The following is a 72,089-nucleotide window of genomic DNA, read 5'->3' as shown; positions in this document are numbered from 1 at the left end:
CAGTGTACCAAGCCGTGCCTGCTTGCCCAGTGTCTCAGCCTGCCTGTTAGTCACACCTGTCCAAGTGACTTGTCCCCGAGTGGGACCAGCAGCCACAGCCAGACACCACCCTGGAGTGGCACCCGGCAGCTACCTGCCGCACAAGCCTGACCTCACCATCAGAGGCTCCAGTGAAGACCGAGGTAGCTGTCGTAGTCATGCCCCTTCCAGGGTAGTCTGGTTTGTGGCACAGTGGGGCCACAACCCCCCGGCTCGCGCTATTCAGCCAAGGCACGAGCGTGACAGTTTGCACAGGCCATGGTCCCCGCTGAGTCCCATGTCCTTCCGCTCGCAGAGCATGATGAACTCTCTCCCTGCCAGTGTGAGCCACTGGAAGAGTTTGTTCCACCTTGTGTGGTTCCAATTGTTGAGACTTCTGAACCACTCATAGTCTCCAAGGCCATCTATGAGCAGCTCCTGGCCTATGAAGAGCACGACCCAGCAGACCCGCCTAGGTTCTATGGGGATCCTAAAGAGTGCCAAGGGTTCCTGAAGAAATGCCTGCACTACATCCTGCAGAATGCAGCTTGTTTCCCCTCTGACCGGGTCAAGGTGGCATACATCATGTCCTACCTAGCTGGTGATGCCTTGATGTGGATCTGTCCCCTTTGGGAAGCAGGGGACCCTGTCGTCATGAGCCTGGGGGCCTTCCTGGTGGCCTTCCGTAAAGTGTTCGACATGCCTCGTCCAGCTGCTCTTGAAAAGTCTTCCCCTCCAAGCTTCCAGAGACAAGAGGAACCTGTGGGTGAATCGTCTCAACCACCTATGACCGTTCGGCCATCACCTGTTCCACAGTCTGCCGATGCGGCCTCCCGTGCAAGATCCAAGAGGTCTAAAAAGAAGAAGCGGGCCAAGTTGCAGCCGGAATCTGGCCTTTGCCCTGTGAAGCCCGTACTCCAGAACCCTGGGCCAGTAGGAGAGGCTGCCCCTGGCGAGAGTCCTCCCTCTCCATTAAAGCCTATGACTGTTTTGTTGCCTTCTGGGAGCTTTGGGGTGTTCAAGCCACCAGCCATACAGAGTCGGTGTGTGACATTCTTCAACATTCTTCAACATTCTTCAGCTCCAGAACCCGGCGTGGGCATTGTCTAAAGGTGGCCGAGCCCTCTTTGAAAACAGTCTAGTCCTGCAAGGACAACTACAGCTCCAGGTCGGAGCTTTGTATACGAAGAAGTTCGTCTTCCATTGGCTGTCTGGTATGCCCATGGGTCATTCTGAACCAGAGATCCTGATGCCCATTTATGTTTGGAGACCCAGCAAGGCACCACACTTGAAACAACCAAGGGACAAGAGGTGTCTGGTTCCCTTGCGTCGCATTCAGTCAGCAAGGTCGTCTTCTTCGCCTGGTTTGCTAGTCGCCGAGTTAAGGTGTGAGGATGCCTCTGAAGAGGGGGAGGCGGTCTCAATCTCCTCACACATCCCCAGCGACTATACCAGTGTTCTGCTCCCAAGAGCACCCCTGCCTCTTGATTGTCTTCCCCAGGATAAAGGGCTGAAGATGGATCCAGAGTGTATGCCTTCAGCTCCCCTGTGGCCTAGGGGTGAAGGTCCCAAGACAGAGCTTCACTCATCCTCTAACCAGGAAGATGTGGTCCAGTTTTTTCAGGGTAACAGGCTGAAGTGGCTCCCTGTATGTATGCCTCCAGCTTCCATTTGGCAGGTGGGTGAAGAGGTTGGAACAGTGACCTACGTATCTCTGTGTCTCACCAACCGGGAGGAGGTCCAATTTTTATGGCATGTCGGGCTGAAGTTGGCCTCAGTGAAGGTGTCTTCTGTTTCTAGCTGGCCGGCTGATGTAGGGGTCAAGTCTGAAGCTTCCAGGTCCCTGCCTTCTGCCAATCAGGAGGAAGAAGTCCTTGTACCCTCTATGTTGGAAACTGTTGGGCACTAAGAAACTTGGCACTCGGTGATTCCAGATGGCACACATATTCCACCCTACCTGAAGGATGTCGTGTCAACCTGGACTGTGTGTGGTCCCGTACTCCTTCTGGTCATTCTGGCAGGCTTGAGGAAGAGGGACCGTAATGGGGGGTACTGTAACAACCATGCTGGCATCACTGCATGGCCTCCCATCCCCCGCACACCAACTTACTTTCTGCTTCAAGCCATGTAGTGATTTCTGTCTGTTGCCAGCTCTGTGCCTCTGCTCTCCATGTTTCCAGACTGTGTGTATAGGGGGGCGGCACCTGAACTCTCTGGTTCTTATGCAGTCAGGGTGCACCTGTGTAATATGTCCCTTACCAATCACCTGGAGCCCTTGACTATTTAGTTTCGCCACTCCCACTGAAACATTGCCTATGCAATGTCTAAACTCAGATAGCTCCTTGCTGCTGAGCTAGCCAGGCCCTGTCCTATGTCTTGCCTTCTCTGAAGGCTCTTACTGCGTATTCCTGTGTCTTGGTACCTTGCTTAGTACTTCTCTGTCCGCCTGCCAGGAGGCAGAATATCCTGGCCCTTGAGTCTTGTTCCCAGTGCCTTGTCTGTTCTCTGTCCGCCTGCCAGGAGGCAGAATATCCTGGTGCTTGTGTCTTTGTCCCTGTGTCTCTGTCTGAACTCAGTCTTACCTCTGTCTGTCAGTCTCCTTGTCTGTGGTTCCTTCTCTGCTGTGTCTTTCCTTGTGTCCTCCCTATCAGAGGCTCTGCTCCCTTGCAGCTCTGCCCGCACGGCTCCTTAGCCGCTCTGCCTGCTCGGCTCCCTAGCCGCTCTGTCTGCACGGCTCCCTAGCCGCTCTGTCTGCACCCCTCCCTAGCCGCTCTGTCTGCACCCCTCCCTAGCCGCTCTGTCTGCACCCCTCCCTAGCCGCTCTGTCTGCACCCCTCCCTAGCCGCTCTGTCTGCACGGCTCCCTAACCGCTCTGTCTGCACGGCTCCCTAGCCGCTCTGTCTGCACGGCTCCCTAGCCGCTCTGCCTGCTCGGCTCCTTAGCCGCTCTGCCTACTCCGCACTCCTGCGGCTCTGCCTACTCCGCACTCCTGCGGCTCTGCCTACTACGCACTCCTGCGGCTCTGCCTACTCCGCACTCCTGCGGCTCTGCCTACTCCGCACTCCTGCGGCTCTGCCTACTCCGCACTCCTGCGGCTCTGCCTACTCCGCACTCCTGCGGCTCTGCCTACTCCGCACTCCTGCGGCTCTGCCTACTCCGCACTCCTGCGGCTCTGCCTACTCCGCACTCCTGCGGCTCTGCCTACTCCGCACTCCTGCGGCTCTGCCTACTCCGCACTCCTGCGGCTCTGCCTACTCCGCACTCCTGCGGCTCTGCCTACTCCGCACTCCTGCGGCTCTGCCTACTCCGCACTCCTGCGGCTCTGCCTACTCCGCACTCCTGCGGCTCTGCCTACTCCGCACTCCTGCGGCTCTGCCTACTCCGCACTCCTGCGGCTCTGCCTACTCCGCACTCCTGCGGCTCTGCCTACTCCGCACTCCTGCGGCTCTGCCTACTCCGCACTCCTGCGGCTCTGCCTACTCCGCACTCCTGCGGCTCTGCCTACTCCGCACTCCTGCGGCTCTGCCTACTCCGCACTCCTGCGTGAACAGGTCCAAACCTGTTACTTCATATTCCACTCCTTCCTGCCTATATCCATACCTGCACATCCTGTGTGAACAGGTCCAAACCTGTTCTCTCATATACCACTCCAAGTGTCTCCAAGCCGTGACCGCTTGCCCAGTGTCTCCAAGCCGTGCCCACTTGCCCAGTGTCTCCAAGTCGTACCCGCTTGCCCAGTGTCTCCAAGCCGTGTCCGCTTGCCCAGTGTCTCCAAGCCGTGCCTCCAAGCCGTGCCTGCCTGCGAGTGTACCAAGCCGTGCCTGCTTGCCCAGTGTCTCAGCCTGCCTGTTAGTCACACCTGTCCAAGTGACTTGTCCCCGAGTGGGACCAGCAGCCACAGCCAGACACCACCCTGGAGTGGCACCCGGCAGCTACCTGCCGCACAAGCCTGACCTCACCATCAGAGGCTCCAGTGAAGACCGAGGTAGCTGTCGTAGTCACGCCCCTACCAGGGTAGTCTGGTTTGTGGCACAGTGGGGACACAACCCCCCGGCTCGCGCCATTCTGCCAAGGCGCGAGCGTGACACTGGATCCAGCAGCAACAAGGAGATACAGATATTGGACTCCTGCGCCGATGGGTGGCCACCGGTAAATTGCCCACGGGCTCACAAAGACAGACCTTGACCCAAGATATGTTGCTGATGTTGCACCAGTAGGAAAAACTAGCCATCAAAAAGGGACTTTTATATCGGAAAGCCATGTCACGAACCACGTCAGCTACGATATGGCAGGTGATCGTGCCCGGAGCCTATCTCAACCAACTGGCCCGGGAAACCCATGAAAAGGGGGCTCATTTTGGTGCTCAGAAGACTTTACAATGGCTGCAGCAGATAGTTTACCACCCACGGTTGCACGCTGCTGTAGAAGAAGTTTGTCGAACCTGCCGCCCGTGTGAGCTCGCTAAACCCCCCGCGCAACGAGCCCCGGTGCAAGCTATTGTGACATCAGCCACTCTGGAGCTTCTTACGGTGGACTATCTAACCATAGGCCCTGCCTATCAGGGGTATGAACATTGTCACGTTATGGTGGACCATTTCACCAAGTTTGCCGTGGTCACCCCCACCCGAGACCAAACAGCAGAGTCGGCCGCCTATGCGATTTGTAAGAACTTTATTCAAGTATACGGCTGTCCACAACGAATACATTCAGACCAAGGGGCGTGTTTCCTAGGAAAAGTCATGGAAGAGCTGCACCATCTTTATGGTATCGATAAATCGCAGACTACGTCATACCACCCGCAGGGAAACGGAGCCTGCGAACGATTCAATCGTACGCTAATCCAAATGCTGCGCACCCTGGAGAGCGACCGCAAGGCCCGCTGGCCTGAATATGTCCCTGAGCTGGTGTGGATATACAATAATCGGGTGCATCGAGTGACTAGTTACACCCCCTACTCATTGCTGTTCAGATGGGAAGGTAAAGGAATTACGGAGGTGGAATTGAACTCAGAAGAACCCCAACCCTGGACCGGGGTATCCTCGTGGGTCCGAAACCACAAGCTCCAGGATCTAGAACACGAGGGGGGAGCACTGCCCCCACCCATTGACTTTCAGACTGGGGATCGGGTACTCGTGCTTGATCAACGCCCCCAAAACAAGATAGAACTGCGGTGGGAAGTGAACCCGTACCGAGTGTTGCGCCGAATAAGCCCCGACGGGCCTGTATACGAAATACAATCCGAAGGAAACAACGCGGCTCTCACTCGGGTTGTGCACCATAACATGTTACAAACCTGTACGTCTACCGACCCCCTGCGGCTTGAACCGACCCTCCAGGTCCCCGACCCCCTGCCCCCGGTCTGGGACCTGGATGACGAAGAGGACTTCCCCGTCGCATCTGCGGGTTGCCCTAGTAGTGGCACTACAGTAGACCCGGACATCCCACCAGAACCAACTATTCAACCACCCTCCACCACCCCAGAAGACTCCACTACACCCGAGTTTCGACGCTCCGAGCGGTCAACAGCTGGCAAACCCCTTGAACGTTATGAACAGGACCAGTTCGTATGGCGACAAGGACTGTCGTCCCAAAAAACTAACCCGAATCTACAAAAACCCTCGCCCGAGGACTGGCGAGCATACAGGGCGGAGGAGTGTGGGAGGAACGGCCCCCGTTGAGTGTCCGGGCCGGAACCAAGGAAGCCGTCATCCGGGTTCCAAGGGAAACTGTCCCCGTGGGGCAGAATTCGGGGACGGACCGTTGTGACAGATGGGTTGGGGGAGGGACAAGTATAAAGGAGGCAGGGAATTCCCGGGACGATGAGTCAGCAGACCGACACAGCTGGAGACGGTGGGAGTGGCTGAAAGCGAGGGCGACTCACCAGTGCCAGGGAGGATGCTCACCGAGGACTCCAGAAGGACGGTACCAAGGCGATTATCTGGGACTTGCTGCCCCGCTCCAGCCCACGGCCACTGCGGCCCCAGTTTGACCCGCGGCCGCTGCTGCCTCCCTTCAGCCCGCAGATGCGGTCTACCCGCAGTCACCCGCGGCTGCTGCCGTCTCGTTCCAGCCCGTGGCTGCGGCCTGCTCCCCGCCACCTGCAGCCACCCTGTTCTCACCAGTGGCCGCGGCAAGTACAGTACCGCCGGTGGCCACCGCTGTCCCGCTCCGGTCCTCTGCTGAATGCAGACTCCCCGTCGCAGCCGTTAGCTGCACAGGTGGCCTGTTATTCGCCACCACACTTTGCTGCCGCTTGCCCCAGGCAAGGGGTTGCGGCCCAACTGTCCAAGGACTCCGCCGGAGCCTGTGGGGTTCCAGTGTCATCAGCGCGCCGGAGTGCGCGAAGACTTCATCATCGCCTCAGCAACTGGGCCCAGCAACTACTACGCCGAAAGACCACCAACCCGAACGGCGAGGGACGTCCGGACGGCTAAGTTGACTTTATAATTAAGGACCCGTAGTCGGCCATACCGCGGCCCTATAGTGACCGGCTGTTGCCGGAAGTAGTCGTGTTCTACCGTTTGTGTGTGCTTGTATAGAACCCCTGCGAGGGCACCCCGTGTTACCCCTTTGGTGATCAGGCCGGGACTGAGGAAAGTTCCCTCTAGTCTTATAAAGTGTTATTATAGAAAGCATCTAATTGTCTCGTGACTCGTCACTGCATCCTGTGTACCTGCAAACACCACAGTAGCATGAGACGGACTCTGCAACATTCTTCAGCATGACCCGTTCGTCAGTAATGGTGTGGGGTGGCATTTCTTTGGAGGGTCGCACAGCTCTCCATGTGCTCGCCAGAGGTAGCCTGACTGCCATTATGTACCGAGATGAGATCCTCAGACCCCTTGTGAGACCATATGCTGGTGTGGTTGGCCCTGGGTTCCTCCTAATGCAGGACAATGCCAGACCTCATGTGGCTGGAGTGTGTCAGCAGTTCCTGCAAGATGAAGGCATTGAAGTTATGGACTGGCCCAACCATTCCCCAGACCTGAATACGATTGAGCACATCTGGGACATCATGTCTCGCTCCATCCACCAACGTCACGTTGCACCACAGCCTGTCCAGGAGTTGGCGATTGCTGTAGTTCAGGTCTGGGAGGAGATCCCTCAGGAGACCATCCTCCACCTCATCAGGAGCATGCCCAGGTGTTGTACAGTAGGGAGGTCATACAGGCACGTGGAGGCCACACACAATACTGAGCCTCATTTTGACTTGTTTTTAGGACATTACATTCCACTTTAATTTTGTGTGTGACTCCAAATCCAGGCCTCCACTGGTTAATAAATTTGATTTCCATTGATGATTTTTGTATGATTTTGTTGTCAGCACATTCAACTTTGTACAAAACAAAGTATTCAATGAGAACATTTCATTCATTCAGATCTAGGATGTGTTATTTGAGTGTTCCCTTTATTTTTTTGAGCAGTGTAAATAAATAAATATATATACTGTATATACGCATATAAACATATATATACACCGGTGTATATATAATATCTTCTATATAAAGTGCTGTATATTACATCAGGTTGCCTACCCAGTCTGTATCATATGTAGTAATGACCTCTTTTGTGGTCCTCAATTGATTACCATTGTTGAATATTTTTTATGTTTGTCGAATAAAGTTATTTTTACTTTTCCAATAACAGCATTTTTCAACTTTTTGGACCTTTTGTTCAGTATTTTCCTCTTCTGTTTCCTTATCTTGATCCAAATGGTCTGCCATTGATATGTCCATTAGCAAGTATACATTTTTAAGTATTTACACTGGCTATCAACCATTTTAAATAGAGGTATACAGTCATGGCCAAAAGTATTGACACCCCTGCAATTCTGTCAGATAATATTCAGTTTCTTCCTGAAAATGATTGCAAACACAAATTCTTTGGTATTATTATCTTCATTTAATTTGTCTTAAATGAAAAAACGCAAAAGAGAATGAAGCAAAAAGCAAAACATTGATCATTTCACACAAAACTCCAAAAATGGGCCGGACAAAAGTATTGGCACCCTCAGCCTAATACTTGGTTGCACAACCTTTAGCCAAAATAACTGCGACCAACCACTTCCGGTAACCATCAATGAGTTTCTTACAATGCTCTGCTGGAATTTTAGACCATTCTTCTTTGGCAAACTGCTCCAGGTCCCTGATATTTGAAGGGTGCCTTCTCCAAACTGCCATTTTTAGATCTCTCCACAGGTGTTCTATGGGATTCAGGTCTGGACTCATTGCTGGCCACCTTAGAAGTCTCCAGTGCTTTCTCTCAAACCAATTTCTAGTGTTTTTTGAAGTGTGTTTTGGGTTATTGTCGTGCTGGAAGTCCCATGACCTCTGAGGTAGACCCAGCTTTCTTACACTGGGCCCTAAATTATGCTGCAAAATTTGTTGGTAGTCTTCTGACTTCATAATGCCATGCACACGGTCAAGCAGTCCAGTGTCAGAGGCAGCAAAGCAACCCCAAAACATCAGGGAACCTCCGCCATGTTTGACTGTAGGGACCATGTACTTTTCTTTGAATGCCTCTTTTTTCTCCTGTAAACTCTATGTTGATGCTTTTGCCCAAAAAGCTCTACTTTTGTCTCATCTGACCAAAGAACATTCTTCCAAAATGTTTTAGGCTTTTTCAGGTAAGTTTTGGCAAACTCCAGCCTGGCTTTTTTATGTCTCGGGGTAAGAAGTGGAGTCTTCCTGGGTCTCCTACCATACAGTTCCTTTTCATTCAGATGCCGACGGATAGTACGGGTTGACACCGTTGTACCCTCGGACTGCAGGGCAGCTTGAACTTGTTTGAATGTTAGTGTAGGTTCTTTATCCAACATCCGTACAATCTTGCGTTGAAATCTCTTGTCAATTTTTCTTTTCCGGCCACATCTAGGGAGGTTAGCCACAGTGCCATGGGCTTTAAACTTCTTGATGACACTGCGCATGGTAAACACAGGAATATTCAGATCTTTGGAGATGGACTTGTAGCCTTGAGATTGCTCATGCTTCCTCACAATTTGGTTTATCAAGTCCTCAGACAGTTCTTTGGTCTTCTTTCTTTTCTCCATGCTCAATGTGGTACACACAAGGACACAGGACAGAGGTTGAGTCAACTTTAATCCATGTCAACTGGCTGCAAGTGTGATTTAGTTATTGCCAACACCTGTTAGGTGCCACAGGTAAGTTATAGGTGCTGTTAATTACACAAATTAGAGAAGCATCACATGATTTTTCGAACAGTGCCAATACTTTTGTCCACCCTCTTTGTTATGTTTGGTGTGGAATTATATCCAATTTGGCTTTAGGACAATTCTTTTTGTGTTTTTTCATTTAAGACAAATTAAATGAAGATAATAATACCAAAGAATTTGTGTTTGCAATCATTTTCAGGAAGAAACTGAGTATTATCTGACAGAATTGCAGGGGTGTCAATACTTTTGGCCATGACTGTATGTTATATACTATTGCTATGCTCAGTGTGTGCTCTCTCCCTCGGTTAATTGCATACAGTTCCAATTGTTCAAAACAATGGCAGTCACACTGCTTTTCTTACCTGGATACTAAAGCTGGCCATGAAACAGCTGTTCATTCAGCAATTAGCCATCTCTGTTGATTCTCCCATATATTAGCATATGCTTTCAGCTGACAGAGGAGAAATCCACCACCAGACACCCCAGGTTGCCACTTATCAACCTTCAAAATAAAAGCATCAGGCAGGTTCAGACAACTTTCATATGTGAATAGGGTCCTTTAGGCTCTGTGCAGGCTTCATACAATCCTTCTGCTTAGTATATACACTAGTAACTGCTCCTAACCTATAAATGAACATTATCCATAGGGTTCCATTCACCTGACAAAGGCCAAGACAGTGTCCTTTTGTACTCCATTGGGCAGGTTTTCACTGATATATTACTCTTTACTGTAGAAAAGCACTGCAGAGTGTCCATTCTTGTACGTATGCATAAAGTGTAAACTGCTTTGTATACCTTTTTTTATACAGTAGTACGCAATGGGGGATGTATGGGCAAAGTACGGTACTGTTTTTCAAAACAATGAAGTATAATTTCTTCTTGCGGAGAATGACATGCTAAGCATGTTGAGATGAGGAGATTAAAGCCGCAATGCTCCTCTGGGAAATATGCTAATTACGCAAATTGTCTCTTCAGAGAGGAAGAGGACTAGACCATCATACTGTCTGTGGGGTGAAGCAGTACAGTGGGCCATCAGCCATTATGCTCGGGCTGGAACCATCATACTGTGCGTGGGTTTGTGGGGCCATTTTACTGTGTCTGAGGGGCTGTGGTAGACATCATACAGTGTAGGTGGAGGAATGTGGGAACATCATTTTGTATTGGGGCATTTTTGAGACATTATTCTGTATGGGGGCCAAGGACGGGGTATCGCAGTGGATGAGAAGAACACTCAGGCTAGTTTCACATTAGCATTTACGTCCGCTGCTAAGCCCCGCCCGCTGCCGCGCCTTCGCCGGTAGCTCCGCCTACGGACGCATGATGCTGCATGCGTCCCGCGTCCCCTATCTTTAGCACTGGGGACGCAGGCCGTGTGCAGTATGCGTTTGGCGGCGCATACGTCCTTTTGACGCTGCGCCGAGCGCACCAAATTGCAACCTGTTGCATTTGGCGCTGGTCGGCGCAGCGTCAAAAGGATGCATGCGCCACCAAGCGCATACTGCGAACGGCCTGCGTCCCCAGTGCTAAAGATAGGGGACGCAGGACGCATGCAGCGTCATGCGTCCGTAGGCGGAGCTACCGGCGGAGGCACGGCAGGGGGCGGGGCTTAGCGGCGGCCGTGCGCAGCCCGATGCTGCGGCCGTAAATGCTAATGTGAAACTAGCCTCAAGTGGTTTCTATGTACGCCACTGCATTATTGCAATAAAGAGTCATTACTATAGCGATGCGCACTGAGGGTTATTATCATTATAGGGAAAGCACTGGAAGAACTGTCTATTATTGTAAGGCTAGTTTCACACTTGCTTTTTTTTGCAGCGCGTTTTTCCCGCAAAAAAACGCATTGAAAAAACGCATACATAAGCATACAACTGCTGCGTTTTTTTCAAGCATTTTTATGAGCATGCATGAAAAAAACGCAGCGTTTTTATGCGTTTGTATGCGTTTTTAGCGCGTTTTTACCGCGTTTGCGTTTTTTTCCAACATTTTTAGGTGGCCCCTCACACTACCCAAACCATGACTTTACTAACCCTAACCCTGACCCTAACCCTAACCCTAACCCTGACCCTAACCCTAACCCTGACCCTAACCCTTAACCAAATCATACTTAACCCTAACCCAAACCCTAAACCCTAACTAACCCTAACCCTAACCCTGACCCTAACCCTGACCCTGACCCTAACCCTAACCCTAACCCTGACCCTAACCCTAACCCTAACCCTGACCCTAACCCTTAACCAAACCATACTTAACCCTAATCCTGACCCTAACCCTGACCCTAATCCTTAACAAAACCATACTTAACCCTAACCCTGACCCTAACCCTAACCCTGACCCTAACCCTAACCCTAACCCTGACCCTAACCCTTAACAAAACCATACTTAACCCTAATCCTGACCCTAACCCTGACCCTAATCCTTAACAAAACCATACTTAACCCTAACCCTAACCCTAACCCTGACCCTAACCCTAACCCTAACCCTGACCCTAACCCTTAACCAAACCATACTTAACCCTAACCCTGACCCAAAACCCAACCCTAACCCTGACCCTGACCCTAACCCTAACCCTAAACCCCCTTAACTTAAAAAAAAACGCATATGCAAAAAAACGCTTACATGAGCATGCCAGTGCGCACATATGCGCATCCATAGGCTATAATGGCCATTTTTAGCGCAAAACGTGCGCATATGTGCGCATGCGCTTTTTTGCAGGGCCAAAAAATGCAACATGATGCGTCTGGAAAATCCAATCGCACACCCCAAAAAAACGCAGCGCATGAAAATCGCATACATGCGCTTACAAGCGCGCAGGTATGCGCACCCATGTTAAATATAGGGGAAAAAACGCATGCGCAGGTTAGCGTTTTTTTCCAGCGCTAAAAAACGCAAATGTGAAACCAGCCTAAGAAGGTAATTATTATTGGAAAGGGTCAAGGGGAATCATCATAAGAAGGCATAAGGAAAAATTATTACTTTATGGTGCTATATAACAGTAAGGAAGCACAGGGGAGCACTATTATTATGCTGAATTATTGAGGGAATATCACTGTGTAGGAGCAGAAAGGGCACTATAATTATGTGGTGCACAAAAAAGTAATATTACTGTGCAGGACACAATGGGGGCCTTATTACTTTGAGGCACTGATTAAAATACTGTATGGTTTATGTAGAGGTGGTAAATGTGAGGAGGGTACAGGAAAGCAATAACCCAAAGATGTTTCTGTGTTACATTTTGCAGGGACAAGTTATGGATGGAAGAAGAGGCCATGGCGGTCTGGGCCGAATGGAATAGGAAAGAGAAAATAAATTGGTATGATCAGCAAGATCATCACTAGTGAGAATCTCTACATTATACACATACTATATGGTCTGCAGAGCACTGGCATATAACTGATATCATTATATGGTCACTGTATGGTGATAATGTCAGTCCTAGTGCAGTGGTTTTGGTTAATGATCAGTATGGTGGTATTATCACTACTAGAGTTGAGCGAAACGGGTCGAAAAAATTCAAAAGTCGCCGACTTTTGGCAAAGTCGGGTTTCATGAAACGAAACCCGACCCTAGGATGAGGTCTGCCACGAGGTCGGCGACTTACGCGCCAAAGTCGCGTTTCAAAAGTTTGTTTTGCGCTCTTTTTCAGCCAATCAGGATCCACGGACACTGTGGGCAACGTGATGACATAGGCACGGGTCACCACCATCTTTCAGAAGGGCATGCAAGTGATTGGCTTGCTTTGGTGGGCGTCACAGGGGGTATAAAAGGGCATGCACGCCGACCGCCATCTTACTTCTGCCGATCTTAGCATAGGGAGAGGTTGCTGCTGATTCTGTAGGGAGAGCGTTAGGCAGGGAAGAAGACAAAAAAACTGCTTCTGCTGCTAGCGATTTGGCCTGCACAACACACCAGTCACTGTGTGTGCAGTGCAAGGGGAGGCTATATAGTGGTGTATCAGTGGTGTTGGTTGTTGGGCTGCCTTCTAAGGCTTCCTGACAGGCTGGCATTGCTGTTTACCCACTGCTCCGCAAACTGCTTTTTTAAAAGCAATCCAATCTCCCTTATTCTCTAGTCACTTTGGTCACAGCTGCGCCATCGAGCCTGTCACATAGCGCTCAGATATTCATTGGGCCTCAAACTGCTTTTTTAAAAGCAATCCCAATTTTTTTTTTTGTCCTGCTGAGAAGAAAAAAAAACTGCTTCCGCTGCTGATAGCAATTTGGCCTGCACAACACACCAGTCACTGTGTGTGCAGTGCAAGGGGAGGCTATATTGTGGTGTATCAGTAGTGTTGGTTGTTGGGCTGCCTTTTAAGGCTTTCTGACAGACTGGCATTGCTGTTTACCCACTGCTCTGCAAACTGCTTTTTTAAAAGCAATCCAATCTCCCTTATCCTCTAGTCACTTTGGTCACAGCTGTGCCATCGAGCCTGTCACATAGCGCTCAGATATTCATTGGGCCTCACACAATCCAAAAGTGTCCAGTGTCCAAAAGTGTGTGCAGAGATTCAAAATCTCCCTTATCCTCTAGTCACTTAGGTCACAGCTGTGCCATCGAGCCTGTCACATAGCGCTCAGATATCAGTGGGCCTCACACAATCCAAAAGTGTCCAAAAGTGTGTGCAGAGATTCAAAATCTCACTTATCCTCTAGTCACTTAGGTCACAGCTGTGCCATCGAGCCTGTCACATAGCGCTCAGATATCAGTGGGCCTCACACAATCCAAAAGTGTCCAGTGTCCAAAAGTGTGTGCAGAAATTCAAAATCTCCCCTGTCCTATAGACACCTTGTACCTTGTTTTACATACTATATAGTTTGTTGGATTTTGTCTACATTTCTACCAAAAATGAGGAAGGCTGGTGGAAGAGGCCGTGGAATTGGGCGGGGGTTGGCAGCTGGTAATGATGGTGTTGGTGGTGGATCTGATGGTAGTGGCAAGAGCAAAATAGGACCGAATGCAGGAGGTGTTGAGCCTGCGTCATCGTCTGGCTACATAAGGCCTCGAACGCTTAGTTTTCTAGGAGTTGGCAAACCACTTTTAAAGCCAGAGCATCAGGAAAAAGTTTTGTCTTACATTGCTGACTCAGCCTCCAGCTCTATCGCCTCCTCTTCTTCAGTTGTAAAAAGTAAAAGCACTGAGTCGTCATTGGAGGCTCATGTTCATGAACCACACCTTTCCTTGTGTCCTTCACCCCAACCAAGATTGAAGGATGACGCAGGCCATACTACTGATTACTCCATGGAGCTGTTTTCACATACCATGCCTGGATTATCAAGTGAAATGGTGAATTACCCAGGCCAAGATGAATCTGACATGGAGTGCACTGATGCACAGCCGCTGATGGATGATTCTGCTGGTACATTCACTCAGAGCACTACATTGTCCTCGCAGTGTACAGAGCCAGATTCTGACCCTGATGAGACTCAGGTGCCCCTTCCCGCACACTATACCACCATACACGGTGACACAGAGGAAGGTGCACATGACATAGAAGAGGAGGTGATGGATGACCCAGTTGTTGACCCAGATTGGCATCCATTGGGGGAAGAGGGTGCTGCTTCCAATAGCTCAGATGAGGAGCATCCACAGCAGACATCGACATCGCAACAGCTGTTATCTGGCAGGCCCGGAGCACTCCAAAGACAGGTTCCAAACATCAAAAGAGTTGCTGGACAGCTTGTCCAGAGGGTCAAAAGATCACAGCGTGCTAGGCCGCAAAATGTCTGCCAAAGTAGGAAGAGTGCAGTGTGGCACTTTTTTGAACAAAATCCTCATGATCAGGCCAAGGTTATCTGTAAGAAGTGCGCAAAGACCTTTAGCCGAGGGAAAAATCTGAAAAATTTGAATACCAGTTGCATGCTTAGACATTTAACCAGCATGCACTTGCAAGCGTGGACACAACACCAAACCTCAAGTGCCACATGTGCAACTGATCACAACGAAGGTAGTCAGCAACGCTACATTGTTTCCCCCACTGTAAGCCCACCGGTTAGCACAGCAGCAAATGTTGAGGTGTCGTTGCAAGGCCACAGCAGTCAGGGAATCCCACTGTTATATCAACGAAAGACTGATTCTAGGCCATCAGAAAGAACACCAACTCCATCACCATCATCAACCCTCTCTCAGTCCGCCCTGTCCACCGCTACTTCCACCATATGCAGCTCTCAAGTCCAGCTCACCCTCCCAGACACTATGAGTAGGTCAAGAAAGTACTCAGTCTCTCATCCGCGTACACTGGGTTTGAACGCCCACATTGCCAAACTAATCTCGTTTGAGATGATGCCCTTTCGGTTGGTGGAAAGCACAGCTTTCCGCGAACTCATGGCCTATGCAGTACCACGCTATGACCTACCCAGTCGCCACTTCTTCTCTCGCAAAGCCATCCCAGCCCTCCACCATCATGTGAAAGACCGCATTGTCCATGCACTCAAGCAGTCAGTGAGCGGAAAGGTGCACCTCACTACTGATGCATGGTCCAGTCGGCATGGCCAGGGCCGTTACGTGTCCATCACTGCGCACTGGGTTAATGTGGTGGATGCAGGGTCCACAGGGGACAGCGGTGGTGGGACAGTGCTGCCTAGCCCACGGTATAGGAAACAGTTGGCTGTAGGCGTTCCACCCTCCTCCTCCAGAAGCGAAAGCTCGTCCACAGAGCGCAGTCGTACGAGCACTCCATCTGCAGCTGCCACTGTTGCACACGATGTGTCCCCCTATCGAGCAGCTAGTGGAAAGCGTCAGCAGGCTGTGTTGCAGATGATGTGTTTGGGCGACAGACATACCGCCGAGGTGCTGACCGAGTACTTGAAGCGACAAACTGAGTCATGGCTGGGCAGTGTACATCTTGAGGCAGGCAAGGTAGTTAGTGATAACGGCCGTAATTTTGTGGCAGCCATAGCCCTTTCAAAACTCAGCCACATACCTTGCTTGGCTCACACCTTGAACCTGGTGGTGCAGTGCTTCCTCAAAAATTATCCGGAGTTAACAGCCCTGCTCCAGAAGGTGCGAAGACTGTGCGCGCACATCCGCCGGTCGCCTGTACACTCCGTTCGTATGCAGAAGCTGCAGCGATTGCTCCACCTTCCCAACCACCGCCTCATTATCGACATTGCAACAAGGTGGAACTCCACCCTGCACATGGTGGAGCGGCTGTGCGAGCAGAGGCAGGCCATAATGCATTTGTGGGAGGATACACGGCCGGGCACTTTGAGAGCAGACATGGAGTTGACAGGTGTGCAGTGGTCGAAGCTGAAAGACCTCTGTAAAGTCCTTCAGTGTTTTGAGGAATGCACACGGCTGGTAAGCGCAGACGACGCCATCCTAAGCATGAGCATCCCACTTATGCGTCTGCTCATGCAAACTTTGACGCACCTTAAGGAGCAGGCGTCTGCAGCCAATGTTGATGAGGAGGAAGAGGAGGAGGGAATCCTTGATGACATTCAGCCATTGTCTGCTCAGGGACCTCTCCTGGACGAGGTGGAGGAAGAAGAGGAGGAGGAGGAGGATGATGGGGATGATTACTTAGGGGAGGAGGATGCATCTCGTGGGGCAAGTGAAAATGTTGGCGTGGCAAGGTCTGGTACAGGGTTTGTGCGTGACTGGAGGGATGTGGATTTGCCAGAAAGTGCTCCTCCACCCAGCACTCGCAGTGCATCATTGACACCGGGAACATTGGCCCACATGTCAGATTATGCCTTGCGGATCCTAAAAAGGGACCCCCGCATTGCCAAAATGATGAACGATGACGACTACTGGTTGGCCAGCATCCTGGATCCACGCTATAAAGGCAAATTACAAAACATCATGCCACAGGAGAAACTTGACCTAATATTGGCTAATAAACAAGCAACTCTGGTAAATCGGTTGCTAGAGGCATTCCCAGCACACAGCAGCGGTGATGGTTCTCACACGAGCCGTACGGGCCGGGGGCAGCTTGGCAGAGGTGTTCGTGGTGCACACAGCAGAAGTGGCGTTGGAGACAGGGGTTTCATGACAATGTTGTGGACTGATTTTTCAAATACCGCTCACACAACTGGTAATACTGCATCGATGGAAAGTGACAGGAGACAGCAGTTGTCAACCATGGTTACAAACTACTTTTCCTCCCATATCGATGTTCTCCCACACAGGTCATTCCCCTTTGACTATTGGGCCGCTAAACTGGACACCTGGCCTGAATTGGCCCAATACGCCTTACAGGAGCTCGCTTGCCCAGCTGCAAGTGTGCTATCGGAAAGAGTCTTCAGTGCAGCTGGATCAATCCTGACAGAAAAAAGGACCCGTCTGTCAACCCAAAATGTGGATGATCTAACCTTCATTAAAATGAACCATGCATGGATTTCCAAGGATTTTGTCCCACCTTCCCCTGATGACACATAGGGTGACAGAAAAATGGCTTGCTTTGGTCCACCTCTTCCTGGGACTTGACCTATTTCGCCTTTTGCATCAGCTGAATGTCCAACATCAACATATGCCACTTTCTAAAACTCCCTAACTATGCTGCCTCCCCCCCCCATGGCCGGGGTCACCACCTAGCGCACGACACCGTGCGAGTGCCGTTGCCCTGGACAGGTGGGTAGGCCGACTCTTGGGCGCGGGCACTGGCACAGGGTCCCTCATAGTGCAATCAAGTGTCTCTGACGGTGGTGGTGCACACCCGCCGTCAGACACACTGCTGTACTATGAGGGGCCCAGTGCCAGTACCGACGCCCACGAGTGGGCCCCCCTTGCTTGGGCAGGGCCCCAGCATTTGCAATCTTTACCTCTCCCTGCTCCTCTGCTGTGTAATCTGGGCCGTCAAATCCATACTGTGCCTGACACCGTCTGAGCCTGCCTCTTGAGACATATATTTTGAATGTGTACGCTATCCATACATGTTATCCGGGGATACGGTACCCTTTCTAACCTTTGTGCAATCACGTGCAATCCATACTGGGCCTAACACCGTCTGAGCCTGCCTCCTGAGACATATATTTTGAATGTGTACGCTATCCATACATGTTATCCGGGGATACGGTACCCTTTCTAACCTTTGTGCAATCACGTGCAATCCATACTGGGCCTAACACCGTCTGAGCCTGCCTCCTGAGACATATTTTGAATGTGTACGCTATCCATACATGTTATCCGGGGATACGGTACCCTTTGTAACCTTTGTGCAATCACGTGCAATCCATACTGGGCCTAACACCGTCTGAGCCTGCCTCCTGAGACATATATTTTGAATGTTTACGCTATCCATACATGTTATCTGGGGATACGGTACCCTTTCTAACCTTTGTGCAATCACGTGTAATCCATACTGGGCGTGAGAACGGCTGGCGAGCTGTTAAGCAAGCTACAGCACCTGTGGTTTGCACACGTAAGTTTTTCATTTTTTCAGGAATGACGGTTAGGCCTAATTCCGGAACTGCAGTTGACCTGCACTTACTGGGAAATCATTGTTCGCGGGTAATAATTGTAATCAGTGATCCCCATCACTAACGTTGTTCAGCGGGTTATCTGCACCTGTAAGCGACAAACGCTGGCCTTTTCAGTGTAGCGCACATGCAGCCACGGACATGTAAGGGCATGACACACCAGTTATTGGCCAATCTCATGTTCCAGAGCCTCACGTGTCCCTCTAGTAAGCCGGACTCGGACCGCGGGGCATGACGGAGTCTCGTTCGTTAACGGAATTAAGCTTGCAATGTGTGCATCTGTTCTGTAGCTGGCATGGTTGAGGTTTCCCAGGTGGAGTCGAATTTAACCGTAGGCTCCACTCCTGGTGGTGCCCTTCTGGACATTCCTTTAAGGTTCAGCTTTGCAACCATACTGCCCACGTAAAACAAACACTTTGCCTTCATGAACGCTGTTTGGAGGGTCATGACTCGTGGGAATAACGCCGCCAGTTAACCTGCTAGAGAGATCCTTCGTTGCTCCCAAGCATGACATCACACTCCCTAGGAGGAAGGTAATGCCACTGTGGCGACCGTACTCCTGGGGGCGACACAAGTGCACTGATGCCCAGCCACTGCTCGATGAATCTGCTGGTACATTGACCCAGACCACTACATTCCCCTCGCACGCTACACGGCCTGAATCTGACCCTGATGAAACTCAGGTTACCCTTCCCATATACAGTTCCATCTTACACGGTGACAAAGAGGAAGCTGCAGATGAAAGTGCAGGTTCGGCCCACCCGCCATCAGACACACCACCGTACTATCAGGGGCCCTGTGCCAGTGCCGTCGCCAATGAGTGGGCCCCCCCTGCTTGCTCAGGATCACAGCACTTGCAAGGTTGAAATACTGTGCAGTGAGATGGAAGATGGGGACGACGAGGAGTCCAGACTAGTACAGGGATTCCCTAGCGAGGAGACTTATTTGATTGTTTTCAATGTTGGGACAGCAATTTTTGGGGAGCACGTTACTCTGGAGAATGATAGATGGGGCCCACCATACACTGGAACATTCCAAAGGTGGACATCAGACACTGGAGCAGCATTTACAGGGCCCATTATACACTAGAGCATTAGAAATGGGGCCCATTATGTTTGGAGCATTATTTGGGCCCATAAGACAGTGGAGCTTCATCCATGGGGACCAACATATACTGTAGCATTATGTGGAGCTCATCATATACTGTTTCAAACATTATATGGGACCAATGATTCTGTATGGAGAAATAGATGGGCCTCGTCATGAGATGTAAAAAGTGAAGTATTTTTCATTGTACTATACCGCTATTTCTCTGCCATATCGGAGCATGATGAGTTTTGGTATGTGTTAAAGGGGCGCTCTTTCGCCCAGGGCACATGAAAACCTGGAGCCAGCCCCCCCACAACTTTAGCCAAATAACCCCCATTTTTCAGTGCGTAACTTGTATTATGAAGTTAATTAAGGTTGACAAGCTTAAGTAAGAAGAATTGATGCTTTTGGCATTCAAATGGGCACTGTAGGTGTGTTTCCTGTCCTCCTCTCACTGCCGACTTTTATTCCCCATTGACTTACATTGGGTTTCGTGTTTCGGGACGACCCCGACTTTTCCCTATAATCGGACGATCTTGCTCGACCTGACTTTTGGAAAAGTCGGGTTTCACGAAACGAAACGCGACCCTAAAAAACCAAAAGTCGCTCAACTCTAATCACTACTCTATATGATGGTAATATTTTGTAGTGATCTGGTGCTATTTGTCTGTTAGGCTATATTCACACTATGAGTATTTGGTTTTTAATGCTGCAGATTTTCTGCAAGCATTTCTGCAACTATTAGGCTATGTGCACATGTGCGGAATTCCGGATTCCATTCCTCGGGAAAATCGCATTTAAATTCCCGCGATTTTCCCGCGGAAAAACTAGCATTTTGCAAGCGTAATTAGCTACAGATCGCTTGGAGAACTGATTGACAGTGTTTGACGAGTGTGACCAACTTTTCACTACTGATGCTGCCTATGCAGCATCAGTAGTAAAAGATAGGATGTAAAAAATAATTAAAAGAATAAAAAATATTGTTATTCTTACCTTCCGGCGTCCCGCGCAGCCTTCCCGCCTCTCTCCACGCTCCTGGTCCCAGTAATCCTTTGCGCGAATGACTGCGAGACTACATACTCCCGCGACGTCATCACGAATGACCGCGAGATGTCGTGCTCCCGCGAGATCGAGACGTCATCGCAGTCATTCTCGCAAAGGATTACTGGGACCGGGAGCATGGAGAGAGGTGGGAAGGCTTCGCGGGACGCCAGAAGGTGACAATAACAATATTTTTTATTTTAATTCTATTTTTTACAGGGATATGGTACCCAAAGCCCGGAGGACAGTCTCCTCTCCTCTCCTCCGGACCGTGGGTACCATCCGCAAATGTTCTGCTTACTTTTCGCATGGTGTGCACAGCCACATGCGGAAAGTAAGCAGAACAATGCATTCCTATGGGTGCGGGATCGCCGCGATTCTGCTAAATGAATGAGCATGCTGCGTTTTTTACCGCGAAGCTATTCCGCCACGGAGAAAACCGCAGCATTAGCACAGCATTACGGAATCCCATAGGAATGCATGGGATGCTTATTTTTCGCGTTTTTGTGGCAAAATCGCGCATTTAAAACCGCCGCGAAACCGCGAAAAAGCCGCGACATGTGAACGTAGCCTTAGGTAAATTATGTTTCTTACATTTTTTACATGTTTTTATTGCATTTTTTAGTGGAAAGAGAAAAAAAAATAAGCAAAGATAGGAATCTCCCAAAAGTAATAGACAATTTATTGATACAAAAAAATCACAAGCAACAAAACAAATTAAAAACCCTTAAAAAGCCCAAAGTGTGGTGATAACCAAACAACCCAAAATAGAGTTGCGGACGGTACACCCTAAGTAACATACATTGGGGCAAAAAAGTATTTAGTCAGCCACCAATTGTGAAAGTTTTCCCACTTAAAAAGATGAGAGAGGCCTGTAATTAACATCATAGGTAGACCACAACTATGAGAGTCAAAATGAGAAAACAATTCCAGAAAATAACCTTGTCTAATTTGGCAAGGTTTATTTTGTAAATTGTGGTGGAAAATAAGGTATTTGGTCACCTAAAAGCATGCAAGATTTCTGGCTCTGACAGACCTGTAACTTCTTTAAGAGGCTCCTCTGTCCTCCTATAAAATACACCTGTCTACAACCTCAGTCATACTCCAAACTCCACTATGAAGACCAAAGAGCTGTCGAAGGACACCAGAAACAAAATTATAGCCCTGCACCAGGCTGGAAAGACTGAATCTGCATTAGGCAAGCAGCTTGGTGTGATGAAATCCTCTGTGGGAGCAATAATAATAAAATGGAAGACATACAAGACCACTGATAGTGTAGGAGGAGGAGTCCCCGCTGTGTGTCCGGACCGGAACCAAGGGGGCCATCACTAAGGCTCCTAGGGTGACTGTTTCCGGGGGACAGAATTAGGAGACGGACCGCAGAGACTTCTAGAAAGGTTGGGGAAGGAGCTAATATAAAAGGGGCTGGGGATGCCAGCAGCAGTCAGTCAATGACGGAGCAGGAGAGAAGAGGCACAGAAGCTAGAGGGCGCCATGGAGCCAGAGTAAAGACCTTCGCCAGAGAACAGAAAGCAGAGAAGCGACAGGAGAGACGGAAGGGAGACTCACCGTGGGCAGAAGGAGGACGGCACCGAGCCGTACAGAAGAGGAACACCGACCGTCCGCCCGCATTCTGAGCGGCCGCCACCAGGGGCCTGCTGTGCCCCCATCTCGCCCGGGCCTAGGAGCGCCCGAAGTCTTCGCCAGATTCTCATCGGCTGGGCCCAGCGGCTGAAGCGCCGAAGCATTGCCGACCAGTACTCTGCCGGATGTCAGAGAGGATAAGTGACACGTTGTAATTAAGGACCAGTAATCGGCCATATCGCGGCCCTATAGTGACCGGTCTTTGCCGGGTTAGTCGTGTTTGCATTACCAGTGTATTCTTGTGTTGATCCCTGCGAGGACAATTATTGTTAGCTTGTTTGGTTGCTCAAGATAGCCCCTATAGGCATCTATATACAGTGGGGCAAAAAAGTATTTAGTCAGTCAGCAATAGTGCAAGTTCCACCACTTAAAAAGATGAGAGGCGTCTGTAATTTACATCATAGGTAGACCTCAACTATGGGAGACAAACGGAGAAAAAAAAATCCAGAAAATCACATTGTCTGTTTTTTTTTCATTTTATTTGCATATTATGGTGGAAAATAAGTATTTGGTCAGAAACAAAATTTCATCTCAATACTTTGTGATATATCCTTTGTTGGCAATGACAGAGGTCAAACGTTTTCTGTAAGTCTTCACAAGGTTGCCACACACTGTTGTTGGTATGTTGGCCCATTCCTCCATGCAGATCTCCTCTAGAGCAGTGATGTTTTTGGCTTTTCGCTTGGCAACACGGACTTTCAACTCCCTCCAAAGGTTTTCTATAGGGTTGAGATCTGGAGACTGGCTAGGCCACTCCAGGACCTTGAAATGCTTCTTACGAAGCCACTCCTTCGTTGCCCTGGCGGTGTGCTTTGGATCATTGTCATGTTGAAAGACCCAGCCACGTTTCATCTTCAATGCCCTTGCTGATGGAAGGAGGTTTGCACTCAAAATCTCACGATACATGGCCCCATTCATTCTTTCATGTACCCGGATCAGTCGTCCTGGCCCCTTTGCAGAGAAACAGCCCCAAAGCATGATGTTTCCACCACCATGCTTTACAGTAGGTATGGTGTTTGATGGATGCAACTCAGTATTCTTTTTCCTCCAAACACGACAAGTTGTGTTTCTACCAAACAGTTCCAGTTTGGTTTCATCAGACCATAGGACATTCTCCCAAAACTCCTCTGGATCATCCAAATGCTCTCTAGCAAACTTCAGACGGGCCCGGACATGTACAGGCTTAAGCAGTGGGACACGTCTGGCACTGCAGGATCTGAGTCCATGGTGGCGTAGTGTGTTACTTATGATAGGCCTTGTTACATTGGTCCCAGGTCTCTGCAGTTCATTCACTAGGTCCCCCCGCGTGGTTCTGGGATTTTTGCTCACCGTTCTTGTGATCATTCTGACCCCACGGGGTGGGATTTTGCGTGGAGCACCAGATCGAGGGAGATTATCAGTGGTCTTGTATGTCTTCCATTTTCTAATTATTGCTCCCACAGTTGATTTCTTCACTCCAAGCTGGTTGGCTATTGCAGATTCAGTCTTCCCAGCCTGGTGCAGGGCTACAATTTTGTTTCTGGTGTCCTTTGACAGCTCTTTGGTCTTCACCATAGTGGAGTTTGGAGTCAGACTGTTTGAGGGTGTGCACAGGTGTCTTTTTATACTGATAACAAGTTTAAACAGGTGCCATTACTACAGGTAATGAGTGGAGGAAAGAGGAGACTCTTAAAGAAGAAGTTACAGGTCTGTGAGAGCCAGAAATCTTGATTGCTTGTTTCTGACCAAATACTTATTTTCCACCATAATATGCAAATAAAATGAAAAAAAAAACAGACAATGTGATTTTCTGGATTTTTTTTTCTCAGTTTGTCTCCCATAGTTGAGGTCTACCTATGATGTAAATTACAGACGCCTCTCATCTTTTTAAGTGGTGGAACTTGCACTATTGCTGACTGACTAAATACTTTTTTGCCCCACTGTATATAAAAGTTACACTTTAAAGTTCAAACTGCCTCGCGTCTCGTCACTGCATCCGGCGTACCTGCAAGTACTACAATAATCTCCCTCGATCTGGGGCTCCATGCAAGATCTCACCCCGTGGGGTCAAAATGATCGCAAGGACGGTGAAAAAAAATCTCAGAACCACATGGGGGGACCTAGTGAATGAACTGTATAGAGCTGGGACCATCGTAAAAAAGACTACCATTAGTAGCACACTACGTTACCAGGGACTCAGATCCTGTAGTGCCAGACGTGTCCCCCTGCTTAAGCCAGTATATGTCGTCTGAAGATTGCTAGAGAGCATTTGGATTATCCAGAAGAGTATTGCGAGAATGTTATATGGTCTGATGAAACCAAAGTAGAACTGTTAGGTAGAAACAAACGTACTATGAAGCATGGGGATGGTAGCATCATGCTTTGGGCTGTTTCTGTGCAAAGGGACCAGGACGACTGATCCGTGCACATGAAATAATGAATGGGGCCTTGTATCATGAGATTTTGAGTGCAAACCTCCTTCCATCAGCAAGAGCATTGAAGATGAAACGTGGATGGGTCTTTCAGCATGACAATGATCCCAAGCACACCACCAGGGCAACGAAGGAGTGGTTTGTAAGAAGCATATGAAGGTTCTGGAGTGGCCTAGCCTTCTCCAGATCTCAACCCCATAGAAAACCTTTGGAGGGATTTGAAAGCCCGTGTTGCTCAGTGTCAGGCCCAAAACATCATTGCTCTAGAGCAGTGGTCCCCAACCTTTTTTGCACCGGGGACCGGTTTCAAGCAAGACCATTCTTCCATGGCCCGGCAGGGCGGGGATGGAGGTGTGGCAGGGGCGGGGCTTTGATCATAAGGGGGCGGGGCTATGGACACGGTTGTAGTGTAGCAGTGCATACTTATAATTAAATAACATTTATAATGTGACTCAACTCACCATAGGTTTTGAATAAGTGCTCCATCACCCCCTTCTCCCCATCATTGCCTTCACCCCATCACTCCCTTCTCCCCATCATTGCCTTCTCCCCATCACTGCTGTCTCCCCATCATTGCCTTCACCCCATCATTCCCCTCTCCCCATCATTGCCTTCACCCCATCACTGCCATCTCTCCATCATTGCCTTCACCCCATCACTGCTGTCTCCCCATCATTGCCTTCACCCCATCACTGCCGTCTCTCCATCATTGCCTTTACCCCATCACTGCCATCTCCCCATCATTGCCTTCACCCCATCACTGCTGTCTCTCCATCATTGCCTTCACCCCATCACTGCCATCTCCCCATCATTGCCTTCACCCCATCACTGCTGTCTCCCCATCATTGCCTTCACCCCATCACTGCCGTCTCTCCATCATTGCCTTCACCCCATCACTCCCTTCTCCCCATCACTGCCTTCACCCCATCACTCCCCTCATGGCCTTCTCCTCATGTCCCCATCTCCTCCAGGGCCAGGCTACACAAACACAGACCAACACACACAGACATACATGTACACACATTATACATACACACACACAGACATACATATACACACAGACACCACCTCTCTCCTCTCACCTGTCCGCCGCCCGCGCTTCCTCGCACAGACACAGCAGCGGCGCGCTCCTCTCTGTGTCAGAGACAGGAAGCGCGGGCGGCGGGCAGGAAGCTGGACGGGTCCTTGCAGCTCCGCTCCTGCTATTCCCTCTTGCAGGCAGCGGAGCTGCTTGATCGCTCCCTGCCCGCCGCTAAGAGCTGCTGCGCGCCGCCCCAGCCCCCGCTATGCCACTGACCGCCCCTGGCTCCCCTTGTGTCCGCGGACCGGCAAGGGCACTGCAGCGGCCCGGTGCTGGGCCGCTGACCGGCGGTTGGGGACCCCTGCTCTATAGGAGATCTGCCTGGAGGAATGGGCCAAGATATCACAAACAGTGTGTGCCAACCGTGTGAAGACTTACAGAAAACGTTTGACCGCTGGTATTGCCAACAAAGGATGTATAACAAAATATTGAGATGAACTTTTGTTAATGAACAAATACTTATTTTCCACCATAATTTGCAAAATAAATCTTGCCAAATCAGACAATCAGATTTTCTGGATTTGTTTTCTCATTTTGACTCTCATAGTTGTTGTCTACCTATGATGTCAATTACAGGCTTCTCTCATCTTTTTAAGTGGAAGAACTTGCACAATTGGTGGCTGTACAACACAGGATATCAATGCACATACAGTGGGGAAAAAAGTACACAGAAAACTCAGCATGGGCTTGTGTGCCTTCAAATGTCAGGGCTGAATTTCAGTCCCAGTATGTCCCTGCAGGGGGTGACAAGTAATTAGGCTGTATTGATTTCATTAACCATCATTATATATTCTATCATTATCAAGAAAAACACATCATGTAATTAAATACATAGTTTTTTTTTACTCAAATATGAAAATGATTAAAGAACTTGCCCATCAGCATATACATTGATTCTAATGGATCAAACTTAACCCCTTCACGACCTTTGACGCCACGTAGGCGTCATGAAAAGTCGTGCCAGAACGACCCATGACGCCTATGTGGCGTCATGACTTTAAAGCCCCCCTGTGGGGGCTTTGTTCTTCGCCACAGGGGGCGTGGCTTCGCCCCCACGTGGCTACGATCGCTCTGCTTGGCTGTGAAACAGCCAATCAGAGCGATAGTAATATTTCATCAATGAAAATTGATCAAATATTACAATCCAGCCATGGCCGATGCTGCTGTAGCATCGGACATGGCTGGAGACACCGATTCCACCCCCCCACCGGCGATCGCCCCCCCCGCAACTGAATGACAGCGGCGATCTGCCGCCGCTGTCATCATCTGCCCCCCTCCCATTCCCTCTGCTCCCCGCCAGATTCCGATAACCCCCTCACCCCCTCTCACCTCCCCCGGCACCTTCTAAGTCCCCCTGTCGCTCCCGGTGTCCGGCGGGTCCGGTTCATGGGCGCCGCCATCTTAGAAAATGGCGGGCGCATGCGCAGTGCGCCCGCCCGAATCTGCCGGCTGCAGATTCCATTCTTTCATTTTGATCACTCTCACAGTGATCAAAATGAAAGAAAAAGTAAATAAACCCCCCGATTATCACCCCCATAGGTAGGCACAACTAATAAAATAAAGAAAATATTTTCATTTTTATTTTTCCGTTAGGGTTAGGGTTGAAAAGAGGGTTAGGGTTAGGGTTGGAAAGAGGGTTAGGGTTGGAAAGAGGGTTAGGGATAGGGTTGGAAAGAGGGTTAGGGTTAGGATTGGAAAGAGGGTTAGGGTTGGAAAGAGGGTTAGGGTTGGAAAGAGGGTTAGGGTTGGAAAGAGGGTTAGGGTTGGAAAGAGGGTTAGAATTAGGGTTAGGGTTGGAATTAGGGTTAGCGTTGGAATTAGGGTTAGGCTTGTGGTTAGGGATGTGTTAGGGTTAGGGCTGTGGTTAGAGGTGTGTTGGGGTTAGGGTTGGAGTTAGATTTGAGGGGTTTCCACTGTTTAGACACATCAGGGGGTCGCCAAACGCGACATGGTGCAACCATTGATTCCAGACAATTTTGCGTTCAAAAAGTCAAACGGTGCTCCCTCCCTTCCAAGCCCTGACGTGTGCCCAAACAGTGGTTTACCCCAACATATGAGGTATCAGCGTACTCAGGAAAATTTGCACAACAACCTTTGGGGACTAATTTCTCGTGTTACCCTTGGGAAAATAAAAAATTGGGGGCTAAAAAATTATTTTTGTGGAAAAAAAATGATTTTTTCATTTTCACGTCTCTGCATTATAAACTTCTGTGAAGCACTTGGGGGTTCAAAGTGCTCACAACACATCTTACATACGTTCCTTGGAAGGTCTAGTTTCCAAAATGGAGTCACTTGTGGGGGGTTTCCACTGTTTAGGCACATCAGGGGCTCAGCAAACGTAATGACGACCGCAGACTATTCCATCAAAGTCTGCATTTCAAAACGTCACTACTTCCATTCCGAGCCTTGACGTGTGCCCAAACAATGGTTCCCCCCCACATATGGGGTACCAGCGTACTCAGGACAAACTGGACAACAACTTTTGGGGTCCAATTTCTCCTGTTACCCTTGTGAAAAAAAAATTGCGTGCTAAAATTCATTTTTTTTGAGGGAAAAAAATGATTTTTTATTTTCACGGCTCTGCATTATAAACTTCTGTGAAGCACTTGGGGGTTCAAGGTGCTCACCACACATCTAGATAAGTTCCTTGGGGGGGTCTAGTTTCCAAAATGGGGTCACTTGTGGGGGGTTTCTACTGTTTAGGCACACAGGGGCTCAGCAAATGTAACATGACGCCCGCAGACCATTCCATCAAAGTCAGCATTTCAAAATGTCACTACTTCCCTGCTGAGCCCCAACGTGTGCCCAAACAGTGGTTCCCCCCCACATATGGGGTACCAGCGTACTCAGGACAAACTGGGCAACAACTTTTGGGGTCCAATTTATCCTAGTACCCTTGTGAAAATAAAAAATTGCCAACTAAAAAAAATTTTTTTAGGAAAAAAAAAGATTTTTTATTTTCACTGCTCTGCATTATAAACTTCTGTGAATCACCTGGGGGTTCAAAGTGCTCACTATGCATCTAGATAAGTTCCTTAGGGGGTCTAGTTTCCAAAATGGGGTCATTTATGGGGGAGCTCCAAAGTTTAGGCACACAGGGGCTCTCCAAACACGACATGGTGTCCGCTAACGATTGGAGCTAATTTTCATTTCAAAAAGTCAAATGGCGCTCATTCCCTTCTGCGCCCTGCAGTGCACCCAAACAGTGGCCCCCCCCCACATATGGGGTACCAGCATACTCAGGACAATCTGGACAACAACTTTTTTGGTTCAATTTCTCCTGTTACCCTTGTGAAAATAAAAAATAGCGTGCTAAAAAATCATTTTTGAGGAAAAAAAATGATTTATTTTCACTGCTCTATGTTATAAACTTTTGTGAAGCACTTGGGGGTTCAAAGTGCTCACTACACATCTAGATAAGTTCCTTAAGGGGTCTAGTTTCCAAAATGGTGTCACTTGTGGGGGAGCTCCAATGTTTAGGCACACAGGGGCTCTCCAAACGCGACATGGTGTCCGATAACGATTGGAGCTAATTTTCCATTCAAAAAGTCAAATGGCGCTCCTTCCCTTCCGGGCCCTGCCGTGCACACAAACAGTGGTTTATGACCACATATGAGGTATCGGTGTACTCAGGAGAAATTGCCCAACAAATTTTAGGATCCATTTTATCCTGTTGCCCATGTGAAAATGAAAAAACTGAGGCTAAAATATAATTTTTGTGAAAAAAAAGTACTTTTTTTTTTTTACGGATCAATTTGAGAAGCACCTGGGGGTTCAAAGTGATCACTATGCATCTAGATAAGTTCCTTGGGGGGTCTAGTTTCCAAAATGGGGTCACTTGTGGGGGAGCTCCAGTGTTTAGGCACACAGCGACTCTCCAAACGCGACATGGCAAGCTCTAAATATTCCAGCATATTTTCCATTCAAAAAGTCAAATGGCACTCCTTCCCTTCTGAGCCCTGCCGTGCGCCCAAACAGTGGTTTTTGACCACATATGAGGTATCGGTGTACTCAGGGGAAATTGCCCAACATATTTTAGGATCCATTTTATCCTGTTGCCCATGTGAAAATGAAAAAATTGATGCTGAAAGAAAATTTTTGTTGGAAAAATTAAAATGTCCTTTTTTTTCCTTCCATGTTGCTTTAGTTCCTGTGAAACACCTAAAGGGTTAATAATCTTCTTGAATGTAGTTTTGAGTAGCTTGAGGGGTGCAGTTTTTAGAATGGTGTCACTTTTGGGTATTTTCTGCCATATAGACCCCTCAAAGTGACTTCAAATGTGAGGTGGTCCCTAAAAAAAATGGTTTTGTAAATTTTGTTGTAAAAATGAGAAATCACTGGTCAACTTTTAACCCTTATAACTTCCTAACAAAAAAATATTTTGCTTCCAAAATTGTGCTGATGTAAAGTAGACATGTGGGAAATGTTATTTAGTAGCTATTTTGTGTCACATAACTCTCTAGTTTAACAGAATAAAAATTCAAAATTTGAAAATTGCGAAATTTTCAAACTTTTCGCCAAATTTCTGATTTTTTCACAAATAAACGCAAAAATTATCGATCTAAATTTACCACTAACATGAAGCCCAATGTGTCACGAAAAAACAATCTCAGAATCGCTAGGATGCGTTGAAGCGTTCCAGAGTTATTACCTCATAAAGGGACACTAGTCAGAATTGCAAAAAATGGCCAGGTCATTAAGGTCAAAATAGGCTGGGTCATGAAGGGGTTAAAGGGAAGGTAATAGGGGGGAAGCCAGCACTGCTTAAGGTTAGAACGCATAAATTGGAGTGCATATGCACATAATGTCTAGCTGTATTCAAAAATGAGATATTTAGCAAAAAAATTGATCAATTCAATTGAGCCACCCCGCCAAGGCAATCTCATATGGGGGGTCCTACTCTATATATTTTTAATAAATGCTGTGCCATTATGGCCTCCTAAATACATTTAGAGCATGACCACATCAAGTGCAATCTGTACCTGAACATTACTGGATCGCTCCCATGAAGCCAGATGAAGCAAGTGCAGATGAAGGCCAACCAGGTCTGAACACAGACATATCAGGAATGGCCTCCACACATTGCCTGACCAGCAAACATAGATGAAGGGTGATGTTGGTCCAGACACAGGTGCACAATTAAATAAAGCTTGGGGCAGGGTGGGGCTGCCGTGTGTGTGCACAGCAGCCTAATCCATCACAATGAACACAGAAAAATTATGGCGGACATAACCAAGCGTGCACGGCAACATTGGTGGTGAGCCACAAACCAACAACAAGAAAATAGGGGGGGAAGCCAGCACTGCTTAAGGTTAGAACGCATAAATTGGAGTGCATATGCACATAATGTCTAGCTGTATTCAAAAATGAGATATTTAGCAAAAAAATTGATCAATTCAATTGAGCCACCCCGCCGCGCCAAGGCAATCTCATATGGGGGGTCCTACTCTATATATTTTTAATAAATGCTGTGCCATTATGGCCTCCTAAATACATTTAGAGCATGACCACATCAAGTGCAATCTGTACCTGAACATTACTGGATCGCTCCCATGAAGCCAGATAAAGCAAGTGCAGATGAAGGCCAACCAGGTCTGAACACAGACATATCAGGAATGGCCTTCACACATTGCCTGACCAGCAAACATAGATGAAGGGCGATGTTGGTCCAGACACAGGTTCTCTGTGTTCATTGTGATGGATTAGGCTGCTGTGCACACACACGGCAGCCCCACCCTGCCCCAAGCTTTATTTAATTGTGCACCTGTGTCTGGACCAACATCGCCCTTCATCTATGTTTGCTGGTCAGGCAGCTAGACATTATGTGCATATGCACTCTAATTTATGCGTCCTAACCTTAAGCAGTGCTGGCTTCCCCCCCTTTCTTCTTGTTAAAGGGAAGGTGCCATAAAAAAAAATATTTTTCAACAATTAAAAAAATGTAAAGTATTAGTGTTTTAATTTTTTCCAAACATATTATCATTTGTTTTTAATTAAGCACGGTAAATATGAAAAATAATTTTAAAAAGGTTTGATATTTACACTTTTAAAAACTAGGGGGAGCAGATGCTGAAATTTGCAATGAAAACCTAGTGTACAACTAGCTCACATTATGACTTCAGTAAATGTGGGTGGTATCTGCTAATGTGTGTGGCATACACTTTATGTTAGGGCTGTGTTAGGGTCCTAAGTGAGATCCACCGATGAGTGGGTGCGCAATACTGTGGAAACTAAGGGTGCCAATCTTCGCTGTAGACAGGGATTAGGCCTGTGCAGTCTATTGGCAAATATATAGCTGCAGCTTTTTGGGGGGAGCTGAAAAAAATGAATATATTTTTAACCATTCAGCATTACGTGTTTTGAGGTCTTTTTGTGTGTTACATAACACACCCAAAAATCACTGACACATTTTCCTGGCTGCATTTCTCAGCCATACACTATTCCGTAGTGTGGAGTATGTTTCTGTGATCTCTAAAACTGAAAAAAAGCTTTTAAAAATGTTATAGGCTTCCATTTTTCAGCCACAGAGTGTTATATGGTCTGTTAACATTTCTATGATTTTTAAAACTTAAAGAAAAGCTTTTAAAAATGTTGTAGGCTTCCAATTGTCAGCCACACAGTGTCACGTGCTCTGTGAACATTTCTGTGATCTCTAAAACTGAGAAAAAGCTTTTAAAAATGTTGTAGGCTTCAATTTCTCTGCCATTCAGTGTTACATGGTCTGGGAACATTTCCATGATCTCTAAAACTGAAAAAACAGCTTTTAAAAATGTTGTATGCTTCCATTTTTCAGCCATACAGTGTTATGTGGTCTGTGAACATTTCTGTGATCTTTAACCCCTTTCTGACATGTGATGTGCTATCCCGTCCACGGTGCCCGGGCCCCTATGACCAGGGATGGGATAATATGTCATCGCAATCAGCGGCGCCCCCGGGGGGAGCGCCGCTGATCACGGCCGGGTATCAGCTGATTATCACAGCTGGCACCTGGCACTATGTGTCAGGGGTGGTCACGGACCGCCCCCAGCACGTTAACCCCTGGTACACTGCGATCAAACATGATCACAGTGTACTGGGGGATTAGAGAAGCATCGGTAGGGAGGGGGCTCCCTCCGTGCTTCCCTGAGACCCCCAGCGCAGCGCAATGTGCCGCGCTGCTCTGGGGGCCTCCTTCCCTGCAGGACTCCGGATCCAATATGGCCACGGGGGCCTTTGGGGCCTGCAGGGAGGCGGCTTCCACAGTGCCTGATCTGATACAGCGCTGTGTGAAGCGTCAGATCAGCAATCTGACACAACACAGTGATGTCCCCCCCTGGGACAAAGTAATAAAGTAAAAAAAAGTGTAAAAAATCGCTAAATAAATAAAAAAAAAAATATTCCCTAATAAATTCATTTTTTGGAAATAAAAAAGCAAACAAACAGTGAAAGTACACATATTTAGTATCGCCGTGTCCATAACGTCCCGCCCTATAAAACTGTTTCACTAGTTAACCCCTTTAGTTAACCCCTTAAAAAATAAAAATAAAACAAAACAAAAAATAATGCTTTATCATCATACCGCTGAGCAAAAAGTGCAATAACGCGCGATCAAAAAGACGGATATAAATAACCATGGTACCGCTGAAAACATCATCTTGTCCCTCAAAAATTGAGCTGCCACACAGCATCATCAGCAAAAAAATAAAAAAGTTATAGCTCGCAGAATAAAGCGATGCAAAAATAATTATTTTTTTATATAAAATTGTTTTCATTGCATAAAAACGCCAAAACATAGAAAAAACATAAATGAGGTATCGCTGTAATCGTACTGACCCAAAGAATAAAACCGCTTTATCAATTTTACCACACGCGGAACGGTGTAAATGCGCCCCCCCAAAAGAAATTCATGAAATGCTGTTTTTTGTTTATTCTGCGTCCCAAAAATCAGAATAAAAAGCGACCAAAAAAGTCACGTGCCCCAAAATGGTACAAATAAAAACGTCAACTCGTCCCGCAAAAAATAAGACTTGGTGGGTCAAAATCTGGAAAAATTATAGCTCTCAAAATGTGATGATGTGGGGAGGAGGACTCCCATGCAGTGACAGGGCAGGTACCCAGGGGATCGCCATCAGGGTTCCTGAGGGAACGATACTGGGAGAACAGTAAAGGGAGAGACTTGTCTGAAGTTGTCAGGGAAACAGGGGGCGGGGCAAGGGTAAAAGGAGCAGGGGGCGCGCTGAAGTGGCAGTTGATAGAGAGCCTGACAGGAGACAGGAAGGTGTGTGACATAGAGGGAGCTGAGGTAACGGGCGGTGTGTCTGTGAGGAAAAAGCTATGCGCTCACCGACAATTTAGACATGAGAGACTGTCAATGGAGGCCGCTCCCCACACACGGTCACACACAGCCACACCCGCTGTTTTCCGCCCTGCTGTGACGGGTCCGCGACCTCAAGCGGCCGCTGCGTCTGGACTTCAAACCGCTACAGTGGTAAGGACACTGCCCCCCTGTCTACCCCCACAGCTTCGGCCCTGTCATCACCAGCCTCAGGGGACGTCTCCTCGTCATAGACGACCATAGAGGCTCCCGTCCCATTTACTGAGGGACTCTGAGCAGGGGCCGGCCAACTGTCAGTATTACAAACTGTGCCATGTTTACGCTGTGAGTCGGGAGCCGGAGGAGATTTCCGGAAAGCCTTACCCTGTTTCTTCAGGGCCCGTTGCGCCCCAACAGCACCGTTTCTTCAGGGCCTGTTACGCCCCAACAGCACCGTTTCTCCAGGGCCTGTTACGCCCCAACAGCACCGTTTCTTCAGGGCCTGTCATGCCCCAACAGCATCGTTTCTTCAGGGCCTTTTTCGCCCCACCGGCATTGTTTCTTCAGGGCCTGTTGCACCCCATCGGCACCGCTTCTTCAGGGCCTATTGCGCCCCACCGGCACCATTTCTTCAGGGCCTGTTGCGCCCCAACGGCACCGTTTCTTCAGAGCCTGTCAAGCCCAATTCTTCTCGGAATATCGAGGCGTCAAGCCACTTCAGCGACCCCTAAGCAGTCACTTCTGCGATCCCGACTGACGCAAGGAAGGATAAGTGTACTATAGAAAATTATTGTTTGTTTTGTTGAGCCCCTGTGAGGGCAGATTGTTTGTTATCCTTTTTTGCCTGTTCAGCATAGCCCTAGTGGCTCCAATTTATAAAAGTTATTATACAAGTCATACCCTGTCTCGTGTCTCGGCATTGCATCCTGAGACTCTGCTAGACCCTACAATGATGCAAAAACTATTTTTACAATAAAAGGCGTCTTTTAGCGTGTGACAGCTGCCAAACATAAAAAAAACATAAATAGTAAATCAAACCCCCCTTTGTCACCCCCTTAATTAGGGAAAAATAATAAAATTTAAAAAAAAATTATTTCCATTTTCCCATTAGGGTTAGGGTGCGTTATAAACTTCTGTGAAGTACTTGGGGGTTCAAAGTGCTCACCACACATCTAGATAAGTTCCTTAGGGTGTCTGGTTTCCAAAATGTGGTCACTTGTGAGGGGTTACAACAGATTAGGCACATCAGAGGCTCTCCAAACGCGACATGACACCCGCAGACCATTCCATCAAAGTCTGCATTCCAAAACGTCACTACTTCCTTTCTGAGACCCGACGTGTGCCCATACAGTAGTTTTCTCCCACATATGGGATATCAGCATACTCAGGACAAATTGGACAACAACTTTTGGGGTCCAATTTCTCCTGTTACCCTTGGGAAAATAAAAAAATTGGGGACTAAAAGATCATGTTTGTGGAAAAAATATGATTTTTTTTTCAAAGTTCTCAACACACATTTAGATAAGTTCCTTGGGGGGGTCTAGTTTCCAAAATGGGGTCATTTGTGGAGGTTTCCGCTGTTTTGGCACATCAAGGGCTTTCCAAACGCGACATGGCATCCGATCTCAATTCCAGCCAAAAAAGTCAACTGGCGCTGCTTCCCTTCTGAGCTCTGCCATGCGCCCAAATAGTGGTTTACCCCAACATGTGAGGTATCAGTGTACTCAGGACAAGTTGCACAATAACGTTTGTGGTCCTGTTACCCTTGGGAAAATAAAAATCGGTGAAAAAATCATTTTTGCTGAAAAAATATAATTTTTTAATTGTACGGCTGTACGTTATAAACTTCTGTGAAGTCCTTGTGGGTTCAAAGTTCTCAACACACATCTAGGTAAGTTCCTTGGGGGGTCTAGTTTCCAAAATGGTGTTACTTGTGGGGGGTTTCCACAGTTTAGGCACATCAGGGCTCTCCAAAGGCAACATGACACCCGCGGACCATTCCATCAAAGTCTGCATTCCAAAACATCACTACTTCCCTTCTGAGCCCCGACGTGTGCCCATACAGTAGTTTTCTCCCACATATGGGATATCAGTGTGCTCAGAACAAATTGGACAACAACTTTTGAGGTCCAATTTCTCCTGTTACCCTTGGGAAAATAAAAACATTGGGGGTTAAAAGATCATTTTTGTGGAAAGAAATATGATTTTTTAATTGTACAGCTGTACGTTATAAACTTCTGTGAAGCCCTTGGGGGTTCAAAGTGCTCACCACATATCTAGATAAGTTCCTTGGTGGGTCTAGTTTCCAAAATGGTGTTACTTGTGGGGGTTTCCACTGTTTAGGCACATCAGGGGCTCTCCAAACGTGACATGGCGTTAGATCTGAATTCTAGCCAATTTTGCAGTGAAAAAGTCAAACGGCGCTCCTTCCCTTCTGACCTCTGCCATGCACCTTCAGTGTCTGTGCACATTCTAAAACCTCTCATACTCATCCGTCTGGGTCACTCCAACCATTAGCGATTCCCAGTAGATCTTTTATTGGGCGATTTTATCACTGATCTACCCGTGTTGGCAGGTAATACTATAATTTTGGTGGTGGGAGACAGATTCAGTAAAATGTCACATTTTGTTGCACTACCCGCTTTACTTAATGTCAAGACCTTGGTGCAAATTTTCATCAGAGACATTGTAAAATTACATGGGATCCCTATGGGGGGTGCAGTTTATTTTCAAATTTTAGAGGGCATTTTGCACTCGTTTGTGGATCCACCTGTCATTCTCTTCAGCTTTTCACCCGCAGTCTAATGGGCAAACTGAAAGGGTTAACCAGAATTTGAGACTTATCTTAGCTGTTTTGTGTTTGAGAATCAGGAGAATTAGGTTACCTACAGTATTTGCCTCTAGCTGAATTTGAGGTAAATAATCATTGTCCCAGGTCAATGCGATTAGTCCCCAATCCCCACAAGTTTAAGCGTGCCTTGAAAATGCATTTATTCAGACTGGCCTACTGCCTCAACACATTAACCAAATCTATCCCTGGGTGGCACAGTCAAAAGTTTTACCATAACCAGGTTCCCCGCATCATGTTCCCACATGCTTTATGCATGCATTAGCCCTCTGTGTCTGTACTGTTACACACTTAACATTATGGCTGGTCCAAACAATCAGGGCAATTGTTACCACCCACCTTTCGTGTCTCCCCTTTTTCCTCATAGATTGTAAGCTTGCGAGCAGGGCCCTCATTCCTCTTGGTATTTGTTATAATCTATGTGATTATTGTTATGCTGTAATGTCTATTGTCTGTACAAATCCCCTCTGAAATGTAAAGTGCTGCGGAATATGTCGGCGCTATAGAAATAAAATTTATTATAATTTATTATATTGTCATGAGTCCACTGGTAAGTCCCCGTTTTTCAGGGCATACGGGTTTCATCCTCATTTCTGCTCATTTAATATGAATTGTTCTGGTTACCTGAAGAAGAACAACTTTCAAAATCAATAATGTCTGTGTGGCAAGGAGTTATTGATAATTTGAAATAGATGTGGTCCAAACACAAGAGTGTGGCTGATCCGAGACGTTTGGTGGGTCCAGACCTGTGTGGTGGTGAATTGGTGTGGTTGTCCTCAAGGAACAGTTGAAGTTTACCTCTTGGAAACTGAATCCGAGGTTCATCGATTCTTATAAGATTGTGACCGTCGTCAATCCTTTAGCATTCTGCCTTGCCTTTCCACTTTTAGGATCCATAATGTATTTCATTGATCTCTACTCAAAGAATACATTGCGTCCTCTGTACCATTACCGCTACCGCAATCTCCAGTCATTTTGGATGGAGATTTTGAATTTCAAATAGCCAAGATCACTTATTGTCACTTAGTTCATCGGTCGCTTCAATATCTGATACACTGGAAGGGATACGGTCCTGAAGAGAGGATGTGGGTACCAGCATTTAACGGCAAGGTGGCCAGTCTTATCTGGTCTTTTCACATGGCACACCCTGATAAACCCGGTCCTGAGATTCCAGAGCTTTCTCGTAGAAGGGGGTATACTGTCATGGGTTTACCATGACAGAGAGGAGCCAGAAGACCGCAGCATCTGATTTGTCCAACACCCGGAACTGATTAGAAGCACTACAGCTTCATATTAAATGGTGTAAATTTGCATTTTAGCTGTGCAGGGGTTAATCTGCTTAGTTGAGAGCAGCTCCTGGAAGCTTTCCTGCATTAAGGATCTTAGATGTGCAGCATTAGCCATTCTCATCTGCTATATAAACAGGGTCCTGGCAAGCACTCATTGTCAGAGATAGGTTATGCTGCATGGCTGGAGGCTGTTCGTGGTTGTTATTGGAGAAGGCGTTTGGTGGATTTATCTTTTAAGTTTTGAGTGTGTAATAATACCCTTTCTTCTCCTACTTTGGTTTAACCCCATCATAAATTCACCGGTGTTTAATTTCCTTGTTTGTGTATATTTGTATTATTGTTTTTTACCTTTATTCCTGTTCACATTACCTTGTTAGTCTGGTTGGTGTATTATGATACACTACTACCATCTTCCCTGGTTGGAGGAAGGGTACAGACAGAGGGCGGACTCAGTAGCTAAGCCAAAGTACGTGGCCCGTCGTCTTCACCATTAAAAGTAATCCGGGAAACAGGGCGAGTGAGGGCACCCTTAGTGTTAGGGAAAGGGAAGATGCCCTTGGTCCTGGGACACCCAACAACAGAGTCGTAACACAAAGTGGACAAATGAAAACATGTATTTTTGGTAAAAAAACTGAATCTGTCTTATGTGCCAAAACAAAAGCACCCACCAAAATTCTTTCAACAATCTATCATTTTCTACTTAACATAGACGTACCTCTAAAACGGGCATACAGTTAGGTCCATATATATTTGGACAGAGACAACATTTTTCTTTTGGTTCTAGACATTACCACAATGAATTTTAAACAAAACAATTCATATGCAGTTGAAGTTCAGACTTTCAGCTTTCATTTGAGGGTATCCACATTAAAATTGGATGAAGGGTTTAGGAGTCTCAGCTCCTTAACATGTGCCACCCTGTTTTTAAAGGGACCAAAAGTAATTGGACAATTGACTCCAAGGCTATTTCATGGACAGGTGTGGGCAATCCCTTCATTATGTCATTCTCAATTAAGCAGATAAAAGGCCTGGAGTTGATTTGAGGTGTGGTGCTTGCATTTGGAAGGTTTTGCTGTGAAGGAAACATGCGGTCAAAGGAGCTCTCCATGCAGGTGAAACAAGCCATCCTTAAGCTGCAAAAACAGAAAAAACCCCTCCGAGAAATTGCTACAACATTAGCAGTGGCAAAATCTACAGTTTGATACATCCTGAGAAAGAAAGAAAACACTGGTGAACTCATCAATGCAAAAAGACCTGGGCGCCCACGGAAGACAACAGTGGTGGATGATCGCAGAATAATCTCCATGGTGAAGAGAAACCCCTTCACAACAGCCAACCAAGTGAACAACACTCTCCAGGAGGTAGGCGTATCAATATCCAAATCTAACATAAAGAGAAGACTGCATGAAAGTAAATACAGAGGGTTCACTGCATGGTGCTTGCCACTTATAAGCATCAAGAATAAAAAGGCTAAACTGGACTTTGCTAAAAAACATCTAAAAAAGCCAGCATAGTTCAGGAAGAACATTCTTTGGACAGATGAAACCAAGATCAACCTCTACCAGAATGATGGAAAGAGAAAAGTATGGCGAAGGCGTGGTACAGCTCATGATCCAAAGCATACCACATCATCTGTAAAACACGGCGGAGGCAGTGTGATGGCTTGAGCATGCATGGCTGCCAGTGGCACTGGGTCACTAGTGTTTATTGATGATGTGACACAGGACAGAAGCAGCCGAATGAATTCTGAGGTATTCAGAGCCATACTGTGTGCTAAGATCCAGCCAAATGCAGCTAAACTGATTGGTCATCGTTTCATACTACAGATGGACAATGACCCAAAACATAAAGCCAAAGCAAGCCAGGAGTTTATTAAAGCAAAGAAGTGGAATATTCTTGAATGGCCAAGTCAGTCACCTGATCTCAACCCAATTGAGCATGCATTTCACTTGTTAAAGACTAAACTTCCAACAGAAAGGCCCACAAACAAACAGCAACTGAAAACCACCACAGTGAAGGCCTGGCAGAGCATCAAAAAGGAGGAAACAGCGTCTGGTGATGTCCATGAGTTCAAGACTTCAGGCAGTCATTGCCAACAAAGGGTTTTCAACCAAGTACTAGAAATGAACATTTTATTTACAATTATTTAATCTGACAATTACTTTTGGTCCTTTTAAAAACAGGGTGGCACATGTTAAGGAGCTGAAACTCCTAAACCCTTCATCCAATTTTAATGTGGATACTCTCAAATGAAAGCTGAAAGTCTGAACTTCAACTGCATCTGAATTGTTTTGTTTAAAATTCATTGTGGTAATGTCTAGAACCAAAATTAGAAAAATGTTGTCTCTGTCCAAATATGTATGGACCTAACTGTATCTATCTCAATGGGAAAAAGACATAGATACCTCCTTCTCTGAAATGCAAGTTAAACACATCTATAGGAATTCCCTTGGTCCCTCCTACTGTAGGAATTCAGGAAAATTCGTTCAAAATTGGCACTAGATGGTATATTAGTATATTACACCTGAGCAGACTCATAAATGGCATCATTCTACGGCGGCAAACTATTGGAGATGGGGAGAGATAGATGGCAGCTATATCCGCATCTGGTGGTCCTGCCAGATTCTTCGGCCCTTTTGGGAAGAGGTATCCACAATCATAAATAAGGTGCTGGGCAAAGGTGTCATCTGAAACCAGAAAATATTTTTTTTAAACCTTCCACTGTAGTAGAATGATAAATATGCTTCTAAACTTGCACAATATATCCTAGCAGCTGTAAAATCCTTGATACCTATTAACTGGAATTCCCCAACACTACCCACTACTCAACAGCTCTGCTCTAAAATTGAACAAATTTTTCACATAGAAGAATTAGCAGCAAGAGTAAATCATTGTTCCATTAATTTTAATAGCATTTGGAAGCGCTGAACTAATTTTAGATCTCATCCATCCTACTACTCTGCAACTACGTAATAACTCCTCACTAAGCACAAATAACAAGGTGCTATTCCTACCCTTGCTCCCCCCACCCCTCTCTCTTCTTCCTCCCCTCCCTCTTTTTTTTTCTGTTTCCCTTTGGTCTATTTTTCTCATTCTCTCTGACAAATGTTAAAAATTACCGTAACTCTCTTGTTAGCAGTGATTGAGTTTTGTACGCGAATTTGCCATCGTAAATTGTATCGGAAGTACTTATTACTGTTCATACTTATGATACGATTTCTTTCTCATCACTGTTTGTTACATTTAAATCTTTTAATAAAAAGAACATTGAAAGAAAGAACTGAATCTGTCTTCTGTGGCAAGTGTTGCATCTCATGAATCAAGTAATAAAAATTCAAACATCTCTTCAGTGGATTTTTCTTTTCTTATTATCATACACATAATATGGCAGGCAAACCGAAAAAAAGCATTGAAACATTTTTCTGTATTGAATTTGTCATCCATACACTTTTGCATTCTTTCTGTTAAATTACAGTGGAATAAACTCTCAAAAAACACTTTGATTGCTGGAGGTGACCTTTTTTTTATTTTATCAAAAATATTCTTGCCTTCAAGAGACCTAACTATTACAAGATGTGTAAGGCATGTTAAGGGACAGGGAACTGGAAGTGCTGATGATGGTGCAAGCAGATGCCATTGACATGGGGCAGGTGCGACTACGCCTGTTGCTGGAGAACAAGAAACATGCCCATTCACAACACATAGGTTCCTGTCCCACTTTGCAGGGAGGCATGGTACACCCCTTCTGAAGCCAAAGCAGTGCGATCAGATGGTCGGCTGGATAGCAGATAATGCTTTCAGCAGGATTGGCAACACCACCCAGTATTCCACACTATCCAGTTTCACCAACCTTAAGTCTGGATCACTTAATCCTCATCCTGATTCTCCTTCCTCCCACCATGTTGAGTCCCAGGAGACTAGTGATCCCATACTAGAACATTTTGAGAAGCCCTTTACAACATCGTATCTTGATTGTCGCCTCTCAACCTGCTTGCTCCAAGAGGAACAGGAAGTCGTATTGATGCATAAAACTTTGAGCAAATTTGGGATAAGGAGAAAGATGATGATGAGACACAGTTGCCGCTAAGTCTTGTTGTTAAGTCACAAAGTCAGGAGGACCAGGCTGTAGTGGTGGAAGACGAGGTGGTGGATGACGAAGTCACCGACCCGACCTGAAAAGCTGACATGCAGAGTGAGGCCAGCAGTACTGAGGCAGAGAGATTGACAGCACCAAAACAGACAGGAAGAGGCAATGGGGTGACCAGAGAGAGAAGGCGGGCCACTGTTTCACAGAGCACCAACACTCCTGAATTTCTCCGTCAAAGAGTTAGGTGTTTCCCAGTCTGGGACTTTTTTAAAGAGAGATCTGAGACAAACAAAATGGTCATTTGCAACCTGTGCCATGCCAAGAACGGCAGGGGCCTGACCACTAAGAAACACTGAAACACCGAATTTGGTGGGCTGACCCCCTGGTCTACAACTAGTGCCATTGGCTAACCCCACTGCCTCTTCCGCTGTGCTTGGTGCTTCCCAATCCCTTGAACAAAACACTGGTGCAGAAGCCTCCTGACCTGCACTTATCCGTGCACCTTCTGACTTACCATCATCAGGCACTTCCAAATTTTTGTCTCAGCACAGCATTCAGCTGTCCCTACCCCAGGCCTTAGAACCAACAAGAAAGTTCCCAGCCACCCACCCACAGGGCCAAATGCTAAACTGGTACATCTCCAGGCTGCCTGCTTTGGAAATGTCATTTAGGCTTGTAGACATGGAGGATTTATGCTGGCTCAAGGCGGCAGCCATCCTTTGGTACTTGGTCCCCAGCCGCCACTTTTTCTCCCAGTGTGGCGTCTCCACCTTGTATCAGCACGTGTCCAGGAACATCACCCTTGCCCTTACCAACACACTTACTGGCATTGTCCACTTAACAACCAACACAAGCGCTTGATGCCACGGATGCTACATTTCCCAGACAGCACACTGGGTGAACTTTGTGGAGGCTGGGGCTGAGTCACACCCTGGCACTGCGTATGTGCTCCCGACGCCGAGGATTGCTGGCTCTACTTCTACCAGGGTTTGCTCCACCTCCTACAGCAGTTCCTGCACCCCCTCATGCTCCTCGTCATCCTCCATCTCCGATGTGCTATCTCAGACCACATCGTCCACATCAGCCGGAATCTGAAAGCTCTGCAGAACAGCCTCAGTGAAGAGAGAACAGGCACTGCTGAAGCTAATTTGTCTAGGAAACAAATTGCTGCAGAGTTACTTAAAGGAATAACAGACCGCACAGATCTGTGTTTTTTGTCGCTGAACCTCCAACTAGGCATGGTCATGTGTGATAATGGACGTAACTTGGTGGTGGGTGTGAAGCTTGTCAAGCTCACACATGTACCATGATTGGCACATGTGCTCAAAATGATAGTTCAGGACTTTCTGAAAACATTCCCATATTTGCCAGAGCTTCTGATTAAGGTAAGCCCCATCAGAGCCGCAAGTCGGCTACAGCTGCCGCCACTCTGGCAGTGCTGCTGCAGCTCATGCAAGTGAGTCCTAAAGAGGTCTCAGTATATATCACCCTTCCTAATATCATGAATATCCAAAAAAGAGGAAGAATACAGCGCACCACAACGGAGATAAATACAAATGAATTTTATTGATGCCCATATAGCATAAAACAGGAGAAGAAACATACAGGTGTGAACACCACCCTATGGTAATACATAAAACCACATCAAGGTGTCATATGGCAAACAATTGTGCATGTATATGATGAAGCATATCATCAATGGTATAACATAAACGCATGTGCGTTAGACGATGTACTCCAAAAGCAGGCAAAAAAATATAAAGTATTATGTGCATGCCTGAAAATAATGTACGCAATACATCCTGGCTTTAAGTAACAAGAAGAAATTGCTAGAGGGCATATATAGAGCGTCTCTCTAAAAATCCAATGTCATAAATGAGTATAGAATATCATAGAGCTAAAAATTACCTCTAATGGGTTAAGTACCAGAATACAGCATATGTATAATAATGGGAATAGACAGACACAATATATATGTATAATTACCCATAGTAGCACATAATGTAATTTGAACCAACCATTGCATCAATGCCCACTATATATCTAAATGTATGCATAAATGTGAGTACCAAAGTATTAATATATATGGCCCAAAGTGCTGGCACATAAGAAATCACAGCATACAATAATTGCACAACGCCCACTAAAATTAACAGAACCTCATCAAACAGACAAAATCACAGCAAATGCTGAATGCATACCTGGGGGTGAAAGGACAAACCCCGATGCGCGTTTCGCATCAGCTTCCACGGGGGGGTTATGAGAAAGTGGAGGATAGATGGCCCTTAACCCCTTCACCCCCAAGGGTGGTTTGCACGTTCAAGATCGGGCCAATTTTTACAATTCTGACCACTGTCCCTTTATGAGGTCATAACGCTGGAACGCTTCCATGGATCCCGGTGATTCTGACATTGTTTTCTCGTGACATATTGTACTTCATGTTAGTGGTAAAATTTCATTCAAATAACTTGCGTTTATTTGTGAAAAAAAAGGAAATTTGGCGAAAATTTTGAAAATTTTTATGCCCTTAAAACACAGAGATACGGCACACAAAAACTTGATAAGTAACATTTCCCACATGTTTACTTTACATCAGCACAATTTTGAAACCAAAATTTTTTTTTGTTAGGAAGTTATAAGGGTTAAAAATTGACCAGTGATTTCTCATTTTTGCAACACCATTTTATTTTTACGGACCACATCACATTTGAAGCCACTTTGAGGGGTCTATATGATAGAAAATACCCAAAAGTGACACCATTCTAAAAACTGCACCCCTTAAGGTGCTCAAAACCACATTCAAGAAGTTTATTAAACCTTTAGGTGCGTCACAGGAATTTTTTGAATATTTAAAAAAAAATGAACATTTAACTTTTTTTCACTAAAAAAATACTTCAGGTTCAATTTTTTTTATTTTACCAAGGGTAACAGGAGAAATTGGACTGCAAAAGTTATTGTGCAATTTGTCCTGAGTACGCTGATACCTGATATGTGGGGGGGAACCACTGTTTCGGCGCATGGCAGACCTCAGCAGGGAAGGAGCGCCGTTTGACTTTTTCAATGCAAAATTGGCTGGAATTCAGATCGGACGCCATGTCGCATTAGGAGAGCCCCGGATGTACCTAAACAGTGGAAACCCCCCCAAGTGACCCCATTTTGGAAACTAGACCCCCCAAGGAACTTATCTAGATATGTGGTGAGAACTTTGAACCCACAAGGGCTTCACATAAGTTTATAACGTACAGGGGTACAATTAAAAAATCATATTTTTTCCACAAAAGTGATCTTTTCACCCCCAATTTTTATTTTTCCAAGTGTACCAGTTCCCTAAAAGTTATTGTGTAATTTATTCTGAGTACGCTGATACCCCATATGTGGGTGTAAATGACTATTTGGGCGCATGGCAGAGCTCGGAAGGGAAGCAGCGCCATTTGACGTTTTTGGCTGGAATTGAGATTGGACACCATGTTGCGATTGGAAAACCCCTGATGTACCAAAACAGTGGAAACCCCCCACAAATGACACCATTTTGGAAACTAGACCCCCCAAGGAACTTATCTAGATGTGTGGTGAGCACTTTGAAACCCCCAGTGCTTCACAGAAGTTTATAACGCCCGGGCATGAAAATAAAAAAATCGTATATTTTTTCCACAAACATGATCTTTTAGTCACCAATTTTTTCATTTTCCCAAGGGTACAAGGAGAAATTGGTCCCCAAAAGTTGTTGTCCAATTTGTCCTGAGTACACTGACACCCCATATGTGGGAGAAAACTACTGTATGGGCACATGTCGGGGCTCGGAAGGGAAGTAGTGACGTTTTGGAATGCAGACTTTGATGGAATGGTCTGCGGGTGTCATGTTGCCTTTGGAGAGCCCCTAATGTACCTAAACAGTGGAAACCCCCCACAAGTGACCCCATTTTGGAAACAAGACCCCCTAAGGAACTTATCTAGATGTGTGGTGAGCACTTTGAACCCCCAAGGGCTTCACAGAAGTTTATAATGCCCAGGCATGAAAATAAAAAAATCGTATTTTTTCCACAAACATGATCAATTAGTCTCCATTTTTTTATTTTCCCAAGGGTAACAGGAGAAATTAGACCCCAAAAGTTGTTGTCCAATTTGTCCTGAGTACGCTGATACCTCATATGTGGGAGAAAACTACTGTATGGGCACACGTCGGGGCTTGGAAGGGAAGTAGTGATGTTTTGGAATGCAGACTTTGATGGATTGGTCTGCGGGTGTCATGTGCGTTTGGAGAGCCCCTGATGTACCTAAACTATTGAAACTCCCCACAAGTGACCCCATTTTGGAAACTAGACCCCCCACGGAACTTATCTAGATGTGTGGTGAGCACTTTGAACCCCCAAGTGCTTCACAGAAGTTTATAACGCCTGGGCGTGAAAATAAAAAAATCATTTTTTTCCACAAAAATGATATTTTTGCTCCCAATTTTTTATTTTCCTAAGGGTAACAGGAGAAATTGGACCCCAAAAGTTGTTTTGCAATTTGTCCTGAGTATGCTGATACCCTATATGTGGGGGTAAAACACTGTTTGGGCGCATGGCAGAGCTTGGAAGGGAAGGAGCACCATTTGACTTTTTCAACGCAGAATTGGCTGGAATTGAGATCAGACGCCATGTTGCATTTGGAGAGCACCTGATGTGCCCAAACAGTGGAAACCCCCAATTATAACTCCAACCCTAACCCCAACACACCCCTAACCCTAATCTGAGCCCTAACCCTAGCCCTAACCCTAGCCCTAACCCTAACCCTAACCCTAGCCCTAACCCTAATGGGAAAATGGAAATACTTTTTTTTATTTTATTATTTTTCCCTATCTAAGGGGGTGATAACGGGGGGGTTTGATTTACTATTTATGGCAATTTTTATGTTTGGTGGCTGTCGCACGCTAAAAGACGCTTTTTATTGTAAAAATAGTTTTTGCATCACCACATATTGAGAGCTATAATTTTTCCGTATTTTGACCCACCGAGTCATGTGAGGTCTTATTTTTTGCGGGACGAGTTGACGTTTTTATTGGTACCATTTTCGGGCACGTGACATTTTTTGATCGCTTTTTATTGCGATTTTGGGACGCAGACTGAACAAAAACCAGCGTTTCATGAATTTCTTTTGGGGGGTGCGTTTACACCGTTCCACGTGCGGTAAAATTGATAAAGCGGTTTTATTCTTCGGGTCGGTACGATTACAGTGATACCTCATTTAGGTTTTTTTTATGTTTTGTCGGTTTTTTGCAATGAAAACAATTTTATATAAAAAATAATTATTTTTGCATCGCTTTATTCTGCGAGCTATAACTTTTTTATTTTTTTGCAGATGATGCTGTGTGGTGGCTCGTTTTCTGCGGTACCATGGATATTTATATGCGTCTTTTTGATCACGCGTTATTGCACTTTTTGTTCGGTGGTATGATAATAAATCATTATTTTTCGCTTCGTTTTTTATTTTTATTTTTTAAGGGGTTCGCTAAAGGGGTTAACTAATGGGACAGTTTTATAGGGCGGGTCGCTACGAACGCGGCGATACCAAATATGTGTACTTTTTTTTTTCTTTTTTTTTTTCAAAAAATGAATTTCTTGGGGAATATTTTTTTTTCCAATTTATTTAGCGATTTTTTTAAAATTATTTTTACACTTTTTGATTGCGGTGTACAAGGGGTTAATGTGTCGGGGCGGTCCGTGACCGCCTCTGACACATTGTGCCGGGTGTCAGCTGTGATAATCAGCTGACACCCGGCCGCGATCAGCAGCGCTCACCACGTGGGCGCCGCTGATCGCGCTAGACGTACTATCCCGTCCATGGGCATAGGGGCCCGGGTCCCATGGATGGGATAGTACGTCTGATGTCAGGAAGGGGTTAAATAGTCCACATGATGCCGTATGGCGGCGCCTCCGGCACTGGTGCCGAAGACCGGAAGTCAAGGAGTCAGCGTCTCACGTCACAGGAACCAACCAGACAGCGACGCGTCAGCTGGGAGGCGGGACCCGCGGCGCTGGAGAGACGCGTGTCCGTGGCAACGGTCAGACGGCCAAGCACCCGGAGGCGCACCCCGTAGGAAGTGATCATGTACTGAACAATAAATATATTTTGGTTCCGTGGGTGAACTCTAAACATATATAATCCTTACTGGAACAATAGAGGAATATAACAATACATCTAAAATGTATCCATCAGACACTAAATATATATCATTATTCTTAAGTCCATGAGGACACATGATAATACCTCAGGAAAACACACATCTGATACAACGCATTATAACGCTATTTCAAAAAGACCAAAATATATCCATACCTATTATTTTATGCATGGATCAGATTGGATAAATATATATTCAAACAAATTTCAACACAGATCTCATCCCCATTATATGCCCCTCAAAATTAGCACACAGTATATGGCTAATACAGCAGATATGGGAATAAGCATGGGGCATACCTTTTAATGGAATCCATAGAATAATGAGAATATTATAACAAAGTGTCATAAAAAAATTTTTTAAAAATTTTTTCATAGAGTATGTACACAAAACAAATTAGATGTACATGTAATCCAGAATGATATAGAGGGATAGTTCCTCTTTATTGTCCCATAGACATATAATGTATCCCACCAACAACAACCCCTAAAAAAGGGGGGGGGGAAACAACATATATGGAAATACGTGATGTAATATAAATTGTTCAGCCTTTTCATCGTGGATAGATTTACTTCATTGTTGTCTTCAATGAGAGACATAATAGATTACTAAACCAAAGATCAAAAAGGCCAGGTATCCCAGAACAAAAAGGACTGGACCTAAAAAACTGAATGAAATAGAAAAACATGGAAATTAAAATCAGACAAAACAAACATGAATTATAAAAACGGAGCAAAGCTCAAGACCTCATTGAGGCCTTTGGGTCTTACACAATCCACCCACATTATCCACTTGGCCTCTAACTGGGAAAGATTTTTCTTCCAATTACCCCCCCGACCATCAATGAAAACACGATCAATCCCCTTAATTCTCAGAAGTTTCGCGTCGCATGCATGTACACTCCTAAAGTGTCGAGGTATCGGTTTCAGAGTGGACATGTCTGCGACATCCCCCTCCTTCATAATGTCACGGACATGCTCACGTACTCGAAAATGCAACTGGCGTGAGGTAAGACCGATGTAGACAAGTCCACAGGGACAGGATGCATGATAAATCACACCCTCAGTACCACAGGTGATGTGTTGTGTGATTTAAAATTCCCTGGAACCATCACCAGAAAGAAAAGATGAACAACGCTTCAGGTTGGCGCATGCTGCACAGTCTCTGCAAGGAAAGAACCCCCACCTTGGACCCCTTGTGCCAAAGCTATCAGGAATGGGTTTCCTGTGATAGCTGTGCACAAGTAGGTCTTTTAGGTTTTTGGCCCGTCTGTAAGTAATAGATGGATAATCTTGCATATATTTCACCAAGGTAGAATCATTGGTAAGTATGGGCCAAAATTTCTCCAGAGACTTTCTTATCCGCATATGTTGTTCATTAAAGGTAGAGATAAATCTCACCTGTGCAGAGCCAGATCTCTCCTTCATGGGGTATAAAAGATCTTTACATGCCGTACGTGATGCCTTTCGCCAGCCATGTCGGATCACACGTCCCGAATAGCCACGTTCCTCAAAACGCAGTGCCAAATCCTGTGCTTGTGTCACAAAAGATGCTTCATCTGAACATACCCTTCTGGTGCGTAGAAATTGTCCCACCGGGATGCTGTTCTTCAAAGCTCTAGGATGCGCTGAGGAAGCATGTAAAAGGGAATTTACAGCTGTATCCTTCCTATAAACTTCGGTGTGCAACATTCCTTTCCCATCCTTAGATATATGCACATCTAAAAAGTCGACTGTTGTACGACTATATTGGTACATAAGTTTAAGATTGATGTCATTCTTATTCAGTTCTTGCGCAAAGGATATCAGGTCTTCCTCGCTGCCCTGCCAAATGGCAAGGACATAATCTATATACCTAGCCCAAAAAATTATTTGAGTACTCAGTGGGGTTGGATTAGTACAGAAGATATCCCTCTCCCACAGCCCCAGGAACAAATTTGCATATGAGGGGGCAAAAGGCGCCCCCATAGCAGTGCCCTGGAGCTGTATGTAGAGGACATCCTTGAAAATGAAAAAGTTGTGAGTCAATGAAAATTCCAACAAAGTCAATAGGAACGAGACAAACCCATGATCCGTGATTGTCATACAGAGGAAGGTATTGACAGCTTGTAACCCGCCATGATGCCTAATGGAGGTATATAATGCGTCTATATCTAGGGTCACAAGCCACATATCCTCCTCTAAATTTACATGTTCCAATTTTCTAAGTATATCTCCAGTGTCTTTTAAGTATGATGGTAGATTCTCAACACTTGGTCTCAGATAGAAATCTAAGAATTTACCTGTCATTTCATTGAGTCCACCATTCCCCGACACTATCGGATGACCAGGAGGGGATACCAAATCCTTGTGGAAGTTTGGAAGTAAATAAAGACATGGAGTTCGTGGAAACGTTGGAACCAGACCTTCTTTTACTTCTTTTGATATCAGGCCATTTTGAAAAGCATCCTCCAAAATTTCACACAGTTCCGCCTGAAAAACAGATGTAGGGTTGCCCATGCAAGTGCCAGATCACTGACTGGTGTGCAACATCACCACGTACTGGAACTCCACAATGCACAAGCTGACAAGGATTATTGAGCAGAAGAGGCTAAGTGTTGTGAACTCATTTTCTGGTTTACCTCTGGCTTCTGGTGAGGGTGGTGGAGCTGGCTGTGTTGACAGAGGAGTCGTGAGTTCTCCATCCGGGCTCCCTCTAGTGGTGACAGTAGGTAATGAAGCTGATCTAAATGGCAGAGACCTGCCACCTGAGGAGGAGGACTGTGAGTGGACATCAGGATTCTCTGACTGGATTTAAGACAGCCGACTCCCTAATTTTGTGCTGGTGATTTTTCCTGCCCTGAGGTTCTGGTTTCCAGTTCTGTTCCTGCCTTCTCAAGCTAAATGTGCTCTGCTATTTTTTCACATGAGAGTTGGTCTGGTTTACTCAGTTTTTGTGGTCAGCCAGCCCCTGCTGGGGCTGTGCTGAATTTCCATTCTTATGTCTCTGTTTATGCCAGTTTGCTTTTTGTCCCTGATCAGATTGGTCTCTTTTTGCTCTGTCTTCAGAATATACCAGAGTGCTGATATAGGGAATTGAAGTCTAGCGACTTCAGGGTTTTTGTTATCAGAAAGTGTTGGACATTTTTTGGCAGGGTTTTGTGCATGATTGCAGACAGCATCTTTCCTTTCCTGTCCTTTCTAGTTAGTGTGGGCCCCATCGTTTGCTCAGCCTATTTTTCTATCTGTGTTTTCATCTTGTCTCACCGTCAATACATGTTTGGGGGCTGTCTATTGCTTTGGGATCTGCTCTGGGGCAGTTTAGATTTCCCCTTTTCTTGCTTTAGGCTTATTTAGTTCTCCGGCTGTGACGAGGCATCTAGGATCATCATAGGTACGCTCCACGGCTACTGCTACTTGTGTGGATAGGATCAGGGGTCTGCAATCCGCTTAGTTACCAACCTCTCTGGTTTTCTGTGGCTTAGTTTGTTTTTGTTTTTCCTCCTCAGTGACTCATTCATAACAGAATCACCAGCCATACCGCAGATTCTAGGGTACTCAAAAGCAGGAAAGAAAAATTGTAAAAAAAAAAAAAGTGTCAATTTTTTTTTTTTTTTGTATTTTTTCCTCTTTTTTTCTGGGGCCGTAGGAGGATTTTTTCCTTAATGGAGATTAAGCAATTGTCTGATCGTGTGGAGCAGCACGCTGCTGAAGTGCGGGGAATTTCCGCCTATCTCGCTCAATCACATGCTGTTGAACCAAAAATCCCTAGTCCTGATGTATTTTCTGGGGATGGGTCTAAATTTTTGAAATTTAAGAATAATTGTAAATTATTTTTTGCCTTGAAGCCTAACTCATCGGGGAGCTCTGCGCAGCAGGTTAAATTTGTCATCTCCTTGCTGCGCGGCGATCCCCAGGATTGGGCGTTTTCTTTGACACCTGAAAATCCTATTCTGACTAATGTGGATGCATTTTTTCAATCCTTGGGGTTGTGGTATGATGAACCTAATGCTATTGATCAAGCTGAGAAAGCCCTATTGGCATTGAACCAGGGTCAAGATTCTGCAGAGTTATACTGTCAAAAATTCCAAAAGTGGGCGGTCCTTACTACATGGAATGATGGTGCCTTGGCAGCTCTCTTTCGCAAAGGTTTATCAGACACCGTAAAAGATATTATGGTGGGATTTCCTGTTCCCTCTGGTCTTGACGATTCTACGTCATTAGCCATTCAAGTTGATCGGCGTTTACGTGAACGTAAAACTACACGAGAGGTGTTGCCACCTTTTGAACAAATGTTTGAACCTATACAATTGATAGAGTTTTGTCTAGGGTGCAACGTCAGGAGTATAGAAGGTGTAATAAGCTGTGTTTTTTCTGTGGAGATGCAATACATGTTTGGGGGCTGTCTATTGCTTTGGGGTCTGCTCTGGGGCAGTTTAGATTTCCCCTTTTCTTGCTTTAGGCTTATTTAGTTCTCCGGCTGTGATGAGGCATCTAGGATCATCGTAGGTACGCTCCACGGCTACTGCTAGTTGTGTGGATAGGTCATGGGTCTGCAATCCGCTTAGTTACCAACCTCTCTGGTTTTCTGTGGCTTAGCTTGTTTTTGTTTTTCCTCCTCGGTGACTCATTCATAACAGCTAAGACTCCACAAAGATGGTGAGCGGCAATGATGCCATGGTCAAAGCAACTATCCCATTTCTGTGTCTACATAAACAGTTGCTGCTCACTATTAAACATGAAGCTTTGCATGTGGACCAGGTGAGGATGAAGGAACACATAACACAGAGATAGTAGCCAGCCCAGCCTCATTTCATCTGCTCATCACGGATTGGGTATCAATGAGGAGGTGGACGTTTCGTCGGAGGAAGAGGAGGAACAGGAGCTTGTGCATAGCGCAACAGACTCTAGTAGCCACACAACCTTCGTCCCGTCTCACCTAGGTGGATAGGGTGAGGATGGGAATGAGGAGAATGAAGAGGAGGAAATGGAGAGTCGTCATAATGGTGGAGCCAGGGAAGTGTTGGCTGTATGGAGTTTGGCACATATGGCCGACTTTATGTACCGCTGCTGTTCCCGTGACATTCGCGTTACATTCATCTTGGTCAAAAAAGAGTACTGGTTTCTAACCCTGCTAGACCCACACTACAAGGTGAACTTTGCGTCTCTTCTTCCTGAGGTGGAGAGGTCTTCTACATTGGTACTATACCAGAAGGCTTTTGTGGAAAATATATTGAAACGGCGTTAGCGTCAGACGACGCTAGCGGCAAGGGGCAAGCTTCCTTGCCCAACTAAGGAGGAGAGGAAGGAGACACACAGCAGAGGCAGGGGTAGACTGTTAAAGGCGTGGGAAAATTTCATGACACCAGCCCAGCACCCAGGGCTTGATGACCGGGTATTTTTGACAAGAAGTGAAAAGTTTTTAAAGATGGTCAAGCAATATATGGCTGAAAAAAACAACGTACTCTGTAATTTCGCTTCAACTTTCAACTATTGGGTCTCAAAGTTGGACACCTGGCATGAGCTATCCCTCTATGTCTTGGAGGGGTTGCGCTGATCTGCTGCTAGCGTCTTGTCTGAGAGGGATTATAGTGTCACGGGGGAGTCACAACAAACAGGCACTTTCGCCTGTCAACAGAGAATGCAGACAAGCTCACGCTCATATAAATGAACAAAGCCTGGATTAGCCCACACTTTTCCACACCACCAGCAGCATATAAAGTGTTTGCAATATTCAATATTTTAATGAGGCCTGCCAGATGTTTCCTTTCAGGCGTCTATGGATGACCCTCCTCTTAATTTTTGTCTGGCACTGAAATTTCTGTAAAGCCTTTATGACTGTAAAAGTAAATCATCAACACTTTAAAAATATTTTCGTTCAAAAGTTTTTTATGGGTTCAGTGACTCATCCATACAGTTTAGCACGGTTATTGTTGCATTACTGTGGTATGTAAAACTTTCATAAAGCGTAGAAAAATATTTCAGGATTAGATTACTCATCCAGAGAGTTTTACATGCTGTCACATTTTGGTGGTAAATAACAGTATAAAAAAGCATTTGAAAATGTTGCTTGCTTGTTTACATTTCTTACCCATACACTATTCCATGTTATTGGGTTCATTTTTCTGATATTTAACAAATAAAAAGGTGTATAAATTTTGCTGGGTTAAATTTCTCAGCCATACAGTATTACGTGTTCTTGGTACAGTTTATTGGTATATAACCCAGAAAAAACTTGCTCAAAATTTTATTGTTACTATAGTTTTGAACCATAGACTATTTCGTTGTCTGGAGTAAGTTTCTTTGGTATCTAACCCTCAAAAAACATGCTGAACATTTATCAGCATTATATTGCTCATCCATAGGGTATTACATCTTCTTCAGTACATGTCATTGCTATATAAACCTCAAAAAATGGTTCAAAATTTATCAGTATTATATTGCTCACCCATAGACTATTCCATGGTCTGGAGAACATGTCCTTGGTGTATATAACCCTTCAAAAACTTGTTGAAAAATTTTAACAGTGTCACATTGCTGATCCACATGGTATTACATCTTCTTGGGTAGATTTAGTTGGTATATAACCCTCAAAAAAGTCTTACAAATTTTAGTCTCTATGCACACATTGTAGATTTGGTGTGTTTTTGTTGCGTTTTTTTTCTGCAAAAATTTCTGGCAAAACCTGATGCCAGTAAAGTGAATGAGAAACCTGACCTGACATATTTTTTACTTGTAGATTTGGTGCAGAAAATAATCAGCTGCATGTCAATTCTCTGTGTGTTTTTGCCCTGCATTTTTCATGGTTGACTTCACTCAAATTAACCAAAAACGCATACAAAAATGCACGAAAAACTTGCATTTTTGCAGCTGCCTTTTCCTGCCAAGAGATGGAAAAATGGTGCAGAAATTTTACTCAGTGTGAAAAGCAATGACCTTTTGTGGCTTTCCCACCTTGTGGAGTGTGTCAATAACTGCCTTCTGTGCATCTGTCAAGTCAGCAGTCTTCCCCCATGATTGTGGAACCTACTGAAACAGACTAACGGACTTTTTAAACGCTTAGGAAGCCTTTGCAGATATTTTTTGTTAATTATTCTAATTTACTGAGATAATGACTTTTGAGTTTTCATTGGTTGTAAGCCATAATCATCAACATAAATAAATACTTGAAATAGATCACTCTGTATGTAATGACTATATATAATACTAGCTGAAGAGCCTGGCGCTGCCCGGGCATAGTAACTAACTACGGTTAGTTATAACAAATTATAATGATTATATATATATATATGTGTGTGTGTAAAGCTGAGTGTACAGCTCCGTCCACTCCGCATAGCCACATTCACTATAATATCCCACATCATCCCATCATCCAGAGCCACCGGACTACTCCCCCTAATATCCCACATCATCCCATCAGCCAGAGCCACCAGACTACTCCCCCTAATATCCCACATCATCACGTCAGCCAGAGCCACCGGACAACTATCCCTAATATCCCACATCATCCCATCAGCTAGAGCCACTGTACTACTACCCCTAATATCCCACATCATCCTGTAAGCAAGAGTCACCAGACAACTACCCCTAATATCCCACATCATCCCATCAGCTAGAGCCACTGGACTACTACCCCTGATATCGCACATCATCCCGTCTCAGCCGCCGGACTACTACCCCTAATATCCCACATCATCCCATCAGCCAGAGCCACTGGACTACTCCCCCTAATATCCCACATCCCGTCAGCCAGAGCCATTGGACTACTACCCCTAATATCTAACATCATCCCTTCAGCCAGAGCCACAGGACTACTACCACTAATATCCCACATCATCCCTTCTGAGACACCGGACTACTAACCCTAATATCCCACATCATCCCGTCAGCCAGAGCCACCGGACTACTACCCCTAATATCCCACATCATTCCATCAGAGCCACCGGACTACTACCCCTAATATCCCACATCATCCTGTCAGCCAGAGCCATCGGAATACTACCACTAATATCCCACATCATCCCGTCAGAGCCACTGGACTACTACCCCTAATATCCCACATCATCCCGTCAGCCAGAGCCATCGGACTACTACCCCTAATATCCCACATCCTAACTTCCATACCAGGGATCCCTTTAAGAGAAGCCTGGGGTCAAAACCAAAGCGCTGGATGGATTTGCCCTGACTTCCATAGCAATGATCCCTTTAAGAGGGAAGATGTGCCTATGGGGGGATTCATTTCTATCCTGTGCTCTCTGCTCCTTTCTTGGGGCAGACAATGGCTGGGAGCTTATGTTCCTGGGGATGCTAGATTTCTCCCACCATGGCAATGTCTGCTGAGGTGTTGTTGTGGAGTGAGAAAATTATTGCTCATACCAACCAATGACAGCTCAGCTTCTTTGCTTAGTGATTGGTTGCAAGGAAAGGTGTTGCTCATAGTGACCAATCACAGCTCAGCTTCTTTTAAACAGCTCTGGTGAAATGAAAGATGCTTTGTGATTGGTTGGTGATACACACACATACATACATTCACTTTTATATATAGAGATGAGTTTCACTTTTTGCACTGAAGAACTGAAATAAATTAACTTTTTGATGATATTTCAATTTGTGAGAAGCACCTATAACCCTCAAAAGTGCATAACCTTTATATGATTCTAAAAGTACCAATACATGAGAATTTTAACAGAATGTGTTTGAGGCTCTCTTTTATGTCTAATGCAAAGTTTATTTCAGTCCCTTACTTTTGGCACTTATTGTTTTCTTTATAAATTACACTGAAATTTCCTATTTTTTTAATTTAAAAAATCAAATTTGGTTTACTTAAATTATACTGTTTAACCCCTTTCTGACACCAGACGTAATATTCCGTTCATGTGACCTGGGCCTATTTGACCATGGACGGAATACTACATCATTTTTTAATGCGATACTGCGACCAAAGTCGCGGTGATCGCATTGAAATTCCGGCACCATCTTACCTCTGGGCATACCATTGTAGGCATTTACTACAGGCCGCCTGTGCAAGCTGCAGATATGGATGAACTCTTTATGCATCAAATGGCCAAGTTCTCCAAAAAATATGACATAGTTGTCATGGGAGATTTCAACTATCCTGACATTTGTTGGGAATGTCTCTCAGGCAAAACTAACAGGTCAAGGAAATTCTTATCCTCTTTTGCTGACAACTTTACCTTCCAAAAGGTAGGGGGGAAAACAAGGGAAACTGCTACCTTGGATCTAATCCTTATAAACAGGGAGGAAATGGTTGAGGAAGTAAAACTGGCTGGGACCCTAGGAGGTAACGACCATGCTATTTTAGAATTTTGGATAACTAGAGGAGGAAGACCTGTGAAAATTCAGACGTAAAGGTTAGATTTCAGAAAGGCAGATTTTAAGGGATTCAGAAAGAGAATTGGAGGGATCCAATGGCTGGATATCCTTAAGGACAAAAATGTCCAGGAAGGATGGGAAATCTTGAAAAATGAAATTCTCAAAGCACAATTGTTAACAATTCTGAAAAGAGGGAAGAATAGGAAGCATTTAAGGAAACCAGGATGGATGAGCACAGAAGATAAGCACATGCTAAAAAGGAAGAAAGAAATGTTTATAAAATGGAAAGAGGAGGCATATCTAAAGAAGAATATAATGCTGTCTGCAGAACTTGCAGGGCACAAATCAGATTATCTAAAGATGACAATGAATTGACACTTGCAAAAGACGTAAAAAGCAATAATAAAGGATTTTTGAGATATGTCAAAAGTGAAAGAAAAATCAAAGATGCTATAGGATTTTTACAGGATGAAAATGATGAAATGGTAAGACAGGATGTTGAGAAGGCCGAACTTGTAAATTCCTATTTTGCATCTGTTTTCTCTCAGAAAGGAAATGTAACATCAACTGTTCTTCACTGTCCTATTAAGGGAATAGAAGAATCCAGGATATCTATCAACAGAAAGATAGTGAGAAAACACTTAGCTAACGTAAATGAATTCAAGTCTCCAGGTCCAGATGAATTACACCCCAGAGTACTGAAGGAGACAGCAGAAGAAATTTTTGAACCCCTCTCCATAATCTTTGAAAATTCTTGGAGAACAGGAGAAGTCTCAGAAGACTGGAGAAGAGCAAATGTTGTTCCTATCTTCAAAAAGGGGAAGAAGGTGGACCCAGGCAACTATAGGCCGGTGAGTCTGACTTTTATACCAGGAAAGATCTTTGAACAATTTATTAAACAACATGTATGTCAGTACCTGGATAAGAATGAAGTTATTAAACAGAGTCAGCATGGGTTTGTAACTAATAAGTCATGGCAGACTAACCTAATTTCCTTCTATGACAGAATCACTGATTGGGTGGGTCAGGGAAATGCTGTAGATATAGTATATCTTGACTTCAGCAAAGCATTTGACAAAGTATCTCACACAATCCTTATTGAAAAAATGGCTAAGTATGGAATCGACAAGGCAACTGTTAGGTGGATTCATAACTGGCTTAGTGATCGGACCCAAATAGTGGTCGTAAATGGCTGCACATCCAGTTGGAAGAATGTCTCAAATGGGGTACCACAGGGCTCTGTCCTGTGCCCTGTATTGTTCAACATCTTTATCAACGATTTAGATGAAGGAATTGAGGGTAAACTGATTAAATTTGCTGATGACACATAGCTAATACTAGAGAGAGAGGATTCAAAAAGATATAAATAAACTGGAGCAGTGGGCAGCAACTAACAGAATGGTTTTTAACAGGGAAAAATGCAAAGTACTACATCTGGGCAATAAAAATGAAAAAAGCATATACAGAATGGGAGGAATAGGGCTAAACAAGAGCACATGTGAAAAAGACTTGGGTATACTAATAGGTCACAGACTGAATATGACTCAACAGTGTGATGCAGCAGCAAAAAAGGCAAATGCAATTCTAGGATGTATTAACAGAAGCATACAGTCTAGATCACGTGAAGTCATTTTTTCCCTCTACTCCTCTTTGGTCAGACCTCATCTGGAATACTGTGTCCAGTTTTTGGGCACAACATTTTATAAAAGACATCAACAAACTGAACCAAGTTCAGAAAAGAGCGACCAGAATGGTGATCGGTCTGCAAACCCTGTCTTATGAGGAAAGGTTGCAGGATTTGGGAATGTTTAGCTTGCAGAAGAGAAGACTAAGAGGAGACTTAATAGCTGTCTACAAATAACTCAAGGGCTGTCACATTGTAGAAGGATCATCTTTATTCTCATTTGCACAAGGAAAGACTAGAAGAAATGGGATGAAACTGAATGGGAGGAGACACAGATTAGATATTAGAAAAAACTTTTTGACAGTTAGAATGATCAATGAGTGGAACAGGCTGCCACGAGAAGTGGTGAGTTCTTCTTCAATAGAAGTCTTCAAACAGAGGCTGGACAGATATCTGTCTGGGATGATTTAGCGAATCTTGCTTTGAGCAGGGGGTTGGACCAGATGGCCCAGGAGGTCCCTTCCAACTCTACGATTCTGTGATTCTATGATATGGTGCCGTCATTCTGAAAGCCAGTCACAGCATTTTTCAGTGTTTCAGGCAATCAGATTGTCCCAGCCTAAGAGCCTCCAAGAGCACCGATCCTAGTCTGGTGCCTAGCAAAACCAGGCATCGCTGAACCCACTATGATTGTTTCGATCAATGATTACATTGATTGCATAAATCACAGGGCACAGCTGCTGTGTGACTGCGCTGTGCCCTGCCTGTGACCTGCCTAGGATTGGAGCTGTAAGAACACCGATCCTAGACTGGTACCTGGCAACGGCAGGCATGGCCTGGCCCCGCTGATTGGCATGATCAACGAGTACATTGATTGTGCCAATCACAGGGCGCGGTGTGACTGCACTGTGACGTGGCTGTGCCCTGGCTGTGACCTGCCTAGGATCGGAGCTGTGAGAGCACCGATCCTAGGCGGTTTCCTGGCAACACCAGCGTCATCAGTGCCAGCTCTGATTGGTGCGATCGATGTTATCATCGATCACACCAATGACAGGACATAGCAGCGGTGTGACCACTCTGTGACCTGTCTGTGATCGCCCTGCAGGTCCTCACAGTAGCTGAGGATTTCTGCAGAGTGAACACTCAACACTTCTATAGGATCTGCGCTGTGCTGGGCCTTGTGGTGCCACATAAGCATGTGACACCACAATCCCTGCTGAAGTAAGAAGACAAGACAGAAGAAAGACAAGTGTAAGTGTTTTGATCTCTGATCCCTGATCAATCTCTCCTCATCCACCCCAATCCCCCTCTTCACCCTCTTTTTACCCCCTCCAACCCACTTTGCGCCACCTCCGTGCGCACATCCAGCAGCTGCCGAGTGTTGATTGGTTACGCTGTTCACCCATTAGCACTCGTGCCTGCTGTTTTCCACTTTTCGTTTTCACCCCCTGTAAGGGGCGACAGAGATGTCCCTCCTGGAATGTGCCCCCACCTTGGCATTCCCCCAGGCCATAAAAAACAATGCAATGTTTTTCTTTAATTAAAAACTCTTTGACGCTTGAGCCCCACCAATTAGCACAAGGGTGCAAACTTATCTGCAGCTGCAGCCAGCTGGCTCCCTTTGTGTGTGATTGAAGCACATGGAAACAGCACGTACAACAAGTCACTGAGGTATTGAATCTGAAAAATGACCTATAATAACAGAATGCAATATCTCTAAGACTAGCCGAGCACATAATCTGAATTGACATTCCTTTCCCCACGTGTCCATATTATTTAGCCACCTCCAGAACCCTGCATTATGGAGTTATAAAGCATAGCTAACAGGAATTACATACAGTAGGCATATTTAGTCTTGATGCGCAGATATAATCCAGCAGAATCCAGTGGCATCGCTGCCATTTCATTCAGAGCTTTGGGCGGAAAGTTATGAACCTCCACGGTTCTAGGCAGAAAATCACATTCTCAAACATGGTAGGTGAGAGGCTACACAAGCCCAGGGTTGGGAGCAGAGTGTGGGAGGGAACAGCCTGGGAGATATAAGGCAGACCCTTATTTTGGGCTTCGTTTTTCTAATAGCCGGAGGATACGTTAGCTTACGCAGCCAGGAAAGCCGACAACTAAGATTTGGACCTGTGATCCATCAGCGCCTCCCTGTGGTCACATACAACATAACACGGTAATTGCAACCTAACTATACCCTCTCCTTGTACACTTGTGACTGTACACCTGTATATTGTTCTTGTAAATATATACCTGTAAATTTCTAGTTTGCCTTTTCGGCGATTAAATCTAAAATTAATCTTGGCTGCTCTTTTATGTCAATTCATGAATCCCCATGTCCGCACGCTTGGTTGGTAAATTGTACGCTAACCGGGTTGGTTTCTGACCCGATATAAGCCTGTTGTTGGAAGGGGCTTGTGTTGAAAGAGGAACTGGTGGCAGAACACCGTATTGTTTTAGTGTGGAACTCTGGCAGTGACGGCCAGGAGGTTTAAATATATTCCCAGCCTGGACTAGTGATATGTATCCCCCCCACTGGGAGCGCCTCACTAACTCATACCTATATGGGAAGCCTTTATGGTGACTATTTCCACTTGGTGCAGTTCCCTGACTGACCTGAAGCAAGAGGTGTCACCAGAGAACCTATCCCTGCATGTTCTTCTCTCCCCTCCCCCGAGGAGAGCGAAGTCGATGCCCCCTTCCAATGTGAGATCCCTCACAGAATGGTGGCAGCATGGTGGGATTGAGATAATAGTGTGCGTGGGATCCCTACTCCCAGACACTAAGGACTACCAGCAGTAGCTTTTGCTGCTGGGGTCTTAAGATCAGCTCAGCACTAGACAGTCCGAGTGCAAAGTACTGTACTTTTGTGAGTGCTCGGGTTGCTGCTGTGTCCGTGACCGAGAGCTGAAAAGATTGTCTGCAAACATTCGAAGCCGGACCAGAATGATGTCCGCAGAGCTACCCCGTAATGCCGAGAATGACTGTACTGGTTTCGGAGAAGGGGTGAACCAGGGGGGTCAAGTCTGGGCTCTCGCCGCCAGTGCATTACCCTGCAGGAGAACGCCCTCCTACTTCCCTTCTCCCCAGATGGCTCAGGTGGGAGGCACTCTTTCAAGCTGCCCTGGCAAGTCTCGAAGCGGGGCGTGAGGAGGCCTCCGCAGCCCTCCTGAAAGCGGCAGAACACCAGGCAGAGCGAGAGGCGACAGAACACTGTGCGGCTGCAGAGCAGGAGGCGGCAGAACGCCAAGCAGAGCACGAGGCAGTGAAATGTCATGAAGCTGCAGAGCAACAGCATCAGCTGGAGTTGGCTCAGCAAGGTCTCCTCCCGCCCACCACAGCACCTCCGGAACCCAAGACAGCCAAAGTCCGAGCTAAGGACTTCCCCTTGCTGGAGAAGGACGGAAACCTGGACTCTTTTCTGCAAGCCTTTGAACGGACCTGCCGACAGCACCATCTCACCTCGGATCAGTGGCCCAGTACCTGACCCCCCGTTTGAGGGGTAAGTCTCTGGAAGTTTTGGGTGACTTACCTGCCGGGCTGGAACAGAACTATGAGATCATCAAACAAGCCCTGATCCAGCAGTTCAACCTCACTCCAGAGTCTTACCGCAGGAAGTTCCGGAGCCTGCAAAAAGGCCCCAAAGACATGTGGACCGACCACACGCGGTCCCTTATGAGAGCTACAGGGCACTGGATCAAACTGGATCAAGGGTCTAGAGCTCACCACCAGCCAGGAGATCCAGGAGGCGTTTGTCATGTAGCAATTCTTGTGGAACTGCCCAGAGGACCTCCAACAGTACCTCCATGACCGGAAACCAAAAGGAGCAGCTGCTACAGCCGATCTGGCAGATGACTATGCCAATAACAGAGGGGGTAAGACTCATCCTGCCCCTGTTTGCCCAGCCCCTAGAATGCAAGGGGCACCCCCCTCTGTTTCCCTCTCCAGGCCAGGGGTAGAACCCAGGAAGTGTCACCTCTGCAAACAACCCGGACACTTCAGGGCCATGTGTCCCCAGCGCCACAAGGCCCCATCCTCATTTCCAAAACCGTCCCCTGTCATGTGTGTGGGTGGGGGTGGTGGGAGGTCTCGTGACAATTACCACCCCGCCACCGTAAACCACGCCAGTGCTATGGGACTGCGGGACACTGGCGCCAAGATGACCCTCGTGCGGCCTGAGATGGTGTCTCCTCAGGACTTGTTACCTGAAAAAACCCTTGTCGTCTCCAGGATTGGAGGGGTCGAACCGTCACCAGGGTTCATGGAGTGTCGGCGAATATTCCCACCAGTGTTTTATTTGGGACAGATTTGGGGTGGTTAGTGTCACAGTATGTGACTACTGAGACCCCAAATCCTGGTCCCCCACTGTGTCTTGATTTGTCTACTGCTAATAATGTTGTAAGTGTGTTGCCTGTTCCCTCTGCGTCAAGGGGGGAGGTGGGAGCTGAGAGTCACTCCAGTGCTGACAGAACACATGCAACGTGCGCAGATGAGACAGAGCCAGAAGACACAGGAAGGTGTGAGAATGCCCCCAGGTGTGATGAGACAGTGTGCTCTGGAGGGAGAGGCAGGGGGCAGGTGGCTGCAAGGCCAGAACCAGAATTGGTGGGAGGGGCTGCCGCAGGGATTGTAGGGCCCCTAAATGAGTCCAAACTGCTGGGTTCTGTGCAGGGGCAGGAAGGGGAACATGCCAATGGGGTTGGGGCTGTCACAGGAGAGGTGGAGCTCCCAGGTAAGGCCCCAGGGCAGGAGGTCCCCACACCCGAGATGCCAGGATACCAGGTTGGTCCAACTGACTCGGCGACTTGTGTGGAAGCCGAGGGGAGGCAGGCACTACACAGGGTTACAGCGGTCATGACTGCTGTAACCAGAAGTTGGAGTGCTGGAGCCCAAGGAGCCTCATAGAGGTCCAACGGCCTTCCCCCTTCTTAACAAGTGACAGCTGAGCCAGAGGGAGGCCTAGAAATGGGTCCCAGGGAACTGACAGAAGACGTGGCAGTTTCGTCCATTCTGGCCACGTCTAGTCAGGGGTTTCAGGCAGCATTGGAAGCCGACGACAGCCTGCAGGACCTTAAGGAGCAGGCAGCACAGCCTTTCATGGACTTAGCAGGTGGTCTGGGACTAGGGACGGCTGTACCAGGTGTCGGTTCAACAAGAGTCACCAGAGGTGTGGCCTAGGGACCGACAGTTAGTGGTACCCTATCCGTTCCGGGCGGAGTTGTTGCAGATCGCTTATGAGGTTCCGATGGCCGGACACTTAGGGATCGCTAAGAAGAAGGCCAGGCTAGCCCTGCATTTCTAAAAGGCCTAAAATGGGGACCAATATGGCTGCCTACTGCCATTCGTGTGACACCTGTCAGAGAGTGGGGAAGGCAGGGCGACTCCCCAAAGCCCCACTGGTGCCATTACGCATCATTGACGAGCCTTTCCAGAGGGTGGTTGTGGATCTCAAGGACCACTGTCCGTTCCCAGCTGCTCTGGGAAACAATACAGACTAACGGTAGTGGATTATGCCACCTGGTACCCACAAGCGGTAGCCTTGTCGTCCACTCGGGCCGACAAGGTGGCCACCACTTTACTGGAGATTTTCTCCAGAGTGGGATTTCCCCAGGAAATGCTAACTGACCGAGGGACCCGGTTCATGTCGTAGCTGATGGGAGTCCCTTTGTAAGCAAATACAGGTGCAACATCTGGTGGCCAGCCTGTACCATCCGCAGACTAATGGTCTGTGCAAGCGGTTCAATGGCACCCAAAAGCTGATGCTTAGGATGTTGGTTGACTCCCATGGGAGTGGTACCTCCCACACCTACCATTTGCCTTCCAGGAGGTTCCACAGGCCTCAACAGAGTTCGCCCCCTTCAAGCTCCTGTATAGGCGACGTGTATGAGGGACCCTTGCTATGGTAAAAGAGGCATGGGAAGGAGACTTGGCCACCCCTGGAGTGTCGGTCGTTGAGTACGCGTGCGCTTCCAGGACAAAATGACGGCCTTGTCATGGCTGGTGCAGGACAATATGGCCCAGGCTCAGGCAGACCAGAAGCGCTGATATGACCAGAACGCTTGTCAAAGGACCTACCAGGTGGGTCAGAAAGTTTGAGTACTGGTCTCCGTACCACAGGACAAGCTTCAGGTAGCCTGGGAGGGCCCATACCTTGTGCACCAGCGGCTCAATGACGTCACGTACCTGGTTACCCTAGACCAGCTAGGCATGAGCGAGATCCTCTACCTGGGTCACTGGGAAGGTGGGGAAGCCAGAACCCAGGAAGGTGAATGCCACCACATCCTGGCCCACCTCCAAGACCAAGAAACAGGTAATGTCCTTCCTGGGGTCTGCTGGGTACTATAGGAGGTTTGCTCCACACTATAGCACCCTGGCCAAGCCCCTGATGGACCTCACCAAGAAAAAGCTGCCGCTCCCGGTAGACTGGTCAGTTGCCTGCGAGACCGCTTTTCAGGCGCTCAAGACCGCTCTCTCCAGCTCCCCAGTACTACAAGTTGCTGACTTTGCGCGACCATTTGTAGTACAAACTGATCCAAGTGACTTTGTCCTCGGTGCAGTGCTCAGCCAGGTCAATGCCGCAGGCCAGGAGCATCTTGTCCTGTACCTGAGCAGGAAGCTATTGCCGAGAGAGGTGGCCTACTTCACCATGTAAAAGGAGTACCTGGCAATTGTGTGGGCTCTGCAGCGTCTGCAACCATACTTGTACGGGCATCCCTTCATCGTGGAGATGGACCACAACCCCCCTCAGCTGGTTGCACACGGTCTCTGGGATGAATGGATGGTTGCTGCATTGGAGCCTGGCGCTCCAGCAGTACCACTTCTCCATTCGCCACAAAATGGGATGTGACCATGGCAATGCTGATGGGCTATCTCGGGAAGGAGAGATTGCGGGAGTGCGCTTGGGGGAGCACAGAAATGTGATACCCCTAGCGCCCTCTAAAGTGGGGAGGTGTGAGGGACGAGGGAGATGTCCCTCCTGGAATGTGCCCCCACCTTGGCATTTCCCCAGGTCATAAAAAGTAATGCAATATTTTTCTTTAATTAAAAATTCTTTGACGCTTGGTCCCCACCAATTAGCACAAGGGTGCAAACTCATCAGCAGCTGCAGCCAGCTGGCTTCCTTTGTGTGTGACTGAAGCACATGGTGACAGCGCGTACAACAAGTCACAGCAGGCTCTGAGGTATTGAATCTGGAAAATGACCTATAATAACAGAATTCAATATCTCTGAGACTAGCCGAGCACATAATCTGAATCGGCATTCCTTTCCCCACACACCCATATTATTTAGCCACCTCCAGGACCCTGCATTATGGAGTTATAAAGCATAGCTAACAGGAATTACATACGGTAGGTATATTTGGTCTTGATGCGCAGATAAAATCCTGCAGAATCTAGTGGCATCGCTGCCATTTCATTCAGAGCTTCGCGCAGAAAGTTATGAACCTCCACGGTTCTAGGCAGAAAATCATATTCTCAGACATGGGGGAGAGAGGCTACACAAGCCCAGGGGTGGGAGCAGAGTGTGGGAGGGAACAGCCTGGAAGATATAAGGCAGACCCTCATTTTGGACAGAAGGTGAAGCAGCACCCCCCCATTCCAGAAGATGAACCAGCGCCCCAATTATTAACCCTCTATGGACCTCGCCCTCGAAAGTTATGAGCCACTGATTCCTGATTTTGTGGCAAAATCAGGAATCAAGTTTGACATTTCCGGCCTCACAGAACTAGACTTTTTCAAAGTCTTTTTCTCTGAGGATTTTGCTACCTTCATGGTGGGCCAAACTAATTTGTACACTGATCACTTTTTATCAAAAAAAACCCATTTCATCATTTTCTAACTGGTCTCCTGTAGACACAGTTGAAATGATGCTGTTTTGGGGCCTGGTCCTTTGCATGGGGATCCTGAAGATGCCAGAACTTCGGCAATATTGGAGTGTTGATGTTTTATACAACACTCCAATGTTCCGAATGGTCATGGCCCGGAAACATTTGGAAGTCATCCACAAATTCCTGAATTATACTGATAATGCATGGTATCCTCATCGAGATGACCCCAACTTTGACCATCTGTTCAAAGTTCAGCTGGTGATCGAACACTTCAAGAAAAAGTTTGCTGAAGTGCACGTGCCCCAAAGGGACATCTGCGTGGATGAGTCCCTAATTCATTTCAATGGGAGGCTCAAATTCTGTCAGTAAATTCTGCCCAGTAAGAGGGCCAGGTGCAAAATTAAACTCTATTAGCTGTTTGAGAGTACCTCAGGGTACACCCATAGGTTTGGAGTTTATGAAGGGACAACCGGACTGAACCCTCTGAATGCCCCCCTGTCCTGAGATTGAGTGGGAAAATTGGGTGGGATTTGGTGCATCCACTGCTGGATAAAGGTTACCCAAGACTTCTCCCGAATAGCCCCCATCCTCCGGAATTCTTTGCCCAACACGTCTGGCTATCAACCACACTCGGATCCTTCAGATGGAGCCTGAAAACCCATCTCTTCAGGAAAGCCTACAGCCTGCAATGATCCCCGCTGCCTCCTCACCACTACTGGACCTACCACCTCACCATCACTGGAGCTGCTGCAACCCCGCAACCTACTGTCTCCTTCCCCACCATCCTGTAGAATGTAAGCCCGCAAGGGCAGGGTCCTCTCTCCCCTCTATATCAGTCTGTGATTGTTAATTTGTTTACTGTAAGTGAAATCTGTAGTTTGTATGTAACCCATTCTGATGTAAAGCACCATGGAATCAATGGTGCTATATAAATAAATAATAATAAGAACATTATGTGGACAACTTTTAAACCAGCATTCCACTCTTCAAATCCCTCTCTGTGCAAGGTACCACATCCTGCGATACTGTCTGCAAAAATCAGAGAGGCCTCCCAAAAACACTAATTGGGCAGATGCTCAGAAGGAGTGACAACAGAGATGATTTTTTATTTTCACGGCTCTAGGTTATAAACGTCTGTGAGGCACTTTGGGGTCAAAAGTGTTCACCACACATCTACATATGTTCCTTGGGGGTCTAGTCTCCAAAATGGGGTCACTTGTGGGGTTTCCTCTGTTTAGGCTCTGTTTGAGCTTTGAGAAAGAACAGTGTTCTGTTCGAAACGCGTAGCCTTATCTCATACCATGTGAACTGCTGTCTATTTTTTTCATGTTGTTTTATCTACAATAAACTGGAATTTTTTTGGAAGCTGGAAAATTTTTCTTTTTTCTCTAGGCACATTAGGGGCTTTCCAAACGCGTAATGACATCTCAATTCCAGCAAATTTTGCGTTGAAAGTCAAACTGCGCTCCTTCTCTTATAAGCTCTGCCAGGCACCCAAACAGTGACTTTTCCCCATATATTGGGTATCATAAGGTTCAGGAGAAATTGCATTATACATTTTGGGGTTCATTTTTTCCTGTTACCCTTGTGAAAATAAAAAAAAAATAGTCTAAAGTTACATTTTAGTGAAAAAAAGTTAAAAGTTCATTTTTTTCTTTCACATTCCATTAATTCCTGTAAAGCACCTTAAGGGTTAATAAAATTCTTTAATGTGGTTTTGATCAGCTTGAGGGGTGAAGTTTTTAGAATTGTGTCACTTTTGGTTATTTTCAGCCATATAGACCCCTCAAAGTTGCTTCAAATATGAGGTGGTCCTTAAAAAAAATGGTTTCGTAAATTTTGTTGGAGAAATGAAAAATCGCTGGTCAAATTTTATCCCTTATAACTTCCTAATAAAAAAAAATGTTGGTGCCAAAATTGTGCTGATGTAAAGTAGACATATGGGAAATGTTATTTATTAACTATTTTGTGTTACATAGCTCTGTGATTTATGGGCTTGGAAATTAAAAATTTTAAAATTGAGAAATTTTCAAAATTTTCGCTAAATTTCCATTTTTTTTCACAAATACACACAAGTCATACTAAAGAAATTTTACCCCTGTCATGAAGTACAATATGTCACGAGAAAACATTCTCAGAATAACTGGGATCCATGGAAGCGTTCCAGAGTTATTACCTCATAAAGGGACAGTGGTCAGAATTGCAAAAATTGGCCTGGTCATGAACGTGCAAACCACCCTCGGGGGTAAAGGGGTTAAAAATCTTTTTTCAATTTTCCTTTACATACAAATCATTATACAGGAAAAAATCTTTCCCAACTTGCTTTTTTCCTGTAAAATGCAATTCTCGTTGGTTTGGAATGTTTTACTGTCAGTCCTCAAAGTGGAGTAAAAGTGTGACACAATTATTCTCAGGAGCGATCTGGGAGACAGAGATGATTCTAGTGGTTTTCCCCATCCTGTTCTCTTTCCATTCAGCACTTTTCCCATCCATTTGAACAATTTCACTGCACCCCAGATCTCTTTGCAGGGTCTGCCGGAAAAACGCTCGACTTTCCCATTGATTCCCATTACACTCCTTATTCGAAACAAGCATGGGAGTAGGAATTGCTCTGTTCTAGCAACGAGCACCCGAGCATTTTGGTGCTCTGTCATCACTATTCACTAGAGTTGAGCGAAACGGGTCGAAAAAATTCAAAATTCGCCGACTTTTGGCAAAGTCGGGTTTCATGAAACGAAACCCGACCCTAGGATGAGGTCGGCCACGAGGTCAGCGACTTACGCGCCAAAGTCGCGTTTCAAAAGTTTGTTTTGCGCTCTTTTTCAGCCAATCAGGATCCACGGACACTGTGGGCAACGTGATGACATAGGCACGGGTCACCACCATCTTTCAGAAGGGCATGCAAGTGATTGGCTTGCTTTGGTGGGCTTCACAGGGGGTATAAAAGGGCGTGCACGCCGACCGCCATCTTACTTCTGCCGATCTTAGCATAGGGAGAGGTTGCTGCTGATTCTGTAGGGAGAGCGATAGGCAGGGAAGAAGACAAAAAAACTGCTTCTGCTGCTAGCGATTTGGCCTGCACAACACACCAGTCACTGTGTGTGCAGTGCAAGGGGAGGCTATATAGTGGTGTATCAGTGGTGTTGGTTGTTGGGCTGCCTTCTAAGGCTTCCTGACAGGCTGGCATTGCTGTTTACCCACTGCTCCGCAAACTGCTTTTTTAAAAGCAATCCAATCTCCCTTATCCTCTAGTCACTTTGGTCACAGCTGCGCCATCGAGCCTGTCACATAGCGCTCAGATATTCATTGGGCCTCAAACTGCTTTTTTAAAAGCAATCCCAATTTTTTTTTTTTGTCCTGCTGAGAAGAAAAAAAAACTGCTTCTGCTGCTGATAGCAATTTGGCATGCACTACACACCAGTCACTGTGTGTGCAGTGCAAGGGGAGGCTATATTGTGGTGTATCAGTAGTGTTGGTTGTTGGGCTGCCTTTTAAGGCTTCCTGACAGGCTGGCATTGCTGTTTACCCACTGCTCCGCAAACTGCTTTTTTAAAAGCAATCCAATCTCCCTTATCCTCTAGTCACTTTGGTCACAGCTGTGCCATCGAGCCTGTCACATAGCGCTCAGATATTCATTGGGCCTCACACAATCCAAAAGTGTCCAGTGTCCAAAAGTGTGTGCAGAGATTCAAAATCTCCCTTATCCTCTAGTCACTTAGGTCACAGCTGTGCCATCGAGCCTGTCACATAGCGCTCAGATATTCATTGGGCCTCACACAATCCAAAAGTGTCCAATGTCCAAAAGTGTGTGCAGAGATTCAAAATCTCACTTATCCCCTAGTCACTTAGGTCACAGCTGTGCCATCGAGCCTGTCTCATAGTGCTCAGATATTCATTGGGCCTCACACAATCCAAAAGTGTCCAGTGTCCAAAAGTGTGTGCAGAGATTCAAAATCTCCCTTATCCTCTAGTCACTTAGGTCACAGCTGTGCCATCGAGCCTGTCACATAGCGCTCAGATATTCATTGGGCCTCACACAATCCAAAAGTGTCCAGTGTCCAAAAGAGTGTGCAGAGATTCAAAATCTCACTTATCCTCTAGTCACTTAGGTCACAGCTGTGCCATCGAGCCTGTCACATAGCGCTCAGATATCAGTGGGCCTCACACAATCCAAAAGTGTCCAGTGTCCAAAAGTGTGTGCAGAGATTCAAAATCTCCCTTATCCTCTAGTCACTTAGGTCACAGCTGTGCCATCGAGCCTGTCACATAGCGCTCAGATATTCATTGGGCCTCACACAATCCAAAAGTGTCCAGTGTCCAAAAGTGTGTGCAGAGATTCAAAATCTCACTTATCCTCTAGTCACTTAGGTCACAGCTGTGCCATCGAGCCTGTCTCATAGTGCTCAGATATTCATTGTGCCTCACACAATCCAAAAGTGTCCAGTGTCCAAAAGTGTGTGCAGAGATTCAAAATCTCCCTTATCCTCTAGTCACTTAGGTCACAGCTGTGCCATCGAGCCTGTCACATAGCGCTCAGATATTCATTGGGCCTCACACAATCCAAAAGTGTCCAGTGTCCAAAAGTGTGTGCAGAGATTCAAAATCTCCCTTATCCTCTAGTCACTTAGGTCACAGCTGTGCCATCGAGCCTGTCACATAGCGCTCAGATATCAGTGGGCCTCACACAATCCAAAAGTGTCCAGTGTCCAAAAGTGTGTGCAGAGATTCAAAATCTCACTTATCCTCTAGTCACTTAGGTCACAGCTGTGCCATC

Source organism: Dendrobates tinctorius, unplaced genomic scaffold (assembly GCF_039654945.1).
Source record: "Dendrobates tinctorius isolate UK_male_01 unplaced genomic scaffold, ASM3965494v1 ptg000011l, whole genome shotgun sequence".
Lineage (NCBI taxonomy): Eukaryota > Metazoa > Chordata > Amphibia > Anura > Dendrobatidae > Dendrobates > Dendrobates tinctorius.
Note: the sequence above shows the minus strand (reverse complement) of the source record.